Source organism: Oncorhynchus tshawytscha, linkage group LG22 (genome assembly GCF_018296145.1).
Source record: "Oncorhynchus tshawytscha isolate Ot180627B linkage group LG22, Otsh_v2.0, whole genome shotgun sequence".
Classification (NCBI taxonomy): domain Eukaryota; kingdom Metazoa; phylum Chordata; class Actinopteri; order Salmoniformes; family Salmonidae; genus Oncorhynchus; species Oncorhynchus tshawytscha.
The window spans coordinates 37580319-37638376 of NC_056450.1; the positions used below are offsets into that span (position 1 = coordinate 37580319).

Sequence of the window (58058 nt, forward strand, 5' to 3'; positions counted from 1 at the left end):
AACAAGTCTATATACAATGTGAGCAAATGAGGTGAGAAGGGAGGTAAAGGCAAAAAAGGCCATGGTGGCAAAGTAAATACAATATAGCAAGTAAAACACTGGAATGGTAGTTTTGCAATGGAAGAATGTGCAAAGTAGAAATAAAAATAATGGGGTGCAAAGGAGCAAAATAAATAAATTAATTAAAATTAAATACAGTTGGGAAAGAGGTAGTTGTTTGGGCTAAATTATAGGTGGGCTATGTACAGGTGCAGTAATCTGTGAGCTGCTCTGACAGTTGGTGCTTAAAGCTAGTGAGGGAGATAAGTGTTTCCAGTTTCAGAGATTTTTGTAGTTCGTTCCAGTCATTGGCAGCAGAGAACTGGAAGGAGAGGCGGCCAAAGAAATAATTGGTTTTGGGGGTGACTAGAGAGATATACCTGCTGGAGCGTGTGCTACAGGTGGGAGATGCTGTGGTGACCAGCGAGCTGAGATAAGGGGGACTTTACCTAGCAGTGTCTTGTAGATGACATGGAGCCAGTGGGTTTGGCGACGAGTATGAAGCGAGGGCCAGCCAACGAGAGCGTACAGGTCGCAATGGTGGGTAGTATATGGGGCTTTGGTGACAAAACGGATTGCACTGTGATAGACTGCATCCAATTTGTTGAGTAGGGTATTGGAGGCTATTTTGTAAATGACATCGCCAAAGTCGAGGATTGGTAGGATGGTCAGTTTTACAAGGGTATGTTTGACAGCATGAGTGAAGGATGCTTTGTTGCGAAATAGGAAGCCAATTCTAGATTTAACTTTGGATTGGAGATGTTTGATATGGGTCTGGAAGGAGAGTTTACAGTCTAACCAGACACCTAAGTATTTGTAGTTGTCCACGTATTCTAAGTCAGAGCCGTCCAGAGTAGTGATGTTGGACAGGCGGATAGGTGCAGGTAGCGATCGGTTGAAGAGCATGCATTTAGTTTTACTTGTATTTAAGAGCAATTGGAGGCCACGGAAGGAGAGTTGTATGGCATTGAAGCTTGCCTGGAGGGTTGTTAACACAGTGTCCAAAGAAGGGCCGGAAGTATACAGAATGGTGTCGTCTGCGTAGAGGTGGATCAGAGACTCAACAGCAGCAAGAGCGACCTCATTGATGTATACAGAGAAGAGAGTCGGTCCAAGAATTGAACCCTGTGGCACCCCCATAGAGACTGCCAGAGGTCCGGACAGCAGACCCTCCGATTTGACACACTGAACTCTATCAGAGAAGTAGTTGGTGAACCAGGCGAGGCAGTCATTTGAGAAACCAAGGCTGTCGAGTCTGCCGATGTGGTGATTGACAGAGTCGAAAGCCTTGGCCAGATCAATGAATACGGCTGCACAGTAATGTTTCTTATCGATGGCGGTTAAGATATCATTTAGGACCTTGAGCGTGGCTGAGGTGCACCCATGACCAGCTCTGAAACCAGATTGCATAGCAGAGAAGGTATGGTGAGATTCGAAATGGTCGGTAATCTGTTTGTTGACTTGGCTTTCGAAGACCTTAGAAAGGCACGGTAGGATAGATATAGGTCTGTAGCAGTTTGGGTCAAGAGTGTCCCCCCCTTTGAAGAGGGGGATGACCGCAGCTGCTTTCCAATCTTTGGGAATCTCAGACGACACGAAAGAGAGGTTGAACAGGCTAGTAATAGGGGTGGCAAAAATTTCGGCAGATAATTTTCGAAAGAAAGGGTCCAGATTGTCTAGCCCGGCCGATTTGTAGGGGTCCAGATTTTGCAGCTCTTTCAGAACATCAGCTGAATGGATTTGGGAGAAGGAGAAATGGGGAAGGCTTGGGCGAGTTGCTGTTGGGGGTGCAGTGCTGTTGACCGGGGTAGGAGTAGCCAGGTGGAAAGCATGGCCAGCCGTAGAAAAATGCTTATTGAAATTCTCAATTATGGTGGATTTATCAGTGGTGACAGTGTTTCCTATCTTCAGTGCAGTGGGCAGCTGGGAGGAGGTGTTCTTATTCTCCATGGACTTTACAGTGTCCCAGAACTTTTTGAGTTAGTGTTGCAGGAAGCAAATTTCTGCTTGAAAAAGCTAGCCTTGGCTTTTCTAACTGCCTGTGTATAATGGTTTCTAGCTTCCCTGAACAGCTGCATATCACGGGGCTGTTCGATGCTAATGCAGAACGCCATAGGATGTTTTTGTGTTGGTTAAGGGCAGTCAGGTCTGGGGAGAACCAAGGGCTATATCTGTTCCTGGTTCTAAATTTCTTGAATGGTGCATGTTTATTTAAGATGGTTAGGAAGGCATTTAAAAAAATATCCAGGCATCCTCTACTGACGGGATGAGATCAATATCCTTCCAGGATACCCCGGCCAGGTCGATTAGAAAGGCCTGCTCGCAGAAGTGTTTCAGGGAGCGTTTTACAGTGATGAGTGGAGGTCGTTTGACCGCGGACCCATTACAGATGCAGGCAATGAGGCAGTGATCGCTGAGATCTTGGTTGAAGACAGCAGAGGTGTATTTAGAGGGGAAGTTGGTTAGGATGATATCTATGAGGGTGCCCGTGTTTAAGGCTTTGGGGAGGTACCTGGTAGGTTCATTGATAATTTGTGTGAGATTGAGGGCATCAAGTTTAGATTGTAGGATGGCTGGGGTGTTAAGCATGTTCCAGTTTAGGTCGCCTAGCAGCACGAACTCTGAAGCTAGATGGGGGGCAATCAGTTAAATTATGGTGTCCAGAGCACAGCTGGGGGCAGAGGGTGGTCTATAGCAGGCGGCAACGGTGAGAGACTTGTTTTTAGAGAGGTGGATTTTTAAAAGTAGAAGTTCAAATTGTTTGGGTACAGACCTGGATAGTAGGACAGAACTCTGCAGGCTATCTTTGCAGTAGATTGCAACACCGCCCCCTTTGGCAGTTCTATCTTGTCTGAAAATGTTGTAGTTTGGAATTAAAATTTCTGAATTTTTGGTGGTCTTCCTAAGCCAGGATTCAGACACAGCTAGAACATCCGGGTTGGCAGAGTGTGCTAAAGCAGTGAATAGAACAAACTTAGGGAGGAGGCTTCTAATGTTAACATGCATGAAACCAAGGCTATTACGGTTACAGAAGTCGTCAAAAGAGAGCGCCTGGGGAATAGGAGTGGAGCTAGGCACTGCAGGGCCTGGATTCACCTCTACATCGCCAGAGGAACATAGGAGGAGTAGAATAATGGTACGGCTAAAAGCTATGAGAATTGGTCGTCTAGAACGTCTGGAACATAGAGTAAAAGGAGGTTTCTGGGGGTGGTAAAATAGCATCAAGGTATAATGTACAGACAAAGGTATGGTAGAATGTGAATACAGTGGAGGTAAACCTAGGTATTGAGTGATGAAGAGAGAGATATTGTCTCTAGAAACATCATTGAAACCAGGAGATGTCATTGCTTGTGTGGGTGGTGGAACTAATAGGTTGGATAAGGTATAGTGAGCAGGACTAGAGGCTCTACAGTGAAATAAGCCAATAAACACTGACCAGAACAGCAATGGACAAGACATATTGACATTAAGGAGAGGCATGCTTAGTCGAGTGATCAAAAGGGTCCAGTGAGTGGAGAGGTTGGTTGGGGGTCACGGCGATTTAGACAGCTAGCCAGGCCATCGGTAGCAAGCTAGCATAGGATGGAGGTCTGTTGTTAGCCACCTCTTGCGTTCCGTCAGTAGATTAGTGGGGTTCCGTGTGGTAGAGGGGATTAATCCAAATCACACAACAACAACAAAAATAAAAACAATAGATATAGTTAGAGGCCCAAGAAGAAAACATAATAATAATAAAAATAAATAAATTGTCCGATTGTCTATTCAGATAGCAGCCGGTAAGACAGCTAAGGGTTAGCAGGTCGCAGATGGGCGTTCAGGTAACGTCGCGACGGAGGAGCCAGCCGGATCTCCTTCGGGTAGATAACGTAGTCGACAGTTGCTACATAGTTGACAGTAGATACATAGTCGGCAGTTGCTACATAGTTGACAGTAGCTACATAGTCGACAGTAGATACATAGTCGACAGTTGCTACATAGTCGACAGTTGGAACATAGTTGACAGTAGCTACATAGTCGACAGTTGCTACATAGTTGACAGTAGATACATAGTCAACAGTTGCTACATAGTCGACAGTAGCTACATAGTCGACAGTAGATACATAGTCAACAGTTGCTACATAGTCAACAGTTGCTACATAGTTGACAGTAGCTACATAGTTGACAGTAGCTACATAGTCAACAGTTGCTACATAGTCAACAGTAGATACATAGTCAACAGTAGCTATATAGTCAACAGTAGCTACATAGTCAACAGTTGCTACATAGTCAACAGTTGCTACATAGTCAACAGTAGCTACATAGTCAACAGTAGCTACATAGTCAACAGTAGCTATATAGTCAACAGTAGCTACATAGTCAACAGTAGCTACATAGTCAACAGTAGCTATATAGTCAACAGTAGCTACATAGTCAACAGTAGCTACATAGTCAACAGTAGCTACATAGTCAACAGTAGCTATATAGTCAACAGTAGCTACATAGTCAACAGTAGCTACATAGTCAACAGTAGCTACATAGTCGACAGTTGCTACATAGTCGACAGTTGGAACATAGTTGACAGTAGCTACATAGTCGACAGTTGCTACATAGTTGACAGTAGCTACATAGTCAACAGTAGATACATAGTCAACAGTTGCTACATAGTCAACAGTTGCTACATAGTTGACAGTAGCTACATAGTTGACAGTAGCTACATAGTCAACAGTTGCTACATAGTCAACAGTAGATACATAGTCAACAGTAGCTATATAGTCAACAGTAGCTACATAGTCAACAGTTGCTACATAGTCAACAGTTGCTACATAGTCAACAGTAGCTACATAGTCAACAGTTGCTACATAGTCAACAGTAGCTACATAGTCAACAGTAGCTACATAGTCAACAGTAGCTACATAGTCAACAGTAGCTACATAGTCAACAGTAGCTACATAGTCAACAGTAGCTACATAGTCAACAGTAGCTACATAGTCAACAGTAGCTACATAGTCAACAGTAGCTACATAGTCAACAGTAGCTACATAGTCAACAGTATAGTTCAAGCTTGTCAGAATGTGATTGTGACAGGTTTTCCTATATTTTAACCTCTGTTCACCACTATTGTTTTTCTCAGGTTGTGATGGGCCCTTCAGGAAAAATGGCATGAGAAGGCGTATTTGGGCCCCTGGGAAATGGTGGCCCTCTGGGATATATACAGTTCAGAGAAAAGCAGTGGGTTGAACTGAAATTCTTCTTTATTTAGATCTTCCTGATTGTTCCACTGTATTTAAAAAGTTCAACATTTATTTTGAATTCATTTATCATGTTTGCCCTTCTAATTGTTTAAATTTTTATTGTGATCAATTGTAATGAACGTATCTAACATGTCAGCATATTGCAGATCTCTGCTGTATAATTCTGCAATTACAACATTGTAGATCACGTATGACCTCTCTGTCTGTTCTGTGTCTAAACAGGGACCTCCATGGGAGAGAATTGTATTTTATTTTTATTTGACCTTTATTTAACAAGACAAGTCAGTTAAGAACTAATTCTTATTTATAATGATTTGATTAACTATGCTGTGAATTGTAATTATAGTTCATTGTTCTTCATTGTTCCCTCCATCATCCTTCCACTCCCCTATAATTTCCTCTGGTTCCTCTCATCCTCCATCCTACTCCCTGTGTTTCTGTAGGGTTTACCGGGTCCACCTGGTCCCAAGGGAAACGAAGGACCCCCAGGTCCCAATTTGAACTCCCTTTAAAAACCTATTTAAACATTATTGGCCATGCCCTGTACATCACAACAGTGGCTAGTGTTCAGCAGACCATGCCCTGTACATCACAACAGTGGCTAGTGTTCAGCAGACCATGCCCTGTACATCACAACAGTGACTAGTGTTCAGCAGGCCATGCCCTGTACATCACCACAGAGTAAGACCTAGAGTAAGAATGGATGATCTCTAGTGATCCCTCTCTCTATTCCTCCTCCCCTCATCCATCCATACATACCGTACATCCATCTGTTTCAGGGTATGCCAGGACACCCAGGGGCTGTGGGTGAGGGGGGGGGGGTAAAGTACTGAGGGATAAACAGAGCAACAACAATCAGCCAACCACAGAAGTTTGGTGTTCACAATGCTACCTCGTCATCTAGTGATAGTAGTTGATCGTAAGTTTGCCTTTTGATTGACAGGGTCTTTCTGAGAATAAAAGGTGAGAGAGGAGAGAAGGGAGGTTTTATCTTACACATTACTGTAACGTCCAACTTTCAGATGGCCAGTGCTCTCTTGTTGACCCATTGATTGACAGACATGCTCTGTGTTTTAGGGAGAGCCTCAGTCCATGGCAATGATCTTCCAGCTAGTCACACAGGCCTGTGAGCAACTGGTGCACAGTACGGATCATTATACATTCACAGCACAAGCATTCCCATGATTGTGTACACTGAACAGAAATATAAACGCGTCATGCTACAATTTCTATGATTTTACTGTGTTACAGTTCATAAAAGAAAATCAGTCCATTTAAATACATTCATTAGGGTCCTATTTTATGGATTTGACATGAATGGGCAGGGGAACAGCCATGGGTGGGCCTGGGAGGTATAGGGGGACAGGCCCACCCACTGGGGAGCCAGGCCCAGCCAGTCAGAATTGTTTTTTTCCATACAAAAGAGCTTTATTACAGGCAGTAAATATTCCTCAGTTCCATCAGCTGTCCGAGTAGCTGGTCTCAGATGATCCCGCAGGTGAAGAAGCCGGATGTGGAGGTCCTGGTCTGGCGTGGTTACACGTGGTCTGCTGTTGTGAGGCCGGTTGGACGTACTGGCAAATTCTTTAAAATAACGTTGGAGGCAGCTTATGGTAGATAAATTAACATTTAATTCTCTGACAACAGCTCTGGTGGACATTCCTGCAGTCAGCATGCCAGTTGCATGCTCCCTCAAAACCTTAGACAACTGTGTCATTGTGCTGTGTGACAAAACTGCACATTCTAGAGTGGCCTTTTATTGTCCCCAGCACAAGGTGCACCTGTGTAATGATCATGCTGTTTAATCAGCTTCTTGATATGCCACACCTGTCAGGTGGATGGATTCTCTTGGCAAAGGAGAAATGCTCAACAGGGAAGTAAACAGATTTGTGCACAACATTTGAAAGAAACAAGCTTTTTTTGCATATGGACAATTTCTGGGATTTTTTATTTCAGGTCATGAAACATAGGACCAACTTTACTTTACATGTTGCGTTTATATTTTTGTTCAGTGTACAATGACCATGATTGCGCGCCAGCTTGTTCAGTCTGTGTGGAGCAGACACGGAGACCTCGTTGACAGAGAGAAGAGAGAACGTGCAAAATGGATTGCAAGCAGTTACTGTTGGGCGTATCTCTACCTGAAAATATAGGATCTTAGTGATTGATAGTTTGCATTCAGCAGTCATAAAAGTATGCCTTATTTACGTTGAAGAACTACTAAAATAGTGATTTTGTCAGACAGCATAGGCAGCAGCTCTATAGAGATGAGATGATGATTTGGAATGAAAGTCATTGAATAAAACAAATATTTTATTAAAGTAAAGTAATGTGAATAAATGATGGTTAATAAGTAATAAGCAGTAATGGGAAGTCACTACCATCATGTAATTTTTATGAATTGTTTTATTCTGTGTTGTTACAACATTCAACCAACATAAAGCATAGTGCACTTAATGTCATTTAAAAAAATTGAAAACAGTGATTATTTTTTAATAATCGAACCAATGCCGAACTGACCTCAAAAAGCACTAATTGCTCAGCACTAATTAGCAGTGGTGGTGATACATTGTCAGTCCTGGTCAGACCACTTCTAGGCGATCAGAGTGTCTTTCATCAGTGGGTTCTTCTTTCCTCAAGGTGAAGAGGTGCCCCCGGGGGGAAAAAATGCTTAGGGACCAACGTCCAGGGACATGAGGGGATCAAAGGATTTGCAGGTACCTTCAGCACCTGTCTTTCTATGGCTGCGTTTACACAGGAAGCCAATTCTGATCTTTTATCCAGTTATTCGCAAAATATCTAATCTGATTGGTCAATAGACAAATGAATCGCAAAATATCTAATCTGATTGGTCAATAGACAAATTAATCCCAAAATATCAGAATTGGTTTGCCTGTGTAATCGCAGCCTAGAGGAAAACATTTAAATAAAAATATTCAAAAAGGTTCATTGCTGCTTACTGACCATTTATGATTGTGTTTGTGAAGGTCTCCTAGGTCGAGAGGATGGCCAGACGGGACCTCCAGGCATCGCAGGAGCTGTCGGACAGACAGGAGAGATCGGTCCCCAGCACCGGCTGTCATAGAGGTGCTCAACCACAAGCAGGTACAACAGCCATATTCAGTACCATGTGACAAGCTATGATCATAACATTTCCACATTCAATTGATTTTACTATTTAAAAATTGTGTTTGGTGAAAGGGGGGAAACCTAGATACCTGTACAACTGAATGCCTTCAACTCTAATTCCTTAATTATTAACATCCACATCTTCAGCACCTGGGGAACAGTGGGTTAACTGCCTTGCTCAGGTGCAGGAAGACAGATTTTTACCTTGTCAGCTCAGGGATTTGATCCAGCAAACTTTAGGTTACTGGCCCAACGCTCTAACCACTAGGTTACCTGGTGGTTACTGGCCCAACGCTCTAACCACTAGGTTACCTGGTGGTTACTGGCCCAACGCTCTAACCACTAGGTTACCTGGTGGTTACTGGCCCAACGCTCTAACCACTAGGTTACCTGGTGGTTACTGGCCCAACGCTCTAACCACTAGGTTACCTGGTGGTTACTGGCCCAACGCTCTAACCACTAGGTTACCTGGTGGTTACTGGCCCAACGCTCTAACCACTAGGCTACCTGGTGCTATGGTCTCTTATCTGTTTATGCTTTCATCTGCATCTAATTGTACAGAGGACCCATATGTTTTATATATCAGCCTTGAGCACACTTGAAAGATGGATTTTCTTGTGACATTGGGGTCCATCTCCTATCATTTCCAATTTTAAGCACTTATGCCATTGAACCTGATGGAAAGACTGGGGCTGACGAAGCACCACAATAGAGCGTATTTGGTGCGTTGGAGCTAGTCGGTGACTCAGAGACACATGCTCCACCATAAAGGGGAAAAGGAAGTTGACCTGGTGCCTGCTCTTCACCTCTTCCTCTTCTCATGTAACACAAACGTTTCAAGTGTTTTCTCTTACATAAAAAAACATGATGAAATGTACATTTGTACGTATTTGAATAAGTCAACCAAGTGTGTTAACAAAATTTCTAACATATTGTATAAGACAACATTTTAATGGAAGCTAGTGGATATTTTGTGAGAAAGTATTGGTAGTAGTTAACTGATGTTCCCAACTTCACCCTGAAAATGTTTGTATGTGTTTGTATATATTAATTATGACCCATGTTTTATGTTTTCATGCACTCTTTGTGTATGCATGCGCCGCATTTGACCATGAGACTGGCTTTTACATAAATAGTGTTAATGTTTCTACAGTAGGATGACAATGAAGAGTAACACAACCATGTCTATAAAATTGCATTGGTTCTAACTTTCCTAATCCCCAAACAGTGGGCAAGTTTTTACTTCAATGAGATAATGATTATATTATGTAGTTATTGCAAGACAGTACTATTAAATAGGCTACTGGGGAATAACATTGGCATTTGTGTATGTATGATCAGTATTATCCAATATCTAAAATCAAGAGACGTATTCTTTGTTGCAAGATCGCCACCTAGTGGTAGCTATGTTGCTAGGAACAAATTATTTTAAGAATTTGTTGCAGGGGTGGATATTTCTGAGAGCACCCGCATCCGGATCAACATTCCAACATGGCAAGCCGAAAAGGTTCACATCAGAGCCGGGGAAATGGTGATAAATATTCGGTGTTGTTGCCCACTTACAATGAACGTGAGAATCTACCTCTTATTGTGTGGCTACTGGTGAAATACTTCGGTGAAAGGTTAGTAGTCGTTTCAAGTCATTAGCTACACTAGCTGTAGCCCAGAGTCAATGACAAGATCTGTAGCCCAGAATCGGAGCTGTCACTAAAAATCAGACTTGCTAGGTGACAGCCAATGGCTTACTTTAACAATCTGCTGCTGAAATTTTCAGCCGGTCATTTGTAATATAATTTTATGAAATACCCCCTGTTTTTTTTCTTTATTTTCCTATACAATATGACAAAAAATACCTTAATTAAGGAGCTTATTACAAATGCCTTACCTCTTCATAACAACAAAAGGAAGTTGTGGGTGGGCCAGTCAATTATTAAAACATGAAACATTGTACGCCATAGACAAAAAAAGACTGTAATCACATGTTACATGTTGTGCCTTTTTAAAAGAGTAACGTTAATTCTTGTAAGTTAATTAACTAACTCAATTTGAACAGAACTTGCACGTTTGTAAGACATTTTGACTGAAGATATAACTGGAACAATGTAAAGTCCCTGTTTTAATCAGTTGTCAGATTAGCATTTTATTTGTGTGCTGAGTTGAAACATCTGTTTGCTTGTTATTTACAGTGGATACAACTACGAGATTATTGTAATTGATGATGGAAGTCCGGATGGGACACTTGAAGTGGCAGAACAACTACAGAGGATATACGGAGAGGACAAGATAGTAAGTGATTGGAATATATATTAGTAGTTGTAATTTGACATTCACATACCTGCTGACAATACACATTCGTTCTGTTTTTTTTTCTCTCCCTCAGCTCCTTCGACCTAGAGCAAAGAAACTAGGTTTAGGCAAGTGTCACATACTCATTCATCAAAGTGAACACAGTGTTGCATCTGTATTGTAGCACAATATCTCAGACACACTACACACACACATGTCTGATAATGTCATTTGATTCTTCATTCAGGTACTGCCTACATCCATGGCATTAAACATGCTACTGGGAACTATGTTTTCATAATGGACGCAGACCTCTCCCATCATGTGAGTGGATCTCTTGTATATCTGGCGGGGACAATACAATAGCAGACGAACAGGGTGGGATAGTGGCTAAGCACCCTGTACATTCAATATGTTTTAGTCCAATACTATATTTAGTTCATTTTACTATTCAGGAGGTAACTTGTGGTGTTATAAAACTTGTTTGGTTGAATAGGCTACTAGAACTAGAAGCACAAGCATTTCGCTACACTCGCATTAACATCTGCTAACCATGTGTATGTGACAAATAAAATTTGATTTGATTTGAGGCCTATTTGTATACGAATGCTTCATAGACAGATGGTCTTTGAAATCCTTTGAATTCATCCATGCTAAAATACATCTGTTTTATCTTTTGTTTGCAGCCTAAATTTATTCCAGAATTCATAGAGTAAGTAATCTATTTGAATTTATCCCAAAATGTGTGTATTTTTCTTAAATGCAACATTCACTAATACGCTGCATCTCTACCACATGATCGTCAGTTGCCAAATAGCTGATGTGAATGTGTTTTTCTCCAAGGAAACAGAGAGAAGGCGGTTATGACCTGGTGTCAGGCACCCGGTACAGAGGAGACGGTGGCGTATACGGTTGGGACCTGCGCAGGAAGCTCATCAGGTAACTGCAGTGGCACATGCTCACTTCTGGTACATTAAGACTGTTGGCTGGCATTTTTTTTTTTTTTTTTAACCAGGCAAGTCAGTTAAGAACAAATTCATATTTTCAATGACAGCCTAGGAACAGTGGGTTAACTGCCTGTTCAGGGGCAAAACGACAGATTTGTACCTTGTCAGCTCAGGGATTTGAACTTGCAACCTTCGGGTTACTAGTCCAACGCTCTAACCACTAGGCTACCCTGCTGCCCCATTTCTCCTGCTTGTGCTAGCACACAAAGCAAGCACCTAACTCTCATGAGAGTTTAATTAAATATCCAATTTTCCTCATATCTTTCTGTCCTTCCCTTCCTATCTCTCTTACAGTCGGGGAGCTAACTATGTCACACAGGTGCTGCTGAGACCTGGGGCATCAGACTTGACTGGCAGCTTCAGGTAAGTGGCAAAATGTAAATAAGTTTGAAGAACAGCAGGTACAGTTATCACACCTGCATATCAGACTCTATCTGAACTATTGTCGGATGAAAACCTTGTAACTCCATTTATGTCAATAAAAAAAATACAAATATTGAACATGTATTGAAAGCAGTTCTCTAAACAGGACCAATAAAATTAATTCAAAATAACTTCTGAAGTTTCGTAAATATATGTTTGTTAACGGGAAAATATGGCAGTTTTTTTTTTTTTCTTTTTTTTTTCTATTTCCTGAAAAGTGAATGTTTTGGAGATGAGCGGTTTTCATTCGTCAGCAACGTAGTGGGTGTTATCTCACGCTGTGTTTGTTCTAATGCATGATGACATCAGGCTCTACAAGAAGGAAGTACTGGAGAGTCTGGTGGAGCGGTGTGTGTCCAAAGGCTACGTCTTTCAGATGGAGATGATTGTCCGTGCTAGACAGGGGAACTACACTATTGGAGAGGTGTGGGCCTTTCAACTCTTTGTGTGTTTTGTGTCGTTGCGCCATTTTGAACACTTGTCATGTCAATGGGTTGTATGTAAGTTAAACTAGATTTTTTTTCCCCGTCTTCCAAACAGGTTCCGATTTCATTTGTGGATCGTGTTTATGGGGAGTCAAAACTGGGAGGAAATGAAATAGTATCGTTCCTAAAAGGACTGCTTACACTCTTTGCGACAACATGATTTATGATGCTCTAGGTTTGGACTCAGCAACACTGCTTATATGATGTTTTTTGTTGTTGTCATTAAGTCAGGGCGTTTAGTGCAGTAATTAGCCAACATCAAAATGGAAAATGAATCGTTGATTATTGACAAGAAAAGCACAGATGGTAATTAATTAGAATAATTAATCTCCCCTCCCTAGAGTCTAGATGTATCTCCAAACCAGTGGAGGCTGTTGAAGGGAGGACGGCGTACAATAATGGCTGGCACGTGTTTTGATGTATTTAATACCATTCCTCCTATTACGCTCCAGAGATGACCACGAGCCCATCCTCCCTAGTTAAGCTGCCACCGACCTCCTGTGCTCTAAACAGACAGATTTTGAAGCATAATTCCAGATGAATACAGTCACAAGATCCTTATGTATACTTATAGAGGAACTTATTTTCACATTTTTCAAAGATTTGTATTCACCCTAAACTGAGAGACCTGTCATTGTTGTAAAAAAACAAACAAACAATCAATGGTAATAAATAGTTGACCTTATTTCCTATTATTTTGAATTGGTTGCTGCATGGCTCTTTACTTCATTGGAATCTATGTCAACTGTCAAATGTGCATAGGCAGAAACAAACACAATACACATTGTTAGTGTGCTAATTGGCCGCATTGTTTAAACCTGCACTGTGTTAATCTGGTTTCCTACACTAGTATTTTCTTTCTTTACCCAGTGATCTGAAGTTCTCACAAAATATGTCAAATGCAAATCAAACACAATATAGCAGGATGCTTAGGCTCCTGCATGTTTCAACATTGAAAGAATGATATTAGTTTGGAATCTAATGCCCAGAACATGGTGCTATGGGGAGAAGTGGCCTTCAATGGGCCTGGCCTTTGCTGCCTTGGAAGATTACAATCCTTAAACATTAAAAAGATGAGACCTTGAAGGAAACAATAACTAATCACCCATTAATTTAAATCCAGTATTCACATGATATGGTCCCTCCATCCCTCCACCACCCCAATCTCCCAGAGGCCCATGGTAAGATGAGCAGAGAACAATTTGCACTCAGGCTTGGGAAATACCCCAGACTCAGGAAAGTAGTCCCGGTGAGTTTAGTGTAATGGGAACGTATCATAGAACAGCGCCACCTACTGTTCTCATTGCACTCTGACGTTGGGCAAGTGCAAAGGCACTGAGTACTGAGGCACTGTATACATCCGACCCTCTGCAATGTAGGAAGCCAGATGTAGTCCTATAACGCATGCGTTCATGCCATGCTAAACTAGAGTGCGCCAGCTGTTGGTTAAATCTAGCAAATGCAGCTCGAGCTTGTTTACCCCAGTCCCTCAGGCATAGAAACTACCGAACCCTGACAGACGTTGAAGAACGACCTAGGACAGCATCTGAGGCCTGTCTTGAAAGGTAAGAGCATATAAAGCTAATTGATTTAACACACTAATTGAGTTGTTTAATAAGGCTCGACTCATATGGATATCACAATGAGTTAAAAAAAAAAAAAGCAAATCAAACACCTATGTCACTTCCGCCCTTTCAATTGCGCCATTTTGGATAGGGCAGTTTCCAGGCTGCCAGGGGTGTATTGTCTCTATAGGAAGAGACGGGAGTGCGTTATCAGTGAACAGTCACAGAGTTAACACATTCTTGGACGAGGGGTTCCTCGTAATATTTACTACAACGCCAGCCACACTATATGTCCCTACTATGTGTTTTATCTAGCTAACTAAATTAGTTTCAATGGCACTCCATACCCGGTAGCCGAGAAGGATAGTGTGTGTCGGACAGTAGGTAGAGGAGTCGAGCTCCCTCTCGGTGTGGTGTGACCGCTTGGAGAGAAGACGGCAAGGCGGATAACCCCGGCTGCGTATTTGGAGCAATAGGAGTGAACGTGCCTAACGCATTGTCTCCCTGTTTCTCTTGAAGTGATATCATTTACTACAACCAAGAGAGCACCGGATTTGAGACCAGGTAAACACATCATACTCTCCGCTTTTCAGATAACCAAGCTAGTTAGGACACACAGCTAACTGGGTTTAGCCACGGTAACGTTATGATGATGCGTTGTTCGTTCATAGTTACGGTCGGGGAAGAAGAAGAGAAATTATATATATATATATCTCTTAACATGACATGGGTTGATACTTGAGGATAACAAATGAAACAACGTGGAGTATTATGATATAATAGTTAAATGAAAGGTACAATCCATAAATAAAATAAAATTTAAAAAAATACAATTATGATAGCGTATATCATAAGTTGTCGGTGAACATGACACCGCTTTTGGCTCGCTAAACTTGGGCACTGAGTGGCGCTCAGAATCAGCAGCGACCGAAGAGCTTTTTTCTAATACTCGGTTAGCAGCTGCTAGTTCGCGGTGTTTCTACGTGCGCTTCCCTTTGTGGTGGCTCACTACTACACTAGCTACTGCTAGCAAGCTACTATCACCTATCGACTCTAACGTGAGTGGAGAATAATACCAGATCAGATGTTATTTTGGCGTAAAACCACGATGGAAAGATTGCATGTAGTAAATCGTGTTAGATCTATGTGTATCCTCTTTCGTTGGTCAACCAGATGTAGACATTAAACAATATAAATCATTGACTTCAATCAAAGCCATAACCACATCAATAAGAGGGGAGATGGAGATAGCTCGTGAATAACCTCCCCTACTCGCTTAGTTATTACTAGTCACATTTGACCTATATTAGGTCCCCTCTCTTATCAAATGTAACCGTATTTTTCTAACATTATTATAAAAATAAAAAAAAGTGAACCGGGATTTATAATCAAGTCTGTTAACGTTACCAGATTCATTCAGCAACTTGAGAGAGAGACTAGGTGACACGGGGTTATTATCCGCACATCGCAGGTTTGATTTTGACTGTCGTGATGTCGAATGAGAAAGTAGTGTCCCGCCTCCTTTATTCACGTCACGCAACTATCACAATTGCTATGTGATTTAATGTTCCAGCTTTTTTTTTATGTACGGTGTCAACATTGTCTTGGAGGTTAGTTGCATACTCTATTGATTCCAACCCTCTGTTCACATGGTCCCTGTGTGAGGGCAATCAGGATGAAGACTGGTGGTGAACTCGATTGAACCTTTTGGTCATTTATGCTAGGTGTTCTACTTAAATGCCAACTCTCTTTATGTGGTGTTTATGGTCATAGATGACCCTTTGCTGACAGGATATGACTGATACAATCATTTTTTTTTTTTTTTTTGGTAAGCAATGTGAGTTTGGAGGATCAGGGGTGACCAGAGCAAATGGCATCATTGATTCTTAGGACAGACAGAGCTCCGTTGTATATTTGAGATAGGACATAAGGTTTATGGGTAAAATATAGACTACTACTATCTTCCTCTCGTCAGCTGTTGAGTGGCTATTCTCTGCCGGCTACCCACCCAGCCCCCACACCCCTGTAGACACATTGTAGATGTTGGGTTCTGCTGCTGACTCAATAGGAGGCGCCATTCCGTGATCGCAGAAAAGGGGGCAGGCAGAGCAATGGAGGCCTTACATAATGGAGGCAGAGCTGTCCTCTAGCGCCATCTACAAGCCATGGGAGAAAGCATCGGCAGGAGTAAGCCCAGCCAGCAAGGTAGTCAGGCAGCCAGACAACATTCAGCTCAGCAAGGTAGCCAGGCAACATTCAGCTCAGCAAGGTAGTCAGGCAGCCCGACAACATTCAGCTCAGCAAGGTAGTCAGGCAGCCAGACCACATTCAGCTCGGCAAGGTAGTCAGGCAGCCAGACCACATTCAGCTCGGCAAGGTAGTCAGGCAGCCAGACCACATTCAGCTCGGCAAGGTAGTCAGGCAGCCAGACCACATTCAGCTCGGCAAGGTAGTCAGGCAGCCAGACCACATTCAGCTCGGCAAGGTAGTCAGGCAGCCAGACCACATTCAGCTCGGCAAGGTAGTCAGGCAGCCAGACCACATTCAGCTCGGCAAGGTAGTCAGGCAGCCAGACCACATTCAGCTCGGCAAGGTAGTCAGGCAGCCAGACCACATTCAGCTCGGCAAGGTAGTCAGCCAGCAGCCAGACAGAACATTCAGCTCGGCAAGGTAGTCAGGCAGCCAGACAACATTCAGCTCGGCAAGGTAGTCAGGCAGCCAGACAACATTCAGCTCGGCAAGGTAGTCAGGCAGCCAGACAACATTCAGCTCTGCAGCAATGTTCCATCTTCTGGAACATACAACAAGAGCTATGGCATCGGTGGGTGGATGGATGAAGAGTGTTTGGCCTTGTACTGCTTGTTGCTAAAGCATCTTGTCCTGACCTTTGACCTGAATAGAGAATCAATTCTATAGTGTTACCATTGTGCAGCATTGGCTGGAATATAACAAACCAAACAGCCCAGACAGACAGCCGTATGAAGGTGGTAGTGGTAAGGTCATAAAGGACAGACTTGAGTGATGCTGCTGAGGTAAACCACTGATGGGTTTATGATGAAAGGTGACTGGCAGCCAGCAGGTATTCTTGTGGCATTGTTTCATAGGGGCAGTAGAGTAACAATCACTGAAGTGGATATTAGCTCTAGTGTTATTTGGGAAGTGTGTTTCCATCACCCAGGGTTTTTGTTTTGGGTCTACTGAAGGCTGCTCTCCACAACAATGATCAGTTCATATGTTGACCTGGGGTGTATTCACTAGGAACTAAATGGAAGCAAACGGAATGAAACGGGGGCGGGACCTACCTCAATTTGTTTTAATTGTGAAACGTTTTCCATTTGGAGTAAATGTTTTCCGTTGCAAAACGTTTAGCATCTGTTAACTACGGTCTTCGTCTAATGAATACGCCCCTGATCTCACCTATTGCTCTCCCCTGTCCACCTACCTGTGTCCCTCCCTTTTCCAGGTGGGCAGAATGTTCCAGCTCCCGGTCAACAACCTGGGCAGCTTACGGAAAGCCAGGAGAAATGTCAAGCGGGTTCTGGGAGACATTGGCCTGGAGTTTTGTAAAGACCACATTGAGGTGAGCAGCACATCGTTTGATCTGTTCCGCCATCCATGTGTGAGCATGCCCCTTGATACACATTATCACACTGAAGAGATAGCTCATTCATTAATAGAAAATTTAATTAATCAGTCTAGAAACATTTCAGCCATCAACTTAGGAAGCCTCAAATTTCTCCCGTCTGTTTGACGTGATAATAAATGAGCCCAGTCCGCAACTATGATAGGTCGTCGACTCCTAGCCAATCATCTCTATCAGACTTGACGTTTTGTATTGACTCTATATGAATTGTGATTAATCGTGTATTTCTCTCCCCTTTAGGACTACAAAGACTATGTCCCTGATAATAACGAGTTCTACATCAAGCACACCACCTGGGATGATGTATGTGTGTGGGATCCTTCACTGACCAAATCCCAGGTGAGTGGCTCACTGCCTGCCTGGAGGGGCACACTGGAACACCTTGTATTTTAGCGTTGTTGCTCTTTTGTCTCCTAAAAGCTTTTAACGGTGTTATTGTCTGTTTATTTTCAATAAATAACGTTTTATTTACATAGAGTAAATGTCATCACACGACTGACCACTGTCTCTATCTCCCCCCCGTCTCCCAGGACTACAGATCAAAGCCTTTCTGCTGTTCCGGCTGCCCTTTTTCCTCCAAATTTTTCTCAGCGTACAAGAGTCACTTCCGCAATGTCCACAGTGAGGACTTCGAGAGCCGCATCCTGCTTAACTGCCCCTACTGCACCTACAATGGGAACAAGAAGACCCTGGAGACGCACATCAAGCTGTTCCACATGCCCAACAACGTGGTTCGCCAGGGCCCTGGGGGCATGCAGGGGGCAGTGGGTGGGCTGAAGGACGGCATGCAGCTGGGCAAAAGGCCCGGAGAGAGTATCGAGCAGGCGGTGTACTACTGCAAGAAGTGCACCTACAGGGACCCGCTTTACAACGTGGTGCGCAAACACATCTACCGAGAACACTTTCAGCATGTGGCCAAGCCCTACCTGGTTAAGCTTGAGGAAAAGGCCACGCCCAACGGTGCCGCAGCAGGTAACACCACGGGCACAGGGAACACAGACCGCAGCAGTAATGCTAACGCCAACAGCAACACCATCCACTGCAAGCGCTGCCTCTTTTTGCCACGTACCTATGAGGCACTGGTGCAGCATGTTATTGAGGACCACGAGCGAATCGGTTACCAGGTGACCGCCATGATTGGTCACACAAACGTGGTGGTACCTCGCGCCAAACCTGTCATCGTGGTATCCCCGAAGACGGGGGAGAAGACTGTCATCGGGGTAGGACCTAAAGGTCAGCTAGTGACCACCACAGTGGGGGGGGTCCGCTCCGTTTCTACCCAGAACCTCAGCAGGATCGTCATCCCAAAGTCAGGCCTGAGCTCAACGGGACTCCTGTCTGGGGTTCACCTGAAGCAAGGGGCGTTTGGGTTAAAGAGTGGGACTACCCAATCCTTCTCTATAGGCGGGCAGCAGGTGAGAATCACTTTGCCTGGCAACGCAAAGGTGTCTGTGCCCCAGCATTCTCAAGCAGCCAAACAGAACCTCACTGGTGGTTTGCGGAGCCCCATAGTGGTGAGTTCTTCCTCGTCTACGCTCAACTCCCGGGTCCAGGCGGCTGCCGCCACGGTGGCCTCAGTCACGGCCAAGGGGAAGGGGGGTAGCTCTGTCCTGGGCACGTCGTACACACAGAAGTGGAAAATCTGCACCATCTGCAACGAGCTCTTCCCTGAGAATGTGTACAGCTCGCACTTTGAGAAGGAGCACAAGGCGGAGAAAGTACCTGCCGTGGCCAACTACATCATGAAGATCCACAACTTCACCAGCAAGTGTCTGTACTGCAACCGCTACCTGCCCAGCGACACACTCCTCAACCACATGCTGATCCACGGCCTGTCGTGCCCGCACTGCCGCGCCACCTTCAACGACGTGGAGAAGATGGTTTCGCACATGCGACAGTCCCACCCGGACGAGACGGTGGGGCCGCGCACCGATTCCCCTCTGACTTTCGACCTCACTCTTCAGCAGGGCAACCCCAAGAATGTCCAGCTGATTGTCACCACCTACAACATGAGAGACGCACCGCAGGAGTCCATGGCCCTCCATGCCCAGAGTGCCTCGTCGTCCACACAGACGGGCAAGAGGACCGTGCCCAGCCAACCCCCAAAGATGCCCTCTGATTCAGAAGATGGCTCGCCTGCCAAGAGTGCACCTCAGGCGGCCGTACCGTACAAGAAAGACGTGGGCAAGACTCTGTGCCCGCTGTGCTTCTCCATCCTCAAGGGCCCCATCTCTGATGCACTGGCACACCATCTGAGAGAGAGGCATCAGGTTATCCAAACTGTGCACCCGGTGGAGAAAAAACTCACCTACAAATGTATCCACTGCTTGGGTGTGTACACAAGCAACATGACAGCCTCCACCATCACACTGCACCTCGTCCACTGCCGCGGTGTGGGGAAGACCCAGAACGGGCAGGACAGCAGGCCTGCGCCCTCCCCCAGGGTCTCCCAGGCCCAGGGCATTAGCCTCAAACGGGCCGGTTTCGAAAACTGTGACCCAAACGACCCAAAGCGGCGTAAACTGCCGCCTGGAGAGCCAGAGAGCCCTGCAGCTTTTGTAGAGAATCCAGATGACCCTGTCAACCTGATCCTTGACCCCAAAGGTCACGCGGATGAGTCGTACGAGGCGCGGAAAGCCTTCCTTTCGCAGTACTTCAACCGCGAGCCCTACCCAACGCGTAGGGAGGTGGAAAAACTAGCCTCAAGTCTGTGGTTGTGGAAGTCTGATATCTCCAGCCACTTCACCAACCGCAGGAGGAAATGCACGCGGGACTGTGAGACCCAGAAGGCTGAGGTGTTGCTGGGCTTCAACATGCAGGACATCAGCCAGCTCAGCCACGAACTGACCTTCGACTCTGAGTGCTTGTTTGAGGGCAAAGGAGACCGTGGAGAGACAGTGGAGAGGCGGACGTCCAGGATGTGCATCGGACGGTCTGAGCAGGCCATTCAGCGCATGGAGGAGAGGGCTGTGGCTAACGGTGGTGCTACTCTCCAGCAGGGTATTTCAACAGGGTCTGGCAGTGAGGCCAGGGTCACAACCCAGCCCAACTGTGGGGCAAAGAGCGACCAAAACAAGACAATCGGAAGCACCTTAAAACAGAGGGGGCCTAAGTATCTTTCAGAACCCATAGCTATTGACTCAGATAGCGATGAGGATGAAATAGATGATGATGGTGAGGAGGAGAAGGAGGAGGATGAAACGGGAGCAGTAGAAATGAATTCCATGGGTGATGACATGCTGGCTGCTGGGAGAGAGGGAGAGGTGGTAGGGACAGGGGCCCACTCCAGCCCAGACCTAGAGGACATGGAGGAGGAGGAGGAGGAGGAAGAAGAGGGTCATGTAGAGAATGGATATGGCTCAACGCTGCTGGAAAGGCAGGCTAAAGGGAAGGAAGCTGTTGCTAAACTTGGTCAATCGGGAAGTGGAAAAACTAGGGCCCAACTCGGCAAGCATCAGGTCTGACCAATTGACACAAACAAATGACACGACGTACACAGAGACGTTACATTTGATCCAACAGCTCTGCCTCACCAGAACTTTAGAGCTAGAAATGGTCAATGGTGTCATGAAGGAGACGAGGTGAGAAGGAGAGGCTCTTTCCTTTTCACTTCCACAAGCCATCCAATGATGTTTAAACAAGTCATGTCAAAAGGCCAATTAAAGCTGCTCTGCAGTCCTAAAGTAGCTGTGAGTGATGTAAGATTTGTGAACAGTTTATATCTTACCTCCAGGGGGTAAGAGAACCCTGAAATGATTTGCCTTCTATTTACTTTATGAGAAAATTCAGATTAGAACTTGTCCATTTGGCGCCGAGTTTCACTGTGGCAAATAACTTGAGTTATTACGATTTACTAGCTTTTAAGAGAAACTAGAGAATCCCCCATTTGTTTTCATTGCAGGAATAGCTAGTGTATATTTGTACAGTCTTTTAGATCTGTTTGGAGAGAAGTTGCTATATTCTTTTCTTTCTGTGTACAAGCTAGCTGTGTATGTTCTACATTGGTTTGCTAGATGTTGCTTTGGTGACTGGTATTTTCTCTGTTTTGTTTATTTTTTTAACAAAACCATAGCGTTTTTGCTAAATAATATATCTATATATATATATAAATATATAAATGCAAATTTTAAATGAACATAATTGATTGCTTTTGTTTTTTTTCTCCGCTGTTTGTTTACTATGATTGATTATACTTTTTTATTTGCAGTAATAACTTTGGTTCTATTGAAAGAGTTCCTCATATCCTTCTCCCCGTTAGTGAAAGGGCCATTTGGACTGATCTCTGTAGCCCTGTGCTTTGTAGTCTAGGCTGTACTTTCTTCTCTCACCTATTCCTTATTTTACCACCGAGAATAGACGTTTGCTGTCGCCTTTGAAACAGAGAGCATTCGCTATTAATATGACGTTTCTGTGTGTATGTTTTAATTTGTGATCTTCAATTTGATTTGTTTTTAACTTGAGCATCTATGAACAATAAAGTGTTGCATTGTGCTTCTCCTAGTCGAACCTATTTTCCTATGTCTTATGCTCTGATGTGACACACCTTTTTTTTAATGGAGACTAGATATGGTTTGTCCTAAGAAGTAGCACTTCAAGTTATGTTTTCCCAAACGTAACCCATGAGCTAGCTGTAAACGGTCACTGGAGGTACAAATCCTATTGTCTCCGGTATTATTACAGTTAATTTTGACAGTAAATTACACAAGGTTAAACATTGTTTTCGGGGTGTAAAACAAGGGGTTCATGAGTTTAGTCCATGTGAGCTTTGCTATTCTGTGAGACTGGAGCATGAGGCGTCTGGGACTTAGTGGACCCACTACTGGTTGAGATGGTGATGGTTGATGAGAAATAAACAGTAGATTGCGTTAACCCTTTGAGGCTAATTTGCTCTAGTGTGTATCAATCTGGTGCCAAACCCCCAAAAATTATGACAGTTCCATATTGACTCCGCTTGTTTTATATTGATGATTTTATATACGAGTTATTCATTATGCTACAAATGTGTGTTTTGTGCTTATGTTCCATACCATAGATAGTCTCTAGCCTCCTGGTAAGAATGATATAAGATGGAGGGAAATTGCCCCTCTGCGAGAGCGCATCCTCCCCCTTGCTGGCTTGCTCAGTGTTGCTATGCTGGTATGAGGGGAGGGAGGGAGTGGCAGGGGGAGGCTGAGAGGCCTAGCAGACTGGGAGATGTGAAGGCCTCATCTGCAGTGTTGTGAGCAGCAGGAGTGCTAAGCAGACTGAGGGGGAAGGGAGACTGGGGGGGGGTGAGGGAGGGAGACTGGGGGGGAGGGTGAGGGGGGAGAAAGGGAGACGGAGAAGGGGAGGCAGGCAGGTGAGAAGGGAATGTAATGGGAGAAAGAAAGACTGGCAGAGGAAAGAGAGGGTGGGGGAGACAGGGGAAGGCAGACAGAGGGGGATGGGAGAACAAGAGAGGAAAGGGAGAATGAGGGGGAAGGGAGACCGGGAGAGAATGGGAGGGGGGGCAGAGGAGGGAGGGGGGGGGGCAGAGGAGGGAGGGAGGGGGGGCAGAGGAGGGAGGGAGGCAGGCGAGGAGGGAATAGAATGGGAGAAAGGAAGACTGGGAGAGGGTGGGGGAGACGGGGGAAGGGAGACTGGGAGAGAAAGGGGGAGGGGGGCAGAGAAGGCGAGGAGGGAGTGGAATGGGAGAGAGGAAGAAGGAAATAGAGGATGGGGGAAGAGAGACCGAGAGGGGGATGGGAGAACGAGAGAGAAAAGGGAGGGAGATGGAGAACGAAAGAGAAAAGGGAGGGAGGGGAGAGAAGGAGAGGGAGGGAGGGGGGGAGGAGGGAAGGGAGTGAAGTAGGGAAGGGAGTGAAGTAAGAAAGGGAGAAGAGGGGGAGGGGAATGGAGTGAGGCAGTGAGGAATTGAAGCTCCTACTGGTGCCCCCTGGAGTTAGAGTGTCTCTGTACTGTCTCTCGTGTTAAACACAACACACTGTAAGTATGGTGTCAACAAGAGCACCAAAGGTTAGGAACAGCCAGCATAGTATTTGGGGATGAGTTTTTACCTGTCTGTGTTACATCTATTTCGGCAAGGGTGATTTCATATCGATGGTTCAATGGTGTCATCGTGGCGTGGCTGTTGTCCAATTTGTTGACCAAACTGTGATCTTGTTAAGAAAATATAAAACTCCAGGGACATAGCCATTGACTGGAGCACATCATCTTCAGCAGGAGCTTTAGATCGCAATGACCTATGAAATAGCCAACTGAAGCGCTTTAATGGAAATAATACACCAAGAGTATTAAAGGGAACAATACCATCTGTCGTCAATGTGTCACAGTATTTGAAGACACCAGATAAATCATAAATATTCCGGGATTATTCATTTTAGTTGATATGAACATCACAATCAGATTTAGCAAAAAAAAAAAAATCTAAATAATGTTTTAATGCTCTCTAATTGTCAGTGTTACAAAACGGGACATTATTTGTATTTTTATCTAAACATGCAAACACCATCAGATATAATTCTGAGCAAGCAGTGCACTGAAATAACATTCAGATGAACTGGAATGACATTCACTTTCATGAGATGGGTGGTCCAAAAATAACTAACTGAAAGCGACACTTCTAAGAAGTCACGAGAGTGACTGCATTGAGGCATATGTCACTGGGCTTCAATGGCTATGTGCACCGACACTGCCTACTTAATTTGTTCAATTAGCAAACAAGTGTCAATACACCTATATTTGAGCTTTAATTAGCTTTAAAAAAAATGCATGGCTAAATGTGTAGAATAACATAAGATTAGCTATAAAACTGTAAATTTTGTATCTTTGCCCCATAGCAAAATGTGTAGAATTGCAGGAAGTTATCGGTTTTCCCAAAACAATAGTTTTATAAAAGTTGTGGGGCCCACCCAAATTTCAGCAGGCCCACCTACCAACGAATTTCAGGCTACGCTACTGGTTGACATTTTGTATGTCAAATTGAACTTGCAAATTGAAACTGGTACTCCCTGTAGATAGCCGTGCTATATTCTTCTGCCTGCATATAGCCATGGTATTTTACTCTTGTTAATCATTATTCAGTGTGTATTTATTCCTCGTGTCACTTTTTCTATTTTATATATTTTTATATTTAACTCTTGAGTTGTTGGAAAAGGACTCGTAAGTAAGCATTTCACATTTAGTCTACACTTTTTGTTTACGAAGCACGTGACAAATAAAATTATATTTCATTGTATTTTGCTGAATTATATATTTTGAAGGAAACTGTCTGCGCTAACAACAGATGGCGCAATTTAACAACATACAAACATCAAGCAGTTCGGGAAAGGACCTCACTTTGGCCAAGGTGAATTGTAAAGGTTTATCTTCGATGTACACGACAGTGACAGAAAACCTAGCGCATTTCCTTGTGCTTTACTTTCTTCGTACTTTAAATACTTTACAAGGCATTTTAGACATGTATTCACAATATATGACATGCAGATAAACATTTTTAAAAAACGTAGACAAGATTATGTGGACAAAAGACAAAACATTTATTGACTTTTCGGTTGCGTCATATTATCAAAAGAATTGTACAGGACCTTATTAAAAGTGATCAAGATAAGTTTGACTTGATTCTGACAGTAGCGGCAGTGTGCGTGTTGGGAACGAGGCTCCAGGCAGGGGCCGCTTCCTGGGTGCGTTAGAAGCGTCACGCAGGACAGCGTTGAAGTGGTTAGACGGGCGATGTGACGGCGACTTTTGAGAAGATAAGTTTAGAGCAGGTTGGTTGTGGAGGAGAACAATAATCCAAACGAGGGAATTTAATTATTATATAAGGACACACAGCTAACTGGAATAACTTGTGTTGATATAATTTGGGATAGAGGGCAGACGAGGGCAGCCCCGTGAGGGCAAGTGTGTGCTGTGGCGCTCCTGTTAGCGAAAGATGAACAAGAACCACCGAGTGCCGAGCAACCGGACTCTGGGCGCCGTGGAGGTGAAGAGCAAGGTGCGTTGTTTGCTAAATTAGCTAGGTAGTTGCCAACACAAAACAGCTAGCTATGTAACTATTGTATGTGTGAGTTATCGAAGTCTTCAAACCCCTTACTTTCAAATCATGGCTAAATGTACCTGCTTATTCGCTTGTCAGCAAGTTATGATATTGTAATTATCTCGTCTGCGCCAGTTTGCAAACTATCTAGAAAGCTAACTGGTTTGACAGTCAGTTTATCTAGCCAGTGAATGAACAAGTGTCATGTGGATTGGTGTGAGGAAGGCATGTGTTTGGTAGCCAATGCTTGGAATCAATGTTTTATCACCTTCTATTATTTGTACGAATTCCATTATTAGTTTGCGGTCGGATTAGGCAATGTTGTGACTACCCAGCCAGGCACACAATGAGCCAATAGTTGTCAGCAAACCAGACATTACTGTGGTTGATCCATTGAGGTTGAACAGTCTGTTACACAATTGCATAGGATGTGTTTGATTATACATTTTATGATTTAAAACTTAAACTAGTTTGTAAATGCTAGAACCGTAAGATGCAAAAGCATCTGAGACATAGATTGTATGGCCTACTGACTGGTTGGTAATGAATCTGTATTGAAGGTTGTTGGCCTAGGACACTGATAAATCACAGTTGATCTCGGTTCCTTCCGCAATGGATCGCTTGTAGTAAACTCACGTTTAGCTATTTGCGTACATATTTCATACTTATTAACTACAGTTTCCTTGCTTGCCATATCCTCAATGAATAGCCACTACCACTATTGCACTGTCACATAATAGTAATTCAGGGTTACTTCCAAGTACTAACTTATATGTATCAATCAGCACTCGTCAATAATGAGATGCTTTCAAGACTAGACATGAAAAGGATGACAATAGTACCAATCTTTAGTTTCCCAAGTGCAGATAAAGAAGAATACAATTTGCTTGTTTTCTTCAGCCTGGTTAGACAAGGGGTCACGAATCTAGCATTGTGTAGCACTAACCACAACACTGCTAGTCGCTGTGGGTGCCATCACAGGGTTTAGCCAACGTCTATCCATTTAAAAGTGCGCCTTTGCAGAGCTAAATATGTGTGTTTGATATATATTGTGCAAGGGACAATAAACATCACAGTGATTTATCAGTGGTGTAGGCCCACATGCACATTACCAGTCGAGTTTGGACACGCCTACTCAGTCAAGGGTTTTCTTGATTTGAACTATTTTCTACATTGCAGAATAATAGTGAAGATGTCAGAACTATGAAATAACACATTGAGTCAAGTAGTAACCAAAAAAGTGTTAAAGTCTAAATATATTTTATATTTGAGATTCTTCAAAGTAGCCACCCTTTGCCTTGATATCTCTTGGCAGTCTTTCAACCAGCTTCACCTGGAATGTTTTTCCAACAGCACCATGCTGGTTAAGTGTGCCTTGAATTCTATATAAATCACTTAGTGTCACCAGCAAAGCATCATCACACCACCTCGCCCTCCTTGCTTCACACATGCGGAGATCATCCGTTCACCTACTCTGCGTCTTACAAAGACACGGCAGTTGGAACCAAATATCTCACATTTTGGACTCATCAGATCAAAAGACAGAATTCCACCCGTCGAATGTCAATTGCTTGTGTTTCTTGGACCAAGCAATTCTCTTCTTCTTATTGGTGTACTTTAGTAGTGGTTTCTTTGCAACAATTCGACCATGAAGGCCTGATTCACACAGTCTCCTCTGAACAGTTGATGTTGAGATGTGTCTTACTTGAACTCTGAAGTATTTATTTGGGCTGCATTCTGAGGCTGTTAACTCTAATGAACTTATCCTCTGCAGCAGAGGTAATTCTGGGTCTTCCTTTCCTGTGGCGGTCCACATGAGAGCCAGTTTCATCAGAACGCTTGATAGTTTTTGCGACTTCACTTGACATTTTCCAGATTGACTGACCTTCATGTCTTAAAGTAATGATGGACTGTCGTTTCTCTTTGCTTATTTGAGCTGTTCCTGCCATAATATGGACTTGGTCTTTCTCCAGATAGGGCTATCTTCTGTATACCACCTCTACCTTGTCACTACACAACTGATTGGCTCAAACGCGTTAAGAAGGAAAGAAATTCCACAAATTAACTGTTAACAAGGCACACCTGTTTATTGAAATGCATTCCAGGGGACTGCCTCTCAACTAGCATGAAGTTGGTTGAGAGAATGCCAAGCTGTCATCAAGGCAAAGGCTACTTAGAAGAATCTCAAATATTAAATATATATTTTGAATTGTTTAACACTTTTTTTTTTTGGTTACTACATGATTCCCGTATGTTTTATTTCTTATCTTATTCACTATTATTGCACAATGTTGAAAATAGTAAAAATAAATATATGTGTGTGTGTGTGTATATATGTATGTATGTGAGTGGAGACACCAACTCTATCCACGGGTTTTCTTTATTTTTACTATGTTTTACATTACATGACAAATGTGGATCTGCTGTTGTATTAGTATAGGTGACACACTCCAGGCACACCCACAGATGCATATCAAACGTTCTCACTGACGCTTGTACTCGTCTTTTACACTAATAAGCCAAGAACACATGATCATCATTATCGCTCTGGGCTTCTAGACACCCCGATAGTGATGCACAGGTTGACTCAGAACAGGTTTAGGGTTATTCAATATTGTCTGGCTGAAGGACGGGTGGGTGGGTGGGTGGGTGGGTGGTGGGCTGGTTGAATAAAGAGAAACGATACCTAATGTAAAATATACTGTCTCCGTAAAATATATGTAGATTCAGAACTTTTGTGAAATGGCACAGTTAAAAAAAATACGTGACAAATACAAATGAAACTGGATGGTTTTCAGAGAGAGATGGTAGGGGGGTTGAGGGTAGCTGAAGGATGCGTTTAAAAAAAACAAAAAAACAAGATCATTATTGTAAAATACATTGTGTTTGTAAAATGCATATAGTATGTAGAAGCCTAAGTGTTGTTGTACATTAGTTTACTCCAATTAGGGGAGGGGTGAAAGGGTTAGGGGAAAATAATATATTTTCAAAAATATTTATATGTACAACAACAGAAGATATGTGGGATTGTAAATGATGCAGACAATTACATTGATAGAAGCCACAATCTATCTGCAATAAAGCTGATCTATCCCCTGAAAGAAAAAAGATGCATATGGATTTTTAAGGTATCTTTCTTATGCAATTTATATCTATATTCTGCATTGAGGTCTTAAGCTAAAATAATTTATCTGCTATTAGTGCGTAGGCCTAAGCTTTAACTCTTAACTGTACCCGTACCAAATAGCGTACACAGCCAATCGCCAAATAATGATTTTGGGAATGGGCAGGCAATCCACGGACAAAAAAAGGCCATTGTCAAAGTTTAATTCAAAAAGACAAAAGCTGCTGAAGGAGAGGTGAAAATAAATGGAATGGAGGGCCAGAAAGGTCATGTTTGGTAAAGGTCAGGTGGCGTGGTTAAAGAGGATGATAGTGGTGTGATGATTGTTAGATCAGGTGATGTAGTTAGTGGATGATAGTGGTGTGATTGTTAGGTCACGTGGTTAAAGAGGATGATAGTGGTGTTGTGTGTGATTGTTAGGTCAGGTGACATGGTTAGAGGATGATGGTGGTGTTGTGTGATGATTGTTAGGTCAGGTGACGTGGTTAGAGGATGATAGTGGTGTGATGATTGTTAGATCAGGTGATGTAGTTAGTGGATGATAGTGGTGTGATTGTTAGGTCACGTGGTTAAAGAGGATGATAGTGGTGTTGTGTGTGATTGTTAGGTCAGGTGACATGGTTAGAGGATGATGGTGGTGTTGTGTGATTGTTAGGTCAGGTGATAGTGGTGTTGTGACAGAACTTTACTGATGTCAACTAGATAGATTGATAGAATGAATGCTTCAATTAAATTATTCTGTTGAGCAATGGTTTGTTTTGTCTTCTAGGGCAACATACAGTGCCTTGCGAAAGTATTCGGCCCCCTTGAACTTTTTTTGCCTATTTGACTGTAGCCTACAGCGCGGGTTAGGGTTGGGTGCAGGCCTCAGATTTTCACTTTATCACATCTAGTCGGGTGGTTGCAGATGAACAAACAGTTGACCAGCACACCCCTAGTCCCCAAACACATTCAGCTGCGGACAATTTGTTTCTTGAGCAGAGATGGGGGGCAGTGTGTAACATAATTATAAATAATTTGTACACTGCTAATTGACCGCAAGAGGCCCAAACAGATAGTATTTGACAAAAACAGAATCAATTCAAACCTTGATTACATGGGGCGGCAGGGTAGCCTAGTGGCTAGAGCGTTGGACTAGTAACCGAAAGGTTGCAAGTTCATATCCCGAGCTGACATGGTACAAATCTGTCGTTCTGCCCCTGAACAGGCAGTTAACCCACTGTTCCTAGGCTGTCATTGAAAATAAGAATTTGTTCTTAACTGACTTGCCTAGTTAAATAAAGGTCAAATAAACATGGGGTGTGATCACATATGGTTTATTTCTCTAGCTATGCGTGGGAACAGATTTCCTCAAATAAAATCACTTTGGGCCAATTTCGGTGTGATTTTAGTCTTATGTCCGACAATGAATTTTCAACAATAACTTGTTTGTGGCTGAGAACTCAAGGGGGTCAAATAAAATCTCCTGCCGGTTTGTGAACTCTGCTCCGTCACACAGCAGTCATGAGTTAATTGCTTTAGAGCTGTGTGCTCTGGAAGAGGATGCCTACTGCTTAAACAAACAGGCAATTTGCCTATGTCAACCACTGTGTAATGTCTTTCTTGTTTGTTGTTAACTGTTTCCTGCTAAATTCTTTCTACAAACACCAAGGTCATTATCATTCCTCCAATCCAAAGTGTCACATTTGTGTGTCTCTGTCTGTCTGTCTGTCTGCGTTCTCCTGTGTCCCAGTTTGGGGCTGAATTCCGCCGGTTCTCCCTGGACCGGTCCAAGCCGGGCCGGTTTGATGAGTTCTATAGGCTCCTACAGCACATGCACCGGATCCCAAACGTGGACCTGCTGGTGGGCTATGCTGACGTCCACGGTGACCTGCTGCCAATCAACAACGATGACAACTACCGCAAAGCTATCTCCGTGGCTGACCCCGTGCTACGCCTCTTCCTGCAGAGGAAAGGTACAACCTAGCCTCAGGGCAGTTTGTTAAATTTTGGACGTTTTATTTTTATCCCTCCATTATTAGTATGACATCTTCAACATTCCTAATGGAACAGAGGTCGTACAACATATCGACTTACATTTTTATTGGTTGAGTACACATTTTGCAGGGAAATGCTTATGTTTCTCGCGCCAACAGTGCAGTAATCCTCCGTATGGATAATGTGGTCAGACTGAAAGGTAAGGAAGAATACGTATCTAGATACATGGGCCCTGATACATAAAATATAAACGCAACATGTAAACTGTATGGTGTTGTGTAGGTGAGCAGTTCGCTGATGTCAACATTGTGAACAGAATGCCCCATGGTGGGGTGGACAACAAATATACATTTTAATCGATGGCCATTTCGATGCACAGCGATAGCATGACGAGATCCGGAGGCCCATTGTCGTGCCATTCATCCACGGTCATCACCTCATGTTCCAGCATGGTAATACACCTCCCCATGTCGCAAGGATCTGTACACAATTCCTGGATGCTGAAAATGTCCCAGTTCTTCCATGGCCTGCATACTGACCAGACATGTCACCTGTTGAACATGTAGATCCAGAGCATCCCAAACATGTTCGAAAGCGTGTTCCAGTTCACGCCAATATCCAGCAACTTCTTCGCACAGCCAATCGCACAACCTTTAAAAAAAAAAAAAAAGTTTTTATATATATATTTTTTTTAAAGCTGTCTGTGTCCAACACACGCACATGTGTTCCCAGTCAGGTGAAATCCATAGATAAGGGGCCTAAGGAATTTATTTCAGTCGACCGATTTCCTTTAATGAACTGTAACTGAGTAAAATCTTTTGAAATTGTTGTTTCCATATGGCCCCTGATACCATACAGGAACGATATGTTTTAGTTTCACACGTTTCGGTTTGATTAGAGAACGAATTGATGCGATATGACACGTTTCAATGCATTAACATTTGTTGCATAAACACATTGGTTTTCCATTCTAAATTCAAACCTGCTGCTGATGGAGGTCAAGGTGATTGTAGTGTATTTCTTAATTGCTTAGTTACACAGGTGTTCCTTGTTCAGGTGAGTTAGCTTGTTTTTTTTAAATTTATACCTGCTTTCAGTCACATGGAATATTCTAGGTGTGTGTAATTGTAGTCTTTTCCCCCATTTCCTAAACTATCTCTGAGGTTTCCTTTTCCTTCAAGTGTCCTATTCCACACTCTGTGGTCATTGCCTTCTGCTATTGTAAATGCCTATACGTTCTGGATTGTTTCAGTATGACAACATGTGTTCTGTAAATAGGCCTATCAAGCTACTGCCTAGATCATGTTCGGACTGCACGTGGAGTATTCGATTTAGCCTACTGTCTCACCGCGGTACTGTAGCATCCTAGACATAGTTGATAGTCGTTGAGCAGTGATTTTAGCCTTAGTTGTGTGTGCCCGTTCAGTCATTTTTTGTTGTTGATAATTTCTGTTTTTAGCGTTGGTGTTGAACTCTATCTTCGTAGTCTTGTTGTTGTCATAAATTGAGTGTAGGGATGGACACGGATAATGGAATATCCAGATATCCAAACGGACATTGGTATTAGATTACTTGAGTGCGTGTTTGTTATTGGAAACGATTTTTAACAATTAAAAAGCTTTGTCTAAATTATCCATGTGACATTTCTACCTACAAGAATATACCATAACATTTGAAATTCTAAGTTGAATAAAACAAACTTCTGTAATGTTGCGTCGAGCTGCTGCCACACTATTTTACAAAGGGGTTTAATTTGACACGTACAATCTAATTTCCTGATTTATCAATAACAAATAGCCATCTCTTAACAAATTCCTTAACTTTTCTCAAATTAAGAGATACCATCGGCCTGTATGCCTATAATTTGGTGTTATTTTGAAACGGACGGACATGAGGGTTTAATTGAGACGGCTTATAACAGCGGCCCCTATAGCCCAATTGTTGCCATTATTTTTTACCAAGTTAATCACGTCACAGCCTCTAGTTTGTGTGCCAAATTAGAAAAGAAGTGACCAATCTATGCTTGTTATTTGACCAAGTCTAAAATATATATATATATTTGTGTGTGTATAGTATTTATTTATTTTTTTATGTATGTGTGTGTGAGAATAAATAAATAATAATTCGGACAATAACAATATTTATTTTACAGTATCTGGAATATCTGAAAAAATGGCATGAAATTATTTGAATAGTTAAATATTCTCAAATGCCCCGTTCCTTACTAAATATTTAGTGTGATCTGTTGAATCCAAAGGCACTGGGCTGTTGTCTGTGAGTCTAAGCTGTCTTGCTGTGCCGTATGACCTATAGATGCTAAGCCACTTTGTCAGGAGGGGATTACAGTGGTCTCTGTGTAACACTGTGTAGGCCCTGGGTTTCAATTACACGCTAGACACTAACGTCATGCTGGGTCTCTGTGGCTGCAGCCCCCCCTCCACACACACGCTTTACATTTTCCCCACTACCTTTCCCCAACAGTGTCGGGAGAAGTTAGAGCGAACTGCCTAGCCATAGGGACTTGTCTTGATGTCGGTTCACATATTGTCTCCTTGTACTAATGGGTTATGGACCATTAGGCTAAATGGTGTCAGGGTTCTTCCTCTGGGCTAAGCCTGTTTTTAGAAGGGAAAAAGCAGGTTGTCCTTGTCTTTTACTCCCATCTGTTGTGTTCTGCTGATTTGTGTCTAGATTTTATACATTTGTTTGAGAGGTGAAGAACGCTGTATGTGTTTAGCAAGAATGTTTCCCCTCCAGCCATGGCTGACATTGTGCCTGTGGAAATAGGCCTGAAGGGATCTTTGAAGAATTACAGTTGTCATGGTATTGCTGTGTGGAATGCTTGACCGATAAGCTGTTGATGTGGAATATTGTACATCTTCTGTGGACTGTGTATGGACTTAATATGTTGGCAACGCACTTATGCTAAACACGCCGTGGTATTTACATAATCTGAATGAAACATGTTCTTTGTGGGCACGTGCCACCTCTCTGGGCTTCAGGATGTGGGAAAGATTGTTTCTGGACAAGATAGTTGTCACTGCTGATGGTAATGTTTGACTAGAGCTGTGACGGTCATGGAATTTTGAATGCAAGTTATTGGTCAGCCAAATGACTGTGGTCACCAATATAATCATTTGAAGAGTTTATTTGATTTTTATATAGTTTATTTTTAAGATTCACAGTTTTCTCCTCTGCTCCTGACTGTATGTTCTGCTGATGCAGGAAGGGGGGTTGCCCAGGCAACCAGCATCATTTGCTACAACACCTTGCTTGTTTCAGCAAAAGGTGTCAAGTTTGTGTGTGTGTGAGAGAGAATCACTAGGTAATTTCTCTATCAATAGCTTGTGTCACTGAAATCATTTGGACACAAACACAATGTCTGGACGGCTGCAGTGCAGTGCCACCAGTCCCTCCCCGCCTGTTTACCTGTTACCATGGTAGCCCTGAAGAGGCCCATTGGCTTAATGGGTATTGTTTAGGGCTGATGGGAGCTGCAAAGCCTGCTGGGGGAAATACCCCCCCACACAAACAATAATAGTTTCAACTTTTTTGTTTTACCATTTTGTGTTTTGAGGTTTACTCAATGTGTGAACTTCAAGGGTTATGAATGATGCATTGTGTTTTTCCTTCGTATGACAACTTGGTTGTTGTTTGCAAAGTCCAGTTTGCTGTATCTGGTCCCAGTGCAGTATGCTCTAAATAAACGTTGTTTTTGTTTAGTTGTACTGAATGGGACGAGCACGAGAGCACTGTGCCTTTTCCCATACCTCCCACAGGCACACCGGTTCTGCTGAGGTCAGTGTAACATGCTGTTTATTGTGGTCAGCCAGAGAACGAGAGCTGTTCTCATCAACTCTACTCTTCTCAGATACAGTGGCCTTATCAGGTGTCACGGGGATGGTGTGGTGTACAGGTGACGTGTGTTGGACAAGTGGAACACAGGGTTTGTCAAAAGAGAATTCCGTTGTGGTATGACATCATCTTAATCGGTATCTTCACCTCCTGTCCTCGCAGCATGAGACTGTCCAGGTTTCCATACTGATTGAACCCAGTCGTTATTCAGGGAATCTGGGTGGGGTTTGTTGAACTAATGATGTCATCACCGTCATAGTTTCAGTTGTGAAAAGCACCAGTGTTTTTTTGTTGTTGTTTTATGAGGGCGACTAGAATTAGTAACCATGCCTCATAAAGAGCGAACAGCACTGCATAGTGTTTTAGTAAGAGACACTCTACCCACACAGTAAAGCAATCACTGAAGCATGATAACTGTGGGTTTTAAGAGTGACCGAGTAGACGGCATGATATGGAGGCAGGGAGACATAACGGAAGAGAGTGAAGAATGCAGAGTGAGGCCCTAGATGGGGGATGGGGAGCTGGAAGAGGGGGCTTCATTGAGTGGAATGTGGCTAGCCTCTGATCACCACTGCTGGGTAGATTAAACTGGACAGTAGGCCATACACAACACTGGAGCCATGGGCCAGAAGTTAGCTGGGCTGCCCCTCCAGGGACGGAGAGAGTGAACTAGTGCTGAGCTACTGAGGCCCAGTGGAGGGGGAGAGAGAGGGAACTAGTGCTGACCTACTGAGGCCCAGTGGAGGGAGAGAGAGGGAACTAGTGCTGACCTACTGAGGCCCAGTGGAGAGAGCGAGGGGGAACTAGTGCTGACCTACTGAGGCCCAGTGGAGGGGGAGAGAGAGGGAACTAGTGCTGACCTACTGAGGCCCAGTGGAGAGAGAGAGGAACTAGTGCTGAGATACTGAGGCCCAGGGGCAGGGGCGGGGGAGGGAGGGAGGAGGGAGAGAGAGAGGGAACTAGTGCTGAGCTACTGAGGGCAGGGCGAGGGAGGGAGAGAGAGGGAACTAGTGCTGACCTACTGGGCCCAGTGGAGGGGGAGAGCGGGAACTAGTGCTGACCTACTGAGGGCCAGTAGAGAGGTGGAACTAGTGCTGACCTACTGAGGCCAGTGGAGAGAGGGGGAACTAGTGCTGACCTACTGAGGCCCAGTGGAGGGGGAACTAGTGCTGACCTACTGAGGGCCAGTGGAGGGGAGAAGAGGGAACTAGTGCTGACCTACTGAGGGCCAGTGGAGAGGGGAACTAGTGCTGACCTACTGAGGCCAGTGGGGAGGGGAACTAGTGCTGACCTACTGAGGCCAGTGGAGGAGGGGGAACTAGTGCTGACCTACTGAGGCCAGTGGAGAGGGGAACTAGTGCTGACCTACTGAGGGCCAGTGGAGAGGGGGAACTAGTGCTGACCTACTGAGGGCCAGTGGAGAGGGGAACTAGTGCTGACCTACTGAGGGCCAGTGGAGAGGGGGAACTAGTGCTGACCTACTGAGGGCCAGTGGAGAGGGGGAACTAGTGCTGACCTACTGAGGGCCAGTGGAGGGAGAGGGGGAGGGGAACTAGTGCTGACCTACTGAGGGCCAGTGGAGGGAGGGGGGGAACTAGTGCTGACCTACTGAGGGCCAGTGGAGAGGGGGAACTAGTGCTGACCTACTGAGGGCCAGTGGAGAGGGGGAACTAGTGCTGACCTACTGAGGGCCAGTGGAGAGGGGGAACTAGTGCTGACCTACTGAGGGCCAGTGGAGAGGGGGAACTAGTGCTGACCTACTGAGGGCCAGTGGAGAGGGGGAACTAGTGCTGACCTACTGAGGGCCAGTGGAGAGGGGGAACTAGTGCTGACCTACTGAGGGCCAGTGGAGAGGGGGAACTAGTGCTGACCTACTGAGGGCCAGTGGAGTGGAGGGGAACTAGTGCTGACCTACTGAGGGCCAGTGGAGAGAGGGGAACTAGTGCTGACCTACTGGGCCAGTGGGAGGGGGAACTAGTGCTGACTGGGCCAGTGGAGAGGGGGAACTAGTGCTGACCTACTGAGGGCCAGTGGAGAGGGGGAACTAGTGCTGACCTACTGAGGGGCGAGGGAGGGAACTAGTGCTGAGGGGCGAGGGAGGGAACTAGTGCTGAGGGGCGAGGGAGAGAGGGAACTAGTGCTGACCTACTGAGGGCCAGTAGAGAGGTGGAAGACCAGCAGGAGAGAGAACGGGAAACAAAATGCCGAAGGGAAGTACAGGTGGTATTGTTTACCATCTTGGTCAAAGGCCTTTATGCATTGTACCACTGTAACTTAGTGATGAGAGAGATTTCCTCCTAGCTGACATTATCTCGCTGTAGGGCCAGGCCTTATCCTCATCGTGATATGAATGTTGGAAATATGATTTCATCATTCCCTGATATTGACACATTTTTTATTTATTTTTTATATATATTTTTTAACCTTTTTAACCAGGCAAGTCCGTTAAGAACAAATTCTTATTTTCAATGACTGCCTAGGAACAGTGGGTTAACTGCCTGTTCAGGGGCAGAACGACAGATTTGTACCTTGTCAGCTCGGGGGTTTGAACTTGCAACCTTCCGGTTACTAGTCCAACACTCTAACCACTAGGCTACCCTGGGAGCTACTGCAGACTACCATGGTGAAGTTCAGTTTGGTGATAATGTTATCAAATGGAGGCTGTTGATGTGCCACATGAACATGGTCACATAGGAATACACCTTATTCATATAGATACCTGGTCACATTCATCATATTGTTATCCAGGATGTGACGGGGATATTTGTCTCCATCGCCCAGCTCTAAATAGGCAGACGGTGCAGTATAAAATGTATATGTGATTTATACACTAACCTGTCCCTCAGAGCCCAGATCAAAGTGACAACTGGGCTCCCTGTCTCTGCAGAACCCCAGGAGGATGAGCGATGTGGTGAGGGAGACCGAGGTGTTCTGAGCCAGGCTGCATCACCAGTAAAGTCTTTGTTCAGGAGAATGAGCGACAGGGTTGCCCGGATAGGGAAGGGAATTACTGACCCACGTGCCTGCTCCTCCCCCCCTTCCTCCCCTCTGTCTTCCCCCTCTGTCTTCCCCCTCACCTTTGAGGCTGCGTGTACAGGCCGCAGCAGGAAGCTGAAATTCAGCACAGGCATGGCCCAGCAGCAGCAGCATCATCAGTCCCCATCAGACAGCGGTGAGAGACAGGGCAGGGAGAACCAAGCCAGTCTGGATGAAAGGGGACAGAGGGCAAAGCAGAGACTGCAAGAGGCAGGGAGAGACTGAGGGAAGGACCGAGAGAAAGGGGCAGTAGGGTGGCGAGACAAAGCATATAAGACAAAGCAGTACAGAAAGATCCCTCTACACTACAGTACTGTAATAATGCTGGAGATGGAAACAGTTGAAGAGTGATGACCTGCTAATTGATTTAAGATTCATTTGGAGTTTGTGAATGTTACCGGGCCACTTTTGGCTCATGAATGTGTTGTTGTACAACATGATATGAATTATATCATTGGGTGTTTAAGCTTAGTCCGTGTGTTATTTTGTTCTTCTTCTGGTCTCTGCTCCTACTTCCCTTTACCTTAGACCTGGCTTACCCCTCTCTTGCTCTCTCCCTCTCATTCTCCCCCCTTTTCTCACACACTCCCCTGGAGGGGCGGCAGGTAGCCTAGCGGTTAAGAGAATTGAGCCAGTAACCAAAAGCCGGCAAGGTGGAAATAACGCCCGTTCTGCCCTTGAGCAAGGCAGTTAGCCCCCAACAACTGCTCCCAAGGTGCCGATATCGAGAACTTTGATTAGTGCAGCCCCCCCCCGCACCTCTGATTCAGAGGGGTTGGGTTAAATGCAGAAGACACATTTCCGTTTAATGCTTAGAGAGTCCCTTTTCCCTCCCTCTCCTGTCCTCTCCTGTTTTCTGTTCCCTTTCCTGTCCTGTCCTGTCCTCTCCTGTTTTCTGTTCCCTCTCCTCTCCTGTCCTCCTGTCCTCTCCTGTTTTCTGTTCCCTGTCCTCTCCTGTCCTTTCCTCTCCTGTCCTCCTGTCCTCTCCTGTTTTCTGTTCCCTGTCCTCTCCTGTCCTTTCCTCTCCTGTCCTCCTGTCCTCTCCTGTTTTCTGTTCCCTGTCCTCTCCTGTCCTTTCCTCTCCTGTCCTCCTGTCCTCTCCTGTTCCCTCTCTTATCAGCATACAGCTCATATCTCAGCTGTACCAGGGAGGTATGTTCATTACTCACAGAATAGAAACACTTTCTTTTTTCCTCCCCCTTCTCTTCATTCTTTAATAAGCGCCGTCCCTCCCTCCCCCCCACGCACTCCCTCCCCCGTTTGTATCGCTCTGTGCCTGGAACACCATGGTACTCACCATGTGTGGGAAATCCATGCCTGTCGTCAGCTTATGAGACCGTTTCCAAAGCAGTTCTTATTGAGCAACATTCAGTCCAGAGCAGAACAGATGTATTCTCTAGAGTTCAACACAAACCTAGTCATACAATATTAAAAACGTACAGTAACTACAGCCATATTCCAGATCTACATTTGGATGACTGACACATTGGTTGTTTTAGCGTCATTAACTCCCAATGCTCTGATGGTCATGACAGAACAATGGATTTAGAATGTATGGCTCTGGGTTTATGGGTGATTGACAGTCCTGTTGCTATGTGAAGGTAATTGCTATCACCTGATAATGGTGTCCCATTAACGCTGACATGGCCCTCTGCTCTGTCTGTGACCTAGCAACACACAGGATGTCCGGTGGCTCCGTCAGGGATAATGTCACCGGGCAGCACAGTGTTCGGTACTAGGACCCTCCCCTTTTCCTGAGATATAGGTATTGTAACGGTAGCCTTTTGAAAATATTATTTAGACTTAATATCTGACTGATATAGGTCCCTGTGTTTTGCGCAATCATTTGACATAGCAAGATGTTATCCTGTACTTTAAAGCATCATCGAAAAATTTGAATTACACAAGAAGTTTAAGCAATTGTCTAAGGATGGTGCTGGACCATCTGACATGAAAATAAAATGGGACAATTTGATGAAAAATATGTTATTAACAGGTTTAAATCCAGGCATGTCACTTGTTTGCTCAAAACACAGGGCCCTACAGTGAGGGGGGTGGGGGAGTATTTGATCCCCTGCTGATTTTCTATGTTTGCCCACTGACAAAGAAATGATCAGTCTATAATTTTAATGGTTTATCTGAACAGTGAGAGACAGAATAACAACAATCCAGAAAAACACATGTCAAAAATGTTATAAATTGATTTGCATTTTAATGAGGGAAATAAGTATTTGACCCCCTCTCAATCAGAAAGATTTCTGGCTCCCAGGTGTCTTTTATACAGGTAACGAGCTGAGATTAGGAGCACACTCTTAAAGGGAGTACTCCTAATCTCAGTTTGTTACCTGTATAAAAGACACCTGTCCACAGAAGCAATCAATCAATCAGATTCTAAACTCTCCACCATGGCCAAGACCAAAGAGCTCTCCAAGGCTGTCAGGGACAGGATTGTAGACCTACACAAGGCTGGAATGGGCTACAAGATAAGACCAAAATGGAGCTCTTTGGCATCAACTCACCGTGTTTGGAGGAGGAGGAATGCTGCCTATGACCCCAAGAACGCCATCCCCACCGTCAAACATGGAGGTGGAGACATTATGCTTTGGGGTTGTTTTTCTGCTAAGGGGACAGGACAAGTTCACCGCATCAAAGGGACGATGGACGGGGCCATGTACCGTCAAATCTTGGTTGAGAACCTCCTTCCCTCAGCCAGGGCATTGAAAATGGGTTGTGGATGGGTATTCCAGCATGACAATGACCCAAAACACACGACAACAAAGGAGTGGCTCAAGAAGAAGCACATTAAGGTCCTGGAGTGGCCTAGCCAGTATCCAGACCTTAATCCCATAGAAAATCTGTGGAGGGAGCTGAAGGTTCGAGTTGCCAAACGTCAGCCTCGAAACCTTAATGACTTGGAGAAGATCTGCAAAGAGGAGTGGGACAAAATCCCTCCTGAGATGTGTGCAAACCTGGTGGCCAACTACAAGAAACGTCTGACCTCTGTGATTGCCAACAAGGGTTTTGCCACCAGGTACTAAGTCATGTTTTGCAGAGGGGTCAAATACTTATTTCCCTCATTAAAATGCAAATCAATTTATAACATTTTTGACGTGTTTTTCTGGATTGTTGTTATTCTGTCTCTCACTGTTCAAATAAACCTACCGTTAAAATTATAGACTGATCATTTCTTTGTCAGTGGGCAAACGTACAAAATCAGCAGGGGATCAAATACTTTCCCCCCTCACTGTATCTAAGGGCTAGGAGCTGATCACATGACCTGATTTAGGATAAACACTTCTGGCCCCGTTTTATCAAGCGCCTCAGAGTACAATAGAAGTGCTGCTCTATTATCCTGTCCATATAATCTTATTCATTATTGTCTGAAAGGCTGAACTGATTCTAGCTCAGTATTTCTACTCAGAGGATTTTGACCTAAATAGTGAGTTTTTATGTGTTTGGGTAGAACAGACCGTGGTCAGTAGGTTTTATGTGATGTTTGGGTAGGACAGACCGTGGTCAGTAGGTTTTATGTGTTTGGGTAGGACAGACCGTGGTCAGTAGTGAATGGAGGTGGACTGAGTTTGAACTCCTGTACTGAGAGCAGAGTCCCTACTTTAAAAACCCTGTGGGGGTTGGAAATGCAATAGTGTGTGTGTGTGTTCATTCTGGTCCTGTCTTTACCATCCTCTCTCCAATGACTATTCAAATCAAATTTGATTTGTCACATTCACATGGTTAGCAGATGTTATTGCGGGTGTAGTGAATTGCTTCTTGTTCCGACAGCGCAGTAATTTATCTAACAATTTCACAACAAATACCTAATAGACAAAAATCTAAGTAATGGAATTAAGAATATATAAATATATGGACGAGCAATGTCAGAGCGGCACAGACTAAGATCGTTGTCTGTGAAATTGTAACGTTCAGAATAGTTTACCCTTATAGACCCATGGAAAATGTCTAGCTGTTGGATTTGGTCCAGAAAACACACAGGTCTGATGTTGTTTATACTAAATGACTGTCAAATTCAGACTTTACAAGCCAACAAATACAACCAAATGGCCTTGTGTCCAACCCTGACTCTCACCCTGGAGGGCTTGTGCCCAACCCTGGCTCTCACCCTGGAGGCCTTGTGCCCAACCCTGACTCTCACCCTGGAGGCCTTGTGCCCAACCCTGACTCTCACCCTGGAGGCCTTGTGCCCAACCCTGACTCTCACCCTGGAGGCCTTGTGCCCAACCCTGACTCTCACCCTGGAGGCCTTGTGCCCAACCCTGACTCTCACCCTGGAGGCCTTGTGCCCAACCCTGACTCTCACCCTGGAGGCCTTGTGCCCAACCCTGACTCTCACCCTGGAGGCCTTGTGCCCAACCCTGACGCTCACCCTGGAGGCCTTGTGCCCAACCCTGACTCTCACCCTGGAGGGTTATGCTGGTGTTTACTTCCTACACAGTTATCACTGATTGGTTAGATTAATTATTAACTCACATATGCTAACTTACTCAATTGCGTTCCTGAACGTTTGTCACCTTGAGCATAAAGGTGACCTATCTCCAGGTGAGATGTGTATTTTATCAGCCAACCGTTGAACAAAATGAGTTGAGACTGATCAACAGTCTCAAAACACTGAGCGTGATGGTGACCCCGGCGGCCCGGCCCAGAGGTAACTGTGATATTATGACACTGACCCCCAAAGGGACACACCGAGACAGTCACAGACTATTAGTCTGGGTCCTGGGGCATTAGCTCCATGGTATTGACTTTACGCTTGCTTTATCGACCATAGGAAACCAGTGGTGGCGGGTTGGAGGGATAACATTTAGGAAAGGTCTACTCTTTGATCAGGTATGTGTAAAAGATGAGAAATTACTCTTTAAAGCCATGCTAGTTGCTGTAATGAGACTGACAGCCTTGCTAGTTGCTGTAATGAGACTGAAAGCCTTGCTAGCTGCAATTAGGGTAAGTGCCTTGCTCATGGGCACATCAACAGATTTCACCTAGCTCCGGAATTCGAACTAGCAACCTTTCGGTTACTGGCCCAACCTCTTAACTGCTAGACTACCACCCAGTTTTCACACCCCTTTTTCCACATTTTGTTGCTACAGCCTGAATGTATTAAATGTTGTTTTGTCACTGGCCAACACACAATACCCCAAAAAGAAAAGCTGAAATGTCTTTAGTCAATAAGTATTCAACCCCTTTGTTATGGCAAGCCTAAATAGATTCAGGAGTAAACATTTGCTTAACAAGTCACATAAGTTGCAATAATGTTGTTTTAACATGATTTTTGAATGACTACCTCATCTCGATAACCCCCACACACAATTATCTGTAAGGTCCTTCAGTTGAGCAGTGATTTTGAAACAGATTCAACCACAAAGACCTGGAACGTTTTCCAATGCCTCGCAAAGAAGGGCACCGATTTGGTAGATGGGTCAAAATCAAATATCCCTTTGAGCATGGTGAATTAATTCATTACACTTTGGATGGTGTATCAATAGACCCCGTCACTACAAAGATAAAGGCGTCCTTCCTGACTCAGTTGCCATGAGCCAAAGGTGAATTTAAAACAGTCACAGAATTTAATGGCTGTGTTAGGAGAAATCTGAGGATGGATCAACAACATTGTAGTTGTTACTCCACAATACTAACCTAACTGACACAGTGAAAAGAAGAGATCCTGTGCAAGATACAAATATTCCAAAACATGCTTCCTGTTTGCAACAAGGTACTAAAGTACAACTGCAAAAATGTGGCAAAGCAATTCACTTTTTGTCCTGAATACAAAGTGTTGTGTTGGATTTGCCCCAAACATATCACGGAGTAGTACCACTATACATAATTTCAAGCATAGTGGTGGATGCATCATGTTATGTGTATGCTTGTCATCGTTAAGGACTGGGGAGTTTTTCCGGATAAAAAGGAAACGGAATGGAGCTAAGCACAGGCAAAACCCTAGTGGAAAACCTGGTTCGGTCTGCTTTCCAACAGACACAAGGCCAAATCAACACTGGAGTTGCTTACCAAGAAGACAGTGAATGTTCCTGAGTGGCCGAGTTAGTTTCAACTTAAATCTGCTTGAAGATCTATTGCAAAACCTGAAAAATGGTTGTCTAGCGACGCTCAACAACCAATTTGACAGAGCTTGAAGAATTGTTTTAATAATAATGGGAAAATGTTGCACAATCCAGGTGTTCAAAGCTCTTAGAGAATTACCCAGAAAGACTCACAGCTGTAATCGCTACCAAAGGATTCTAACATGTATTGACTCAAGGGTGTGAATACTTCTCTAATCAAGACATGTTAGTGTTTTTATTTTACATATATTTTTTTACAAATATAATTTTACTTCCACTTTGACACAGTATGTTGTGTAAATCTTTGACCCCAAAAAATTACAATTAAATCCATTTTAATCCCACTTCGTAACACAAGAAAATGTGGGGAAAGTCAAAGGAGTGTGAATATTTATGAAGGCCCTGCAGGCTTCCTCTGTGTTTACATCATACAGATTAGCTGAGTTTGGATTAACATATCAGTGTGTGTTTTTGTGAATATGCAAACCTATATTTTGTATGCATACAATTGTAATGTCCGGACAGTAAGGAGGCAATGAACTTATGTTTCATGAGAACTGAAATGGGATACTCCTCTACACTTGATCCTTTGTTTTTCTGGTTGAGGGGGGATCTGTCAACCTGAGGGCTGGAATCCTTATCGGCAACCTGCCTGCACCCTATCCCAGAACACACACACACACACACACACACAATTACTGATGATGCTTAGGTCCAAAGAGTTTATCCACATCACCTGAGAACTGCACAGTGTGTACATACACTACAACACACCATGGGATACGAGAACATGTCATTCACTCTAGAACACACTATATCACACCATGGGATACGAGAACATGTCATTCACTCTAGAACACTCTACAACACACCATGGGATACGAGAACATGTCATTCACTCTAGAACACACTACATCACACCATGGGATACGAGAACATGTCATTCACTCTAGAACACACTACATAACACCATGGGATACAAGAACATGTCGACCAGTTCTTATAGCCTTTAGCCATACCCTTATCCTACTCCTCCTCTTCCTCTGGTGATGTACAGGTTAACCCAGGACCTGTAGCCCCCAGTTCCACTCCTATTCCCCAGATGCTATAATTTTACTTCTGTAACTGTAAAAGCCTTGGTTTCTTGCATGTTAACATCAGAAGCCTCCTCCCTAAGTTTGTGCTAAAGCAATGAATAAAACACTCTGCCAACCCGGATGTCCTAGCCGTGTCTGAATCCTGATTTAGGAAGGCCACCAAAAATTCTGAAATTTCCATCCCCAACATTTTCCACCAAGATAGAACTGCCAAAGGGGGTGGAGTTGCAATCTGCTGCAGAGATGTCCTGCAGAGTTCTGTCATGCTATCCAGGTCTTTGCCCAAACAGTTCAAGCTTCTACTTTTAAAAATCCACCTTTCCAGAAATGTGTGTCTCACTGTTGCCGCTTGTTATAGACCCCCCTCAGCTGTGCCCTGGACACCATGTGGGAATTAATTGCCCCTCATTTATCTTCAGAGTTTGTACTGTTAGGTGACCTAAACTGGGATATGCTAAACATCCTGGCTGTCCTACAATCTAAGCTTGATACCCTCAATCTCACACAAATTATCAAGAAACCTACCAGGTACAACCCTAAATCTATAAACATGGCACCCCCATAGATATCATCCTGACCAACCTGCCCTCTAAATATACCTCTGCTGTCTTCAACCAGGATCTCAGCGATCACTGCCTCATTGCCTGTGTCCCTAATGGGTCTGCGGTCAAACGACCACCCCTCACTGTCAAACGCTCCCTACAACACTTCAGCCAGCAGGCCTTTCTAATCGACCTGGCCCAGGTATCCTGGAAGGACATTGACCTCATTCCGTCAATAGAGGATGCCTGGTTATTCTTTAAAAGTGCCTTCCTCACCATCTTAAATAAGCATGCCCCATTCCAAAAATGTAGAACTAAGAACAGATATAGCCCATGGTTCACTCAATACTTAACTGCCCTTGACCAGCACAAAAACATCCTGTACAGCATTAGCATTGAATAGCCTCCGCAATATGCAACTTTTCAGGGAAGTTGGGAACCAATATTCACAGGCAGTTAGGAAAGCATCTTGTAGCATAAACTCCTAAATGTTCTGGGACATTAAAGTTCATGGAGAATAACAGCACCTCCTCCCAGCTGCCCACTGCACTGAGGCTAGGAAATTGTCACCACCAATAAATCTATGATAATCGAGAATTTCAATAGGCATTTTTCTACGGCTGGCCATTCTTTCCACCTGGCTACCCCGGTCAACAGCTCCGCAACTCGCCCAAACCTCCCCCACTTCTCCTTCACCCAAATCCAGATAGCTGATGTTCTGAAAGAGCTGCACAATCTGGACCCCTACAAATCCGCTGGGCTAGACAATCTGGACCCTCTCTTTCTAAAATTATCCTCTGCAATTGTTGTGACACCTATTACCAGCCTGTTCAACCTCTCTTTTGTATCGTCTGAGATACCTAAAGATTGGAAAGCTGCCGCGATCATCCCTCTCTTCAAAGGGAGAGACACTCTAGACCAAAACTGTTACAGACCTATATATCCTACCCTGCTGTTCTAAAGACTTCGAAAGCCATATTAACAAACAAATCGCCAACCATTTTGAATCCCACCATACCTTCTCCGCTATGCAATCTGGTTTCCAAGCTGGTCATGGGTGCACCTCAGCCACGCTCAAGGTACTAAACGATATCATAACCACCATTGAGAAAGACAATGCTGTGCAGCCGTCTTCATCGACCTGGCCAGGGCTTTCAACTCTGTCAATCACTGCATTCTTATCGGGCAGACTCAATAGCCTTGGTTTCTCAAATGACTGCCTCGCCTGGCTCACCAACTACTTCTCTGATAGATTTCAGTGTGTCAAATCAGAGGGCCTGTTATCTGGACCTCTGGCAGTCTCTATGGGGGTGCCACAGGGTTCAATACTCAGGCCGACTCTTTTCTCTGTGCACATCAATGATGTCGCTCTTGCTGTTGGCGATTCTCTGATCCACTTCTACGCAGACGACACCATTCTGTATACATCTGGCCCTTCTTTGGACACTGTGTTAACAAATCTCCAGATGAGCATCAGTGCCATACAGCACTCCTTCCATTGCCTCCAACTGCTCTTAAATGCAAGTAAAACTAAATGCATGCTCTTCAACTGATCGCTGCACGCACCCGCCCGCCCGACCAGCATCACTACTCTGGACGGTTCTGACTTAGGTGTCTGGTGAGACTGAACTCTCCTTCCTTTCACATTAAGCATCTCCAATCCAAAATTTTAATCTAAAATCGGCTTCCTATTTTGCAACAAAGCATCCTTCACTCATGCTGCCAAACATACCCTCGTAAAGCTGACTATCCTACCGATCCTTGATTTCGCCGATGTAATTTACAAAACAGCTTCCAACACTCTACTCAGCAAATTGGATGTAGTCTATCACAGTGCCATCCGTTTTGTCACCAAAGCCCCATATATTACCCACCACTGTGACCTGTATTCTCGTTGGTTGGCCCTGGCTTCATACTCATCGCCAGACCCACTGGCTCCAGGTCATCTATAAGTCTTTGCTAGGTAAAGCTCCGCCTTATCTCAGCTCACTGGTCACCATCACAACACCCACCCGTAGCACGCGCCCCAGCAGGTATATTTCACTGGTCATCCTCAAAGCCAACTCCTCCCTTTGCCACCTTTACTTCCAGTTCTCTGCTGCCAATGACTGGAACGAATTGTAAAAATCATCAGCTGTCAGAGCAGCTTAACCATCATTGCACCTGTAAATAGCCCACACAACTACCTCATCCCCTTGTTATTTTTTTTCTTCTCCTTTGCACCCCAGTATCTATACTTGCACATTCATCTTCTGCACATCTATCACTCCAGTGTCAATTGCTAAATTGTAATTATTTTGTCACTATGGCCTATTTATTGCCTTCCCTCCCTAATCTTACTGCATTTGCACACACTGTATATAGATTCTTCTATTGTGTTGTTGACTATATGTTTGTTTATCCCATGTGTAACTCTGTCACACTGCTTTGCTTTATCTTGGCCAGGTCGCAGTTGTAAATGAGAACTTGTTCTCAACTGACCTACCTGGTTAAATAAAGGTGTTCTCAACTGACCTACCTGGTTAAATAAAGGTGTTCTCAACTGACCTACCTGGTTAAATAAAGGTGTTCTCAACTGACCTACCTGGTTAAATAAAGGTGTTCTCAACTGACCTACCTGGTTAAATAAAGGTGTTCTCAACTGACCTACCTGGTTAAATAAAGGTGTTCTCAACTGACCTACCTGGTTAAATAAAGGTGTTCTCAACTGACCTACCTGGTTAAATAAAGGTGTTCTCAACCTGGTTAAATAAAGGTGTTCTCCTACCTGGTTAAATAAAGGTGTTCTCAACTGGCCTACCTGGTTAAATAAAGGTGTTCTCAACTGACCTACCTGGTTAAATAAAGGTGTTCTGGCCTACCTGGTTAAATAAAGGTGTTCTCAACTGGCCTACTGTTCTCAACTGGCCTACCTGGTTAAATAAAGGTGTTCTCAACTGACCTACCTGGTTAAATAAAGGTGTTCTCAACTAGCCTACCTGGTTAAATAAAGGTGTTCTCAACTGACCTACCTGGTTAAATAAAGGTGTTCTCAACTGACCTACCTGGTTAAATAAAGGTGTTCTCAACTGGCCTACCTGGTTAAATAAAGGTGTTCTCAACTGACCTACCTGGTTAAATAAAGGTGAAATTAAAATGTAATTCATTCCAGAACATACATAGCAAGTGGGAGGAAGAAGAGACAGAGAGCGATAAAGGGGGGACTGGGGCACAACCCAGGAGGGAATGAACGTTATGATATTAATGTTTGGCATCCGTATGCTGGTGGTTAACCATTAGAGAGCCATGGCCCTGCTTCTCCCTCTTCTTAGACTTTCGATCGAGTCTTGAACTCTGTCCCCGCTCTACGCCATGCTCAGGTGAAAGTCCAGGTATTTCTCAGAGCAGCTCAGTTGCCGTGAGTAAGCCTCTGAAGAATTCCAAAAGCCCTACCCACGAGAGACCGGAGTCGACGCTTGCATTTACTACACATGAAGAATAAGCCCAGGGAAGAGATGAGGAAAGCCCTGTAACAGGCAAGGGAGGGGCTCTAAGATAAAGGAACCCTAGGCCTCAGGCTTAGAGCAACACCATCGCTTTTGCATAATTACAGCATAGTCTGAGGTAGAATGTCAGTAATGATTTATAGTTCCACCATAAAGATCAGTAAGCATTTCCGGTATGAGATTAGATCCTGTATCGTGTGATATCGATATGGTTCTGATGCATTGTTCTCTTCCCTCCCCCAGAGGAAGCCGACTACTCTGCGTTTGGTCTGGACTCTCTGACCCGTCCCAAAAAGACGGTCCTAGCAGCCATGTTGCTACGGCCTGATGCCAACCGGAAGAAGCCCCTTGTGATCATCAGCCTGCCCAGGGACTTCAGGCCTGTCTCCTCCATCATCGATGTGGATATCCTCCCTGAGACACACCGCCGGGTTCGCCTCTACAAGCACGGCCAGGAGAAACCGCTGGGCTTTTACATCCGAGACGGCTCCAGTGTCCGGGTCACGCCCCAGGGCCTGGAGAAGGTTCCTGGGATCTTCATCTCCCGCATGGTGCCTGGGGGCCTGGCTGAGAGCACTGGCCTGCTGGCCGTCAACGACGAGGTTCTGGAGGTCAACGGCATCGAGGTGCAAGGCAAGTCCCTGGACCAGGTGACAGACATGATGATCGCCAACAGCCACAATCTCATCGTGACTGTGAAGCCGGCCAACCAGCGCAACAACATCGTACGGAGTGGCGGGGCAGCGTCCGGGAGCTCGGGGCACTCGTCCGACAGTGGCACCAGTTTCTACGGCTACTCCTCCCCGGGCATTGCCTTGGCGACGACTCCGGCAGACATCATCCAGAACTTCCATCCAGAGGAGCTGGAGAGTGATGAGGATGATGAGGACCTGGTGATAGAGGTGGACGGAGATGCCATGCCCATCCCACGGACCTCCTCGGCCAGCTGTACCATACCCTTCATTCCTCGCTACATGCCCCACCTGGACCTCCGCACCACCAACGGAGCCCTGGCCTCCCACAACCGCTCCGGCTCACTGGGCGCGCTCAGCACTGCCGACAGGGGCCTGGAGGGAAGGAGCTTAGAGGAGGAAGGCACCGTCATTACACTGTAAACACACACTGTCGTAAGTTGCACAGTATTTACGGGAACGCAAACACATAGTCTGACATACACTGAAGCGTACCCTCATGCATACACAAAGAACGACAACATCCACACATGCGTTGCCATAGTATCGACACCGCCCTCCCTATGCTGTCTGACAGACACATTGATTACCCGTGGAGTTTTGTGTGGAGGAGGAAAGTGACTCTGCCTCTGAGAAAGGCCTCCAACTTCTCATAGAAACAAGTGCTTTTTATGGTTGTCAATTTCGTAAGGGGGAGACTGTGTTTCTGTGGTCTTCCACTTGAGGGCAGCAATGAGATGCTATACTGTTGTTTGTGAACCATAGGAAAGGACTGATTTTAATGAACAAACGAATGAATGAATGAATGAATATATGATTGCAGATATCTTTAGGCTTTGACCTTTCCCTAGCTATTCTGCCCTGGTTTGTTTGATAGAGGAGACTACATTTCACAATCTGCTTTTGCCTTGTCACTTTGCAAATGACAACAACCACTCCCCTAGGAGATTACAGCTTGTGATTTGGGAACAAAAGTAATAGCTTCTATCCTACATGTTACCATACTAACTACCAAAGAGTAGAGGTCTGCAATAACACTCAGATTTTAGTCAGAGGAGAAACAATGTATATGGGTCTCTCCATGGACCCGGACATTAACCACTTCCTGTGTTTCGTCTCCAAGCTTTTAATGTTGATAATCACAAGGAAAAAAACTAGACGCAATTATGAAAAGCAACTGAAATGACAATCTCTTAAAGGGGCAATCTGTAATTGCTACATCCAATTTTAGACTTTTAAATGAATTATGTATGTCTGTGTATGTGTGTATGTATGTGTGTGTGTGTGTGTGTGTGTGTGTGTGTATATATATATATATATATATATATATATATATATATCATTACATTACATTGATTCTTGAAGAATATAACTAATAAAAGCCTTGTGAGCTTAGTTCTATTGTCGAACCCCATCAGAATCCAAAATATAAGCTTGTTATACCTCTTTGTTTGTAGACTAGGTAAATACAAACAAACACTGTATAGCCTCAACATGGTTAGAACTATAATTTTGTTATCATGGATTGTCATTCCTTGTATCTGTAGGTTTGTCCATGGGTTCGAGAGTGTTTTCATTTCTATAAACCCCATCCTTCAGCCTTCTACCAAAATAGTGATGGGGTCAGTTTTGTTGTTTTAAACCGCAGATTTCCGCTTTAAATATTTTCATTCTATTTCTTTTACGGTTTTATTTCAATCTAAAAATGGTTCACTGTATGATTTTTAAAATTTAGTTGAAAATAAGTATCAATTCACCGTCACGGATCAAACACCTCATCTGACAGGTGTGCTGTCCCTGCCTGGATGAAGATCCATCTTGTTTTTCATCCAACTTCTCTTTCCTCACGACAAGGGCAATTTCCCCACTTCGTGTACATAGTGTGACAGAATGTGATTGTAAATGTGATTCTCTGATTTCTCAGACCATGACGCTTCACTCATCTCAGCATGTTCTCTCTTTCGCTCTCTCATCTGTCTGTCTGGTTTGGGAGGATGTATTTGTAACAACAGATGGTGGCTTTCTTAGTTTTCCAACTCTGAGTTCACTTGGATGTGGCCTGAATCATTCACATTTGAAGAGTGTCCTCGCTTCATGTACAATATTTATTCACTATTTCATTGTATATTGTTTGGAGTAACCCCTCAGTCGATCTTCAACAGAATGTGATACTGGTATAGATGACTAGCTGGACTGTGACACTGAGTACTACAGAGACGTTACGTAACTTAGAGCTAGGACGCTAGTGACCCCAGCAAGAATGGATGGGACTGTTATAGAACCCAGTCTGCAGAAAGAAGTTAGATTATTTTGTCTTGCCCACGCTCTCACACATACCGACCCGGCCTCTGTGTTTGAGTAAGGTGGAGTTTGTCTAGCGCTATGCATTATGACTTGGATCAGGTGAGCACAGGTCTATTCCCACTTGATCCTGGTCACATGACATCACCTGATGACTGTACCTACCTGTTCAGGAAGGTGAACACCAGCAAGTTCATTAGAATGTCATTAGTGTAGAGCTAACAGACTTCCCCAAAACACAAGACAGGATAGCACTGCAGAACATCCTCATTCCAATAGATTGTAGTTTTATTCTGTGTGTTTAGTTGCCAGTGAGCTTGTTGTGAAGTATAATGAGAATTTAGACTAAGGCTCTACTCAACATGTAAACATTAAATGACGCTAACAGACTCCACTGAGAGCAGATGGTGTATCGATGTCCATTTCTCCTATTGCTTTTTGCAATCCTCTCTGATGGGGAAGCTAAATGTACTGGGAACAGTTGCCTCCCTCACCCCCTCTCTCCTTCTCAGTCTGACTGCAATGGGTCTTACCCGCAGAAATACCTGATGAGAATCAGAAACACTGGATCACTGTAATCAGACATGCCATCTACCCAGAGAAGGGTATCATGTGAACTCCACAGCCCTCCCTATCAGACATGCCATCTACCCTATCAGAACATAGCCCTCCCTATCCATGCCATCTACCCAGAGAAGGGTATCATGTGAACTCCACTAGCCCTCCCTATCAGACATGCCATCTACCCAGAGAAGGGTATCATGTCAGAACTCCATCTGAAGCCCTCCCTATCAGACATGCCATCTACCCTAGCCCTCCCTATCAGACATGCCATCTACCCAGAGCAGGGTATCATATGAACTCCACTAGCCCTCCCTATCAGACATGCCATCTACCCAGAGAAGGGTATCATGTGAACTCAACTCCCCCTCCTTTTCATACTGTGAGGTACAGTACTACTCTATTCTCTGTTATGGTACAGGGTGTAGAAGAGTTGGGATTGCTTTCTCCCTCTCATTCCAAACAGTTCTGGAACATTCAAGGAATGATGAGTCACATTTTAGAATGGAAAGATTTAAAAAAATAAAATAAAAAATTTAATCTGTTAATTTATTATTGTTTTAACTACACAGGACATGGGGATCGTAACCACAACAACTATTTATTTTCTAATCATGTTTCTGTATATTCCTTTTCATTGCTAAGTCAGTAAACATTTTAATGTTATAACTGATCCACTGTGTTAATTCATGGTTTAATTTCATTTTCTAATCTGTTCTTTCCCTTTTTTTTCAAAAGTGATTTTGTTAAATAGCTTATTTTCTGTACAAACAGCTTCTAGGGGTGTAGATTATGACACTTTTCCTGTGCTGTGAATTCCTCTATTCCTGGGAGAGACCTGTATGTTTCAGAGAACACTAACCAGGCTGGGAGAGACCTGTATGTTTCAGAGAAGACTAACCAGGCTGGGAGAGACCTGTATGTTTCAGAGAACACTAACCAGGCTCTGGAATTTGATTTGTTTGTTCCTTCTTTTTTTTTAAAGATAATGAGCAATGTTTTTTTGCTTGTCAGATAAATCAAGGTATAGATTTGTGCTGAAAATTGTCAGTATTTTCTTATTGATAGTATATGATGTACATTTTTATCACATTTTAATGAAAAAGTAATAAAGAAATGTATGAATCTAGATGCACTTGTATAATTTTTGATTCCATGAGCTGGAAATATATTCAATGTTTGCCACATTCGTTTTATAAGTTTTGTTTAATGAATAGAAAATACAAAAACATGCATTTAAATAACTTTTGACAAATTTTTCAACAACCAAAATGAACAGAAAATGTGCAAGTTCATAAATCAGTCAGAGGATGATGGGACTAATGTTACAGAACCCAGTTAGACAGGATGGTTGAGACTGTTGTAAAACCCAGTTAGACAGGATGGATGAGACTGTTGTAAAACCCAGTTAGACAGGATGGATGAGACCGTTGTAAAACCTAGTTAGACAGGATGGATGAGACTTATGGAACCCAGTCTGCAGGAAGAAGTTACTCTTTTGCATTTTACATTTTTAGTAATTTAGCAGACAGTAATCCAGAGTGATTTACAGTTAGTGCGTTCATATTAAGATGGCTAGGTGGGACAACCACATTTCACAACTCTAAGTACACTGTATCTCATTTAGTAGTTATCAGCAGTCAGAGCTAGTAGGGGGAAAAGTCAAGTTTGAGTGTTTAGATCAGGAAAGGCTCTTTTTTTTTTTGTGTGTGTGGGGGGGTATTTAAGATACTCTTTAAAGAGGCAGGGTTTCAGATGTTTTGGGGAAAATGGGCAAGGTATCTGTCCTAGCTTCAGGGGGAAGCTGGTTCCACCAATGTCAGGACAGAGAAGAGCTTTGACTGGACTGAGCTGAGCGGGAGCTGCCCTCCCATAGGGGTCGGCGGGCCAAGAGACCAGATGTGGCAGAACGGAGTAGTCAGTTGTGGGGATCCCAGACAACCAGTGAGTTACAGTAGTCCAGACTGGAGAGGACAAGTGCCTGGATTAGGACCTACACCTCTTCCTGTGTGAGGTAGGGTCATACTCTACGGATGTTGTAGAGCATCAACCTGCAGGACCGAATCACTGCTTTGATGTTTGCAGAGAACTACAGGGTATTGTCCAGGGTCGCACCAAGGGTCTTTGCACTCTGGGAGGAGGACACTATGGAGTTGTCAACCGTGATGGAGAGGTCCAACCATGATTGAGTGGTCTTTTGTCTTGCCCACGCTCTCACACATCTGACTCAGCCTCTGTGTTTGAGTAAGGTGGAGTTTGTCCAGCGCTATGCATTATGACTTGTATCCGGTGAATACAGGTCTATTCCCACTTGTTCCTAGTCATAGACTATGTAATAACAATATAAGCCATTTTGCAGACGCTGTCATTCAAAGCAATCCCGGGAATCAAACCCAATACCTTGGTGTTACAAGTACCATGCTTTACCAACTGAGCTACAAAGGGCCACATGTACTGACCCCTGATTACTACACAGTTGTAGTTCAGGAGGGTCAACACCAGCAAGGGGATTTAGAATGTCGTTAGTGTAGAGCCTAAACACAAGACAGGATAGCACTGCAGAACATCCTCATTCCAATAGATTGTAGTTTTATTCTGTGTGTTTAGTTGCCAGTGAGCTTGTTGTGAAGTATAATGAGAATTTAGACTAAGGCTCTACTCAACATGTAAACATTAAATGACGCTAACAGACTCCACTGAGAGCAGATGGTGTATCGATGTCCATTTCTCCTATTGCTTTTTGCAATCCTCTCTGATGGGGAAGCTAAATGTACTGGGAACAGTTGCCTCCTCACCCCCCTCTCTCCTTCTCAGTCTGACTGCAATGGGTCTTACCTGCAGAAATACCTGATGAGAATCATAAACACTGGATCACTGTAATCAGACATGCCATCTACCCAGAGAAGGGTATCATGTGAACTCCACTAGCCCTCCCTATCAGACATGCCATCTACCCAGAGCAGGGTATCATGTGAACTCCACTAGCCCTCCCTATCAGACATGCCATCTACCCAGAGAAGGGTATCATGTGAACTCCACTAGCCCTCCCTATCAGACATGCCATCTACCCAGAGAAGGGTATCATGTGAACTCCACTAGCCCTCCCTATCAGACATGCCATCTACCCAGAGCAGGGTATCATGTGAACTCCACTAGCCCTCCCTATCAGACATGCCATCTACCCAGAGCAGGGTATCATATGAACTCCACTAGCCCACCCTATCAGACATGCCATCTACCCAGAGAAGGGTATCATGTGAACTCAACTCCCCCTCCTTTTCATACTGTGAGGTACAGTACTACTCTATTCTCTGTTATGGCACAGGGTGTTGAAGAGTTGCGATTGCTTTCTCCCTCTCCCTCTCATTCAAACAGTTGTAAAACATTCAAGGCATGATGACTGATGTTTTGAATGGGAAGATTTTTTGAAATCTGGAAATGCATTGTTTTAACTACACAGGACATGTAACAACTATTTTAAAAAAAATCATGTTTCAGTATATTACTTTTTATTGCTAAGTCAGTAAACATTTTAATGAGTTATAACTGATCCACTGTGGTGATGATTCATGGTTGAAGTTCATTATGTCATCTAGTCCTGGTAGCTGCATCTTCTTCACCTTTAAAGGTGATTTGATTTAAAAAAAATATATATATTTTCTGTACAAGCAGCTTCTAGGGGTGTCGATTGTGACTCACCATCCAATCAAATCAAATGTTATTGGTCACATACACATGGTTAGCAGATGTTATTGGTCACATACACATGGTTAGCAGATGTTATTGGTCACATACACATGGTTAGCAGATGTTATTGGTCACATACACATGGTTAGCAGATGTTATTGCGAGTGTAGCGAAATGCTTGTGCTTCTAGTTCCTACAGTGCAGCAATATCTAACAATTCCACAACAACTACCTAATACACACAAATCTAAGTAAATGAATGGCATACGAATATATACATAGAAATATATGGATGAGCAATGACAGAGCGGCATAGGCAAGATGCAATAGGTGGTATAAAATACAGTATGACATACTGTTTCTTTCAGTATAAGCATTTAACACCATAGTGCCCTCCAAGCTCGTCATCAAGCTCGAGACCCTGGGTCTCGACCCCGCCCTGTGCAACTGGGTACTGGACTTCCTGACGGGCCGCCCCCAGGTGGTGAGGGTAGGCAACAACATCTCCACCCCGCTGATCCTCAACACTGGGGCCCCACAAGGGTGCGTTCTGAGCCCTCTCCTGTACTCCCTGTTCACCCACGACTGCGTGGCCACGCACGCCTCCAACTCAATCATCAAGTTTGTGGACGACACAACAGTGGTAGGCTTGATTACCAACAACGACGAGACGGCCTACAGGGAGGAGGTGAGGGCCCTCGGAGTGTGGTGTCAGGAAAATAACCTCACACTCCATGTCAACAAAACTAAGGAGATGATTGTGGACTTCAGGAAACAGCAGAGGGAACACCCCCCTATCCACATCGATGGAACAGTAGTGGAGAGGGTAGTAAGTTTGAAGTTCCACGGCGTACACATCACAGACAAACTGAATTGGTCCACCCACACAGACAGCATTGTGAAGAAGGCGCAGCAGCGCCTCTTCAACCTCAGGAGGCTGAAGAAATTCGGCTTGTCACCAAAAGCACTCACAAACTTCTACAGATGCCCAATCGAGAGCATCCTGTCGGGCTGTATCACCGCCTGGTATGGCAACTGCTCCGCCCACAACCGTAAGGCTCTCCAGAGGGTAGTGAGGTCTGCACAACGCATCACCGGGGGCAAACTACCTGCCCTCCAGGACACCTACACCACCCGATGTCACAGGAAGGCCATAAAGATCATCAAGGACAACAACCAGCCGAGCCACTGCCTGTTCACCCCGCTATCATCCAGAAGGCGAGGTCAGTACAGGTGCATCAAAGCTGGGACCGAGAGACTGAAAAACAGCTTATATCTCAAGGCCATCAGACTATTAAACAGCCACCACTAACATTGAGTGGCTACTGCCAACACACTGACTCAACTCCAGCCACTTTAATAATGGGAATTGATGTAAAATATATCACTAGCCACTTTAAACAATGCTACCTAATAGAGAACCTAGATGTTTTAGAGAATACAATAAACAGGATGGTAGAGAACCTGGACGTGTTAGAGAATATACTAAACAGAGTTGGGGACATAATAGCTAGTATGTGTCTGGTTGTGTCTATTGTCCCCACCTGGTGGATAAATCGTGTTTTTATTTCAGTGCGAGCGTTAGATTTGTCCAACATATTGGACCAGAGATCATCATTCAGTTCCGAACTTGACTTCAAAATCACAATTTAAATACAATTCTTAAAATGGTATGCATGATGATGTTTCTTTGAGCCCCCCCCCTCCAAAAAATAACCCGAGAGATCTCTTAGCCATCTGCTGCCTTCAGAAGAATCCAAATCAATTTTAAAAAGTGAAGTTACGTCTTGGGTAAATAC

General features: G+C 44.1%; 3 protein-coding genes across 4 annotated transcripts; all 3 read left to right on the plus strand.

Annotated features, from left to right (window-relative positions):
• The first annotated feature begins 9850 nt into the window (after positions 1-9850).
• On the plus strand, positions 9851-13285 carry LOC112222372 (dolichol-phosphate mannosyltransferase subunit 1). Its single transcript, XM_024385157.2, has 9 exons — positions 9851-10021; positions 10586-10685; positions 10780-10813; positions 10933-11009; positions 11372-11397; positions 11529-11624; positions 11987-12055; positions 12425-12539; positions 12656-13285. Exons 1-9 carry the CDS (start codon positions 9891-9893, stop codon positions 12758-12760), a joined length of 753 nt encoding a protein of 250 aa, XP_024240925.1. The 5' UTR covers positions 9851-9890; the 3' UTR covers positions 12761-13285.
• Positions 13286-14015: 730 nt separating this feature from the next.
• LOC112222373 (activity-dependent neuroprotector homeobox protein) lies at positions 14016-22299 on the plus strand. 2 transcript variants are annotated; one of them, XM_024385160.2, is made up of 4 exons: positions 14016-14165; positions 17629-17745; positions 18049-18147; positions 18339-22299. In XM_024385160.2, the coding sequence occupies exons 2-4, from the start codon at positions 17638-17640 to the stop codon at positions 21270-21272; spliced, it is 3141 nt and encodes a 1046-aa protein (XP_024240928.1). In that variant the 5' UTR covers positions 14016-14165; positions 17629-17637; the 3' UTR covers positions 21273-22299. The 2 variants fall into 2 exon arrangements, with proteins under 2 accessions (XP_024240928.1, XP_024240927.1); XM_024385159.2 differs by lacking the exon at positions 14016-14165 and adding an exon at positions 14304-14729.
• Positions 22300-25229: 2930 nt separating this feature from the next.
• On the plus strand, positions 25230-52628 carry LOC112221347 (partitioning defective 6 homolog beta-like). The gene is made up of 4 exons (XM_042304174.1): positions 25230-25556; positions 25659-25783; positions 30682-30904; positions 49262-52628. Exons 2-4 carry the CDS (start codon positions 25721-25723, stop codon positions 50131-50133), a joined length of 1158 nt encoding a protein of 385 aa, XP_042160108.1. The 5' UTR covers positions 25230-25556; positions 25659-25720; the 3' UTR covers positions 50134-52628.
• The last annotated feature ends 5430 nt before the right edge of the window (positions 52629-58058 follow it).

Excerpts from the sequence above, each read along its gene's own strand:
- LOC112221347 (XM_042304174.1), top strand. The coding sequence starts at position 25,721 with ATGAACAAGAACCACCGAGTGCCGAGCAACCGGACTCTGGGCGCCGTG. Across the intron at positions 25,784-30,681 it reads CCGTGGAGGTGAAGAGCAAG|TTTGGGGCTGAATTCCGCCG; the intron begins GTGCGTTGTTTG and ends CCTGTGTCCCAG. Across the intron at positions 30,905-49,261 it reads CCTCTTCCTGCAGAGGAAAG|AGGAAGCCGACTACTCTGCG; the intron begins GTACAACCTAGC and ends TCCCTCCCCCAG.
- LOC112222373 (XM_024385160.2), top strand. The coding sequence starts at position 17,638 with ATGTTCCAGCTCCCGGTCAACAACCTGGGCAGCTTACGGAAAGCCAGG. Across the intron at positions 17,746-18,048 it reads TTTGTAAAGACCACATTGAG|GACTACAAAGACTATGTCCC; the intron begins GTGAGCAGCACA and ends TCTCCCCTTTAG. Across the intron at positions 18,148-18,338 it reads CTTCACTGACCAAATCCCAG|GACTACAGATCAAAGCCTTT; the intron begins GTGAGTGGCTCA and ends CCCGTCTCCCAG.
- LOC112222372 (XM_024385157.2), top strand. The coding sequence starts at position 9,891 with ATGGCAAGCCGAAAAGGTTCACATCAGAGCCGGGGAAATGGTGATAAA. Across the intron at positions 11,398-11,528 it reads TTTATTCCAGAATTCATAGA|GAAACAGAGAGAAGGCGGTT; the intron begins GTAAGTAATCTA and ends TTTTTCTCCAAG. Across the intron at positions 12,056-12,424 it reads GACTTGACTGGCAGCTTCAG|GCTCTACAAGAAGGAAGTAC; the intron begins GTAAGTGGCAAA and ends TGATGACATCAG.